At 28.2% G+C, this 72089-nt stretch overlaps 8 protein-coding genes across 17 annotated transcripts; 5 read left to right on the top strand and 3 right to left on the bottom strand.

The window, feature by feature from the left end:
- Nucleotides 1-1950: 1950 nt before the first annotated feature.
- On the top strand, nt 1951-4046 carry LOC127249408 (auxin-induced protein 22D-like). The gene is made up of 4 exons (XM_051272183.1): nt 1951-2256; nt 2341-2549; nt 2814-2913; nt 3533-4046. The coding sequence occupies exons 1-4, from the start codon at nt 2111-2113 to the stop codon at nt 3615-3617; spliced, it is 540 nt and encodes a 179-aa protein (XP_051128140.1). The 5' UTR covers nt 1951-2110; the 3' UTR covers nt 3618-4046.
- Nucleotides 4047-13128: 9082 nt separating this feature from the next.
- Nucleotides 13129-15979, bottom strand: LOC127249299 (serine/threonine receptor-like kinase NFP). Its single transcript, XM_051272042.1, has 2 exons — nt 14805-15979; nt 13129-13991 (listed from the first exon to the last, which is right to left on the bottom strand). The coding sequence occupies exons 1-2, from the start codon at nt 15954-15956 to the stop codon at nt 13281-13283; spliced, it is 1863 nt and encodes a 620-aa protein (XP_051127999.1). The 5' UTR covers nt 15957-15979; the 3' UTR covers nt 13129-13280.
- Nucleotides 15980-21670: 5691 nt separating this feature from the next.
- LOC127249112 (acylamino-acid-releasing enzyme) lies at nt 21671-27137 on the top strand. Of its 6 annotated transcripts, none has more exons than XM_051271750.1 (18): nt 21671-21844; nt 22174-22349; nt 22446-22749; nt 23210-23431; nt 23513-23719; nt 23822-23896; nt 24044-24182; nt 24617-24768; nt 24850-24932; nt 25048-25154; nt 25227-25308; nt 25413-25590; nt 25666-25726; nt 25802-25924; nt 26009-26206; nt 26290-26358; nt 26457-26533; nt 26611-27137. In XM_051271750.1, the coding sequence occupies exons 1-18, from the start codon at nt 21702-21704 to the stop codon at nt 26672-26674; spliced, it is 2460 nt and encodes an 819-aa protein (XP_051127707.1). In that variant the 5' UTR covers nt 21671-21701; the 3' UTR covers nt 26675-27137. The 6 variants fall into 6 exon arrangements, with proteins under 6 accessions (XP_051127707.1, XP_051127708.1, XP_051127709.1 ...); XM_051271751.1 differs by having other exon boundaries at nt 22443-22749; nt 24853-24932; nt 26611-27136; XM_051271752.1 differs by having other exon boundaries at nt 25230-25308; nt 26611-27131.
- Nucleotides 27138-31249: 4112 nt separating this feature from the next.
- On the top strand, nt 31250-32800 carry LOC127249111 (CBL-interacting serine/threonine-protein kinase 7-like). The gene has a single exon (XM_051271746.1). It carries the CDS (start codon nt 31365-31367, stop codon nt 32661-32663), a length of 1299 nt encoding a protein of 432 aa, XP_051127703.1. The 5' UTR covers nt 31250-31364; the 3' UTR covers nt 32664-32800.
- Nucleotides 32801-34450: 1650 nt separating this feature from the next.
- On the top strand, nt 34451-37822 carry LOC127249413 (uncharacterized protein At5g64816). The gene is made up of 3 exons (XM_051272189.1): nt 34451-34654; nt 34758-34816; nt 36061-37822. The coding sequence occupies exon 3, from the start codon at nt 36065-36067 to the stop codon at nt 36443-36445; it is 381 nt and encodes a 126-aa protein (XP_051128146.1). The 5' UTR covers nt 34451-34654; nt 34758-34816; nt 36061-36064; the 3' UTR covers nt 36446-37822.
- Nucleotides 37823-44214: 6392 nt separating this feature from the next.
- On the top strand, nt 44215-46994 carry LOC127249225 (3-ketoacyl-CoA synthase 11-like). The gene is made up of 2 exons (XM_051271934.1): nt 44215-45063; nt 45257-46994. Exons 1-2 carry the CDS (start codon nt 44215-44217, stop codon nt 46037-46039), a joined length of 1632 nt encoding a protein of 543 aa, XP_051127891.1. The 3' UTR covers nt 46040-46994.
- Nucleotides 46995-47014: 20 nt separating this feature from the next.
- On the bottom strand, nt 47015-49368 carry LOC127249226 (armadillo repeat-containing protein LFR). Of its 3 annotated transcripts, none has more exons than XM_051271935.1 (8): nt 49152-49368; nt 48774-48943; nt 48548-48690; nt 48201-48460; nt 47879-47984; nt 47659-47797; nt 47443-47570; nt 47015-47345 (listed from the first exon to the last, which is right to left on the bottom strand). In XM_051271935.1, the coding sequence occupies exons 1-8, from the start codon at nt 49342-49344 to the stop codon at nt 47090-47092; spliced, it is 1395 nt and encodes a 464-aa protein (XP_051127892.1). In that variant the 5' UTR covers nt 49345-49368; the 3' UTR covers nt 47015-47089. The 3 variants fall into 3 exon arrangements, with proteins under 3 accessions (XP_051127892.1, XP_051127893.1, XP_051127895.1); XM_051271936.1 differs by having other exon boundaries at nt 48201-48457; XM_051271938.1 differs by having other exon boundaries at nt 48548-48686; nt 49152-49298.
- Nucleotides 49369-50159: 791 nt separating this feature from the next.
- On the bottom strand, nt 50160-56902 carry LOC127249264 (calmodulin-binding receptor-like cytoplasmic kinase 3). Of its 3 annotated transcripts, XM_051271992.1 has the most exons (10): nt 56797-56864; nt 56426-56530; nt 56306-56340; nt 55880-56223; nt 55255-55482; nt 52173-52456; nt 51926-52091; nt 51751-51840; nt 50736-51031; nt 50160-50658 (listed from the first exon to the last, which is right to left on the bottom strand). In XM_051271992.1, exons 4-10 carry the CDS (start codon nt 56124-56126, stop codon nt 50452-50454), a joined length of 1518 nt encoding a protein of 505 aa, XP_051127949.1. In that variant the 5' UTR covers nt 56127-56223; nt 56306-56340; nt 56426-56530; nt 56797-56864; the 3' UTR covers nt 50160-50451. The 3 variants fall into 3 exon arrangements, with proteins under 3 accessions (XP_051127949.1, XP_051127948.1, XP_051127951.1); XM_051271991.1 differs by lacking the exon at nt 56426-56530 and having other exon boundaries at nt 56797-56902; XM_051271994.1 differs by lacking the exon at nt 56426-56530 and having other exon boundaries at nt 56315-56340; nt 56797-56876.
- Nucleotides 56903-72089: the final 15187 nt, after the last annotated feature.

The raw sequence follows: 72089 nt of genomic DNA, 5'->3' as shown, positions 1-72089 counted from the left end.
TTTCATATTTATAATACAGTATATATTATATTATAATTTAGTATATGGTATGTTATAACACAATATATATTGTATTATATAAAAATTAATATTGTGTATCTTTATAACACATGTTGATGTTACCAAATTAGCACTCGATTCTCATCTTTTTATTATAAAAAATAAAAAATATATGCTATATTAAAATTTGTACACAAATTAAATAAGCATATTTGTTTGGGGGATTGGATTTAATTTTCACTGTTCATCCAATTTTTTCCCTTCAAAAAATCAAATCAAACACCTATTTTTCATTTTTTATATTATACTAAAAATCAATTTTACATTCAAAACATCACATCAACACCTATTTATATCACATCATACAACTATTCAAATTCAAAATTTTTACTATTCAAATCCCAATTCAAAATCCAAACTCCCAAACAAACACACCCTTAAGAGTAGTAAACAAAACCCTCTTTCCGTCAGAAAATTTTAATTTTAATTTTAATTTTTTATTAAAAATATAATATGCTTATAAAAAAATTAATTAATTAATTAGCCGACAACATATCGTATGTGTTAATATAATATAAATATAATACATAAACTAGTAATATGTTATACACTCTCATATTCTCTCCGTCCTAACTATAGTGTCTTATTTAGGGTAGACACGAGAATTTAGGAGGTGTATGATTAAAAATGTATTAATGAAAATAATTATTATATAATACAAATAAATATAGATTAAGGTTAAAATAATTAATTAATCTAATTAAAATTAAAAAAATTAAATGAGATAAAATTTTATAATTTTTTTTTTAAAAAAAATGACAAAGTGGAACAGACCGAAATCGAAAAGTGGATACAGTAAGTGGGACAGAGTATAATACATATAACCGTTGATTTTAACACATAACATAATGTAATTATGAAGAAACAACACATATCATTATTACACACAACATACGTTATTTTTATACTCCCTCATTCTTATTGAAAGGTTGTCATTTTCCATTTCAATCCGTCTCAAAACAAAGTTATCATTTTCTAATTTAGTAATTGTATTGTCTACTTAATATAATAAATATCATTTCAATTTACAATAAATTATACAACTGTCATTACTTTTATATTACACCATACTAATTGAGATACTTTTGTTTTTTTTTTTATTACAATCCAATATAATAATACTCCTTCCGTTCCACATTGGAATTTGGAAGTATTAGTCACTATAAACACGAGAATTTATAGAATAAGTATAATTAATAAATAATAAAAAATATATTAATAAAAATAATTAGCGTATAATATAAATTATCATAAATTAGGATTAAAAATAACTAATTAGTTTAATTAAAATTTAAAAAATTAAATTGAAAAATTTAAACTAAAATTAAGATGCTTAAATCTTTTTTAAAAAAAAAAAGTGACATGAGACGTGGAACAGACAAAAACGATAATATAGACATGATAGGTGGGACAAAGAGAGTTTAGGTTGGACATGAAATTTAAAGAATATTGATATTATATTAGTAGTAGATAAAAAATATGGATAAAAATTTTTTTTACTCTTGTGAGTGTATTAGTATAAAAAGTAGTGATAATTGTGTAATAAAAATAAAAAAATATAAATAGTTTTATGGTAATATAATTATTTATAAAAATAAGACTATTATTTTTGGGATAAATAAAAATTGATAAACTAGACATTGTATTGAGCGAAGTTAGCAGAAAAAACAAACATTACAATTTTAAAGAAACGGAGGGAGTATTTTACAGGTACTGATTTTCCGTAACCTTCCGATTAATTAAGGAGAGAAATTGGACATGGATATTGCATCGTGACCGTCGAAAAGTAGTGATTCCATCTGGGCGGCTGAGCTTGTCCCTTCACTGTCCCCCCACCACCCATCCACTTCCCTCTATTTTGCTGCATTTCCTGCCGACACCCCCCCCTCTCGTCGTCTTCCCCAATCTTCATCTAATCTATAAAATCCCCAATCTTCATTTACCTAATCAACAATCCCTCCCAACAATTCTCCAAAAAAAATTCTGCTCGCCTTCTCTATTCAAGCAATTCGTCGAACACTTGGCGTTCGAAAAACCTCTTCAAAAATCAATGACCGACCTAAATCTCAAGGCGACGGAGCTCCGCCTCGGCTTGCCGGGAACCGACGCCGCCGATGACGTAACCCCCCCTGTTTCGAACAAAAGAGCCTCGCCGGAGTTATCCGCCGACGAGAGGGCAACCAAGGCCACCCCCAAGTAAACCCTAACCTTAAATCCCCAATTCATTTTTTTTAAAAAAAAAAATAAATCTGTCTCTGAAATTGGAGTTGTGTTAATCAGGGCACAGATTGTGGGATGGCCGCCGGTGCGGTCGACGATGAGGAAGAACAGCGGTCAGAAGAAGAGCGAGGCAGATCAGCAGCAGGCAGGGATGTTTGTGAAGGTGAGCATGGATGGAGCTCCATATCTGAGGAAGATTGATCTGAAAGTCTACAAAGGGTATTCGGAGCTTCTAGAAGCACTCGAGGGGATGTTCAAGTTGCCCAAAGGTTCATTCTTTTTTCAAATTATCAAATTTTTTTTTTTATTTGAACTTGATTTAAAATAAACCTTTATTTGAGTTTTTTTTGTTTAAATAAATATCTTTTACTGAGTTACCTTTCACACTTACATTTCAGATCTTTTACCCTTTTCAAGACTTTTGCACAACTTGAAGCTATATTTTATTATTAATTTTTTTTTTGGCAATTTATCTACAGTAATTTTTTTTTAAAAAAAATAATTTATTAATTTATGGATTGGATATATAACAGGTGAATATTCAGAGAGGGAAGGGTATAAAGGGTCAGAATATGCACCAGCTTATGAAGATAAAGATGGAGACTTGATGCTTGTTGGAGATGTTCCTTGGGAGTATGTTCCTTTTCAATTTTATTTTATTTATTTATTTATTTATTTATGTATAATAAAAAAAAAAACAAAAACAAATACACTAATAATAGTAATAGTAATATTATGCTAATATATTCAAAATAGTAAAAGTATTTATTATGTCACTTAAATAGCGCAATTATTAAATTGAAAAGCCCTAAATGAAAAATATTCATTCCGTCTCATATTTATCTATCAATTTGTTTTGTAATGTTAATGAGATAATACAATTACTAAAATAAAAAATAGATATTTAGTTATAAGATGAACTAAGATGAAAAAAATGAATAGATTGTTAAGGGATACACAGAATAGTAACGAATGGAGGGAGTTATTTATTTTCTTACGGGTATATAGTAAATTTGTATTTAGTCTGTTTATGCTTTATTTTTCAATGGAATAATTTTCTATAAATATTATTAAAAAAATATAAATATGCATTCATATTAATATAATAAATATCATTCACTCATAAAAAAAATTAACTATTCAACACAAAATATTATTTATTATATTATTAACTTAGTTTTTCATTCTATGTATAAAAAAAATTAATTCATCTAAAAATACTGACTAAAGATTAATTGGTTTGAATGTGCAGAATGTTTGTGTCGACTTGTAAGAGGCTGAGGATTGTGAAAGGCCAGGAGGCTGCAAGAGGCTTGTTGTCTTGTGCCTTTTCTTGATATTTATTTATTTATATATATATATATGATTAATTATTAATTAATTAATTAATTTGTGACAAGAACAAGATGATGATTATTGGTATATGTTATCATCTTGCAGTTGCAATGTTTTTAGTTCATTGTTTTGTTTTGTTTTAATTTTTTTTTTTGGACAGTTTGTTATATATATCCAGAAAGGGTTCTCAAATATTCATCTGGCAATGTCATGTAAGAAGAAACTATATTATTATTATTATTATTACTATTCACCTTTTTATTATTATTATTTTTATTTATTTATTTATTCTTGAAAAAGAAAGTTATTAGTAATGTAATACCATTGCCAATATAGCATGAGAGCCATGGTGGCTTTCAGATCTTGTGTTTTTTGCTTGTAATAAATCTCCAAAATGTATGTATGCATGTGAATGAATTCACTTCTTGTTAGTTCTTTGTTTTTTTTTTTTTTTTTTTGGCTTTGATATGTTTTAAATTTTGTATTTAAATAATATTTGTTATAATATTTTATAAAAAAAAAAATGTTTTCGACTATAAAAGTTTCATTTATATTTTGGATGTTATCTTTAAATATTAATTATTATATTAAAATATAGTGCAAATTAATAAAAAATTATAAAAATATTTTTATCAGTGTCTTACAGTACTAATAGAAAAAGTTCTGTAGAAAAAATTATACTATAAATATAAAAATATTTTTAATGTTAAGTAATGACGCAAAAAGTAAACGTGATATCTAGATGCGATCTATAGAGTATAATTTTTTTGAGGAATTGCGTAAAATTTGAAAAAAAAAAAAATTGTTAAAAGAAACACACTTGAGCTTGAAATTGAAATCCAACTATTTTAATTTTTATTTTGTTCCATTAATGCAGCAAGAACATAAGAGGATAATAATCAAGTAATTTGTTTTTAGAATTGAAATTTTGAAATATGTTTCAAATTGTAAAATGTTTATTCTTTTATTTGACATTTTATATATATTTAATAAATAATATTAAAATTATTATACAATACAAATAATTATTTACTAAAAGAACTAATTATTTTATAAAAATTATAAATTATAAAATTTAAAATTTAATTACAGTTTATTATTAAAAAAAAAAAGACAAATTATGTATAAAAAAAAAATAAAAATTAATATTTTAATATTTTAATTGAAATAATTTTAAACTACAATTAACAAATTAATTTTATACTATAAAGTTTATTTTCTAACACCTAAATTATTATAATACATGAACAACTCATAATTCAATTATTAAATAAACAATACATAAATAAATACTAATGGATTGTGGTTAGGACATGTTGACTAGCTGTAATTCACATAGCATATAGTAAGCAATAATGCATAAACCACATGTAATAATAAATTTCAGCATAAAGTGGGTATGAATTAACAAATACTCCCTCAGTCCCATAAATATAGTCGTAATTTAGTTGAACACAAAATTTAAGGAATATTGATATTATATTAGTAGTTGGTAAAAAGTACGAATAAAAAACTTTTTTGCCCTTATGAGTGTATTAGTGTAAAAAATAGTAGCAACTGTGTAATAAAAATGAAAAAGCAGGGATAGTTTTACGGTGATATGATTATTTATGGAAACAAAACTATTGTTTTGGAACGGATAAAAATGGTAAACAAAACTATTGTATTGAGACGGAGTATACTCCATCCGTTCTAATTTAAAATATTATTTTTATCATTTTCTTCTATCCAGTTTTAAAGTATTTATTTTTTATTTTATAAAAGTAATTATACACTTTATCAAAATACTCTTAACTTTTATCTAAATTACAAACATATTATTACATATACAATTACTTTATATATAAAATCAAATGATAAAAATGTAAAAACTCTTACATACTTCTACTAATTAATAAAATATTAATATTTTTTAATTTAGTAGAAAACTCTAAGTGACCTGTTTGATAAAGGACTAATGGGGTATATTACAATTGTTCAGACACAAAATGAATATTAACATAGTACAAATGTATACTCGGACAATATAAGTATATTAATTCACACAATATATTATTACCTCGTTTCGACTTTAAGAGTTTCATTTACTTTTACATGTTGATATTTAAATATTAATTATTATATAAAAATATAATACAAATTAAGAGGAAATGACAAAAATACTTTTAGTAGTGTCTTATAATACTATTACAATGACATTTGTGTAAAAAATTATATAAATATAAGATTATTTTTAATGTTCAGTACAATGACGCAAAAGGTAAATGAGACAAACCGGACGGAGAGAGTATTTTAATTCTAGTCCTAGGGTGTGTTTGTTTGGATTATTTGATTTGTTTTTCACTATATATATATAAAAAAAAAATTAATTCAAAAATATCAAATTAAATATTTCCTCTGTCCCATATAAAGAATAACGTTTGTTTCTTGCACGTAGATTTTTTAATATTAGTATTATATTTAGATGCAGTGAAAAGACAAAAATACACCTATTAGTATGGTTTTAATATAAAGGTTGTGGCATTTGTTTAATATATTATACGTTGGAAGAGTATTTATTATGCTAGGTAAACAGTATAATTACTAGATTAAGAAATAATGTTTTTTTTTTTTACGGACAAAAATGAAAAATAAAATCTCTGTTTTGGAACCGAAGGGAGTATATATATTTAAATTAAATTAAAATATATTATCAAATTCTATAAGAGCCTATAAGAGTAATTAAAGAAAGCCCTCTGATCATGATTACTTTCAGCACGACACCTCCCGTAGTCCAAAATAAAATAAAATAATAACTAATATACAATAAAAATAATATATAAATTCCATCAGTTCACTTTTAAGGTGGACACATTTTGACGCGTGAATTAAAAAAAATTAATATTTTAACAATAATTGTATTATATTTATTATCGAAGTTTATGCGTAGTTGATCATATATGAATTTTTAAAAAAAAAAAAATTGACAAAAATATAGACATTTCTTTATACTAAGGAATTTCTTTAAAAAAAAATAGTTTTTTTTACTAAACAAGAAATTAAAATATTTTCTTTTATTACAACAAATATATATAATTTGAAGACGTAAAAATAAAATTAATTTTTACTAAAAAGTAATGATATCTAATAATATGATTGTAAATGCATATTTTAAAAATATAAATATTGTAATTTTTTGGTATTGTTTATAATTACTATATATAAATATATATACTTAAATTACACAGACAAAAACTAAAAATATGTAAAACTTAGATGTAGAGAGAAAGTATAATATAAAAATATAATATATGATACCGTCCGTATGTAAAGGTTAAATTTATTTTACATTAATGTATTTAATATTAAAAATATTTTTATATTTAATTTTTTTTACAGATATCATTATATTAGTACAATAAGACACTATTAAAAATATTTTTGTCATTTTTCCTTAATTTGTACTACATTTTGATATAATAATTAATGTTTAAATATCAACGCGCAAAAAAATAAATGTGACCTTAGAGCCGAACGAAAATAGTATATATATATTTTATTTCTTTTTTAAAAAATATTTATTAATAATAATAGTATTTTTTTAAAAAAAAAAAAATCGGTTTCTCAAATGTTGTGTTAAAATAATAAGCATGATGACGTATAATCATTGCAATCTTCACTAATCTTTGAAGGGTGTGTTTGTTTGGGGGTTTGGATTTTGGATTGGGATTTGAATAGTAAAAATTTTGAATTTGAATAGTTGTATGATGTGATATAAATAGGGTTTGATGTGATGTTTTGAATGTAAAATTGATTTTTAGTATAATATAAAAAATGAAAAATAGGTGTTTAATGTGATGTTTTTGGGGAGAAAAAATTGGATGAATAGTAGAAATCCTCCAAAATTCTTCAAACAAACACACCCGAAGAATCTTTTGAAAGTGTGTTGGCAATTGGCATTGATTATAATTTACTATAATTAAATAATTACATAAATAATTATTATTTCTGAACCATATTTTCTCTAAGATTTCCTGTCTGCAATTTGTTTACACAATAAATTTTGGAATTTTATGGTTTTTTTTTAAAAAAAACAAAACATATACTAATACATTAAATATATATAGTTCCGCCGTCCAATTTCTATTGTTCTAAAGTATATTTATACGATTTTTTAGGTGATTGTCTTTTTGTTATGAATTAACAAATTTGTCCTTAATTGTATAGTAGAGATTAAAAGTAATAAATGAATTAAGGGTAAAAATATAAAATTTGTGTTTAAAAAAGAAAATAGGACAATAGTTGTTGGACGTCCCAAATAGAAAAGTAGGGCATTAGTTTGTGGACGGAGGGAGTATTTTTTATATAAAATATCATATCAAATACTCCCTCCGTCCCACCACAATTGACACTATTTTCATTTTTGTCTGTCTCGTAACAATTGACACAACTTAATTAACTACATAACATAGAACATCATAAACAACGTAGGACCACTCAAAAACCCTTTATTTCTATCCCTCTCCTCAAAAAAATAAATACTTTTATCTATATTTAAAACTACACATCTTTTATAAAATTGATTTATGTTAATTATAAATAAACAAAAATATTTTTGCATCTACTTGTATTATAAAAAATTTTATTCTCTACAAAATGATAGCTATATTGCATATACTTTTTAATTACTATATAATTTTTAAATATTTAAACATATATTTATAATTTTTTTAATCATATATATTAAATTTACTTTAAAAATATAAATATTATTAATTATACAGAACAGTAATATCATAATATCATAACTAATTATTATTAACTAATTAAAATCCTTACCTTAAATATTGTATCCCTAATGAAAGAGTTTAATTTAGGTGGGACGGAGGGAGTATTATTTTTATAATTTTTTTTTTTAAATTTTAAAACTCTTCAAAATTCTCCTATATAAACTTTAGTTTGAACATAGAAATGACATAATGCATGTGTTAGATACTTATGTTATCCAGTATTATGTTGACAATACTTCAAATATAATTTGATAGTACATAAATATAATACTTTCTCCGTTACAGAAATAAGTATCTATTTGCTTTTTGCACGTAGTTTTATAAATATTAATATTATATCATGATATGGTAAGAATAAAGTAGAAATAACCAAAATAATCTTATTAGTATGTGTGATATAAAAGTAATGGCATTTGTGTAATATATTGTAAGTTGTAATGATATTTATAATGTTAGATAGATAGTACAGTTATGAAAATAGATATTTTGTTATGGGACGGACTAAAATAGAAAAATGAATACTTTGTTATGTGACATAGGGAGTATTATTATTTTAATAAATTATATTTGTATAATATTAACATGTATATATAGTACAATCGTATACGTTAATATTATACAAATATAATATATAAGTTAATAATATATTCTTTCCGTAATACTTTAAGGATTTCGTTTATATTTTATGTTACTGTACTTAACATTAAAAATATTTTTATATTTGTATAATTTTTACATAAATTTTATTGTAATAGTATTATAAGATATTAATAAAATTATTTTTATTTTGTTCCCTCAATTTATATTACGTTTTTATATAATAATTAATATTTAAAAATTAAAAGTAAATGAGATAATTGTAAGTAACACTCTAACTCGTAGCTTGTTTATCAACATACATCCCTTATTTATTTATTTATTTATCTTTTAATTTAGGGGTATTGAATATTTAATACTTTATTTGTACCATTTTTTTATTATTAAAAATCAGTTATTATATAATATAAATAATTATATTAAATTAAAAAAATATATTTTTTTAAATATAATTAAAATATATAATTATTTTTTTATAAAAATAAAATATAGGACGAAACGAAATAATAATATGAACAAGTTATTATTTTATCTTAAATATAATTAACAAATATAAATTATTTTTATTAAATTTCTAATTTTTTTACACCTAGGATTCAGTCAAAATCTCTATATCTCTATCCCTCCTTCAATAAATACATATTTTTATCTTATTAACTAAAAAATAAATATTTTTATCTACATTTAAAATTCTTTAGTTTTTTTTTATAAATAAATGAATACTTTTAATTTATTAATTTTTATTAGTATAAATTTTTATTATCTACAAAATAATTATTCATATAGTATATACTGGAGTACTATTTTATTGAAATATAATGATAGAAATATTTAAATACATATTCTATTTTTAAAAAAAAAAAAAAATTCTATATATTAATTTATATTTTGAAAATACCAACGATAGTATTCATATAAAAAATAATAAAATAATATCATAATTTATTAATTTACACTATGTAAACAATCGTCATGTAACAAATGAGTTATCTGTTTGTGGAACCGAAAGAATATAAAATTTTAAATACGATTAAAATATATAATTATTTTAAAAAAAATGAGTTATCTATTTGCGGAACCGAAATAATATAAAATTTTAAATACGATTAAAATATATAATTATTTTAAAAAAACGAAATAAAAATTTAATGTTGTGTTTGTTTGAAGAATTTGTTAAGATTTCTATTATTAATACAAAAGTTTTTTTCCAAAAATATCAAATAAAATACTTACTTTTTATTTTTATAATAGATTAAAAAATTAAATTGATATTCAAAATATTACATTAATGTTTATTTATATCACATTATATAATTATTTCGATTCAAATTTCTTATTATTCAAATCCTAACCCAAAATTGAAAGCCCCAAACAAACACAGCTATAAATCCACTTGCACTTGTTCTGGAATTTAGGGAAATTTTAATCGAAAACACCATAATGCATGTCTCAACTTTGCCAAACAAACAAACTGATGGTGGTGGGTTTGTTTGTGTTTTAAGTATTTTGAATTTATTTTTTATTTTTTATTTTTAAAAAATATAATTGTTTGATAGATAAAAATACTTAGATATGATTTTTCAAGAAAGAATAAATTACTTTATTATATAATTAAATAATTGCCTAAAAAATAAAAGCTCATATACGGAGAGTAAGTGATTTTCAAGGTGCGTTGGTTTAGTGAAATTATTTGAAAAAATATATTTACTCCCTCCATCTCAAAAGAAGTGTCTTATTGAGAGTTCGACACAATAATTAAGGAATAATAGTATTTAATTGAAAGTAGGTATAAAGTAGAATATAAATAACTAAAATGCCCTTGCTTTTTTAAGGATTTTAAAGAGTATGTTAGAGTAATAATTATAGATAGTATGGAAAAGTAGGAATAATTTTGTTATAAAGTGGGGACCACGGATACTAAATAAGGAAACAAGACAATTGTTTTGGGAGGGACGAAAATGGAAAAACAAGACAAATCTTTTGGGACGGAGGGAGTATATATTTTTATGTGAAGTACTCTCTCCATTCCAGAATTATAGTCTTGGTTGTGTTGGGTACGAGATTTAAGAAATATTAATATTATATTGATTTATATTGATAGTAGGTAAAAAATATGAGTAAAAGATCTTTTTGCCCTTGTGAATGTATTAATGTAAAAAGTAGTGACAATTGTGTAATAATAATGAAAAAATAATGGTAGTTTTATAGTGATATTGTTATGAAAATAAGACTATTGTTTTAGAATGAACAAAAATAGTAAATAAGACTATTGTATTGGGACGAAGGAAATAGTTTTTTCTTCTTTTTTTAAGAGGGTTTTGGAGTTTTGTATTCAATTAAAAAATAATATTATTTTATTGATTTATGAAAATGTGTAAGAGATTTTGATATTTTTGTAATTTAATTTTTTTTTTGTATAAAGTAATTGTATTTATAACGATATATTTGTAATTTAGATAAAAGTTACTAGTAATTTAGTATTAGTGTATGATTACTTTTACTAAAATAGAAAAACAGTAATTTTGAGTGGGACTGTTGAGAAGGAAGGAGCAGAGATAATTGTGTAAGTAATACACCCTCCGTCTCATATTTATCTATTTTTTGCATGAAAATTTTGAAATATTAATATTTTATTGGAATATAGTAGAAAAAAAAAGTATAAATACTAAATTAACTTTATTAATATTGTATGATATAAAAACAATAATATTTGTGTAATATATTGTAAATTTGAAGAGTATTTTGTAATGTTAGATAGATAGTAAAATACTAAAAAAAATTTGATATTTTATTATTAGAAGGACCAAAAATAAAAAAATAAATAATTTGTTAAAAAATAAAAAAATATAAAAATAATGAGTAGGTGTAATATATTAAAACGAGTTTTATAAAAGTATAATATTATTATTATTTTTTTAAAAATATCATATTAAAATATATTTAATAAAAATTCAACTAAAATATACTAATGTATTCCTCCAGCCTAAATTATTCATATTACTAAATTAGGAAAATATAATTAGTAAATAATTAAAAAATTAATAATAATAATTATTATATAATAAAATAATTATAAATTAAAATTAAAATTAAAATAATTAAATAATTTAAAAATATAAAAAAATTATAAATTTAAAAATTTAAAAATATAATTAAAAAGTATAATAATATTTAAAAAAAGAAAAGAAAATGTCAAATTATAAGACAGACGGACATAAAAAAATATATATATATTTTTGTGAACTTTTTATTTTTTAAATAAAATAAAATAAAATTCATCTCATAAAATATGTCATAAAACATTATTTAAATATAAAACCGAAACTATAAATATTTTCAAATTAAACCTATAAAAACAACCCAATTGAATTTAAGTGTTGTAAAATGCTTTAAATTTAAATATAGTATAAATATTAAACATAACATTTTATATAAAAATAAATATTAAATAGAAAATATTGGTTGTTCTTTTATCATTTCAAATCAAAACTAACATTATTCACTTAACACAATTTCAATAAAATTATTATTTTCTCTCATAATATATTATATCACAATATTATATATTTCTTCCGTCCCAAAAGATTTATCTTGTTTTTCTATTTTTGTCCGTTCCAAAACAATTGTCTTGTTTTCTTATTTAGTAATCGTGCTCCTCACTTTATAACAAAATTATTCCTACTTTTCCATACTACCCCTAATTATTACTCTACTGTACTATTTAAAATGCTTCAAAAAGCAATGACATTTTAGTCATTTACATTCTACTTTATACTCACTTTCAATTAAATATTATTATTCTTTAATTCTCGTGCCAACTCTCAATAAGATACTTCTTTTGGGACGGAAAGAGTATACAAAATCTCAAATCAACGTCATCGTATTTCAAATCAATTTTAAATTATAAAAGAACGAAGCCTTGTTAAACAACTATTTCACGATGAAAAATAATGCTCAAGTAGTCCCGTAAGGGATGACCTGGTGATCTAGGAGTTGGATTTGTGACTATGAGGTCGAGGGTTTAACCCCCGATGCCTCCACACATGGTTCGCCTAGTATGATTTTCCCATCTTATTATTATTTATTATTATTTTTTCCTTCTTGCATACTCGGAATTATTGCATCAATATAATACATTTCATAAATATCATATCAAATATTTATTTTTTTTATTTAAATACATTATCTCTCATCGACTTGTCGGGGCAAAAACCCTTCCTCGAACGTAACAATACATTTCAAAAATATTACATCAAATATCTATTTTTTTTTTTATTTAAATACATTATCCCGCTCAATCTATCTCGCATCGACTTGCCGGGGAGAAAACCCCTCCTCGGACACATCCATCTCGTCGCTCTTCGACAAGGCGTAAACGATCTCGACCATGCTCGGCCTCTTCGCCGGGTCACGATTCAGACACGCGACGGCGACGGCCATCACGCTGACAACGCTATCGATCGGCTCGTTAACGAGGCACCGGTCGATCCACCCCCTCATCTTCGTCGATCTCCTCTCGAAAACCTCTCCTGCCGTCGCCCAGAGCACGTTCCCGTGCTCGTCGACGGCCTCCCGGCCCGAGATCAGCTCGAGAAGCACGACCCCGAACGAGAACACGTCCATCTTCGTCGAGACGACCCCGTCGGCGAGATACTCGGGCGCGATGTACCCCTGCGTCCCGACAATGTGCATCGTGATCGCGTTGCACCCGGATTTCGCGAGCCCGAAGTTTGCGATCTTGGCCCGCATGTTCGCGTCGAGGAGGATGTTGCTGCTCTTGATGTCCTTGTGCACGACTTTCGGCCTCGTGTGCTCGTGGATGTATTGGAGCCCGTTGGCGACGTCGATCGCGATTCTTAGCCGGGTTTTCCAGCTGGGTTTTTCGGGTTTGTCGTCGTGGAGCCATGAGTGAAGAGAGCCGTTTTCGACGTACTCGTAAACGAGATAGCAATTTGCGCCTTCACGGTCGACGCAGAAGCCCTCGAGCTTCACTAAGTTCCCGTGGTTCACCTGAAAATCAAGAATGTTTGATGACGACGACGACGAAGTATGTCAATGCTATAATAGGCATGAAACTTTTATTGCTTTTCAAAAATATTGCACAATTTGCCAATATATTTCCCCAAAATCAAGACTACGTCAAAAAGAAGATTCGTCCGATAACCAAAACAAGCAATTTACGTCAAGATTACAAAGTTAACGCGTAAGATAAGCTCGAGCTTCATTTTACTTCATTAATATACACATACATACACATGTATATATATATATATGGCGGTGGCTACAGTGCTGGATGAGATTCAGCACTGTGCTGAACAGCATCCAGATAATTAAGCAAATAGCACACGGTAAATACAAACACAACACATGAACTATCAACATATGATATAGTTTCATACAACACATGTATCATCAGTTTATTTTAGCACATGACATATACATGTATAGCCACAGGTGTAATTATAAATAAACAACACATGTCATTATTGCAAATAGCACGCCGTTGTTTTTAATAAAGATTAGTGCTGATTTTGTACTTTATGGATTCTGACTTGAAAAATCAACACAATATTGATTTTTTCAAATCAGCGTCATAAACCTTCCACATATATGTATATATGTATATTTATATATAGCAAGTGTAATGAAATTAAATGAAGTGTAAGGAGCACGGCAGCTATCGAACAATTTTCATGACATAAGAGCTAAGAATTACTCAGAAATGATTTTTAGAGATTCAAAGGGTTCATAGTGTCATCAATAATTCACCAAATTTGATTCAAAAAATACATATGATTGTCAAGAAACTGTAAATTTTTTTACCTTCTGCAAGATCTTGAGCTCCTCATAGGCATTCCACTTCATCTTCTTGATGGCAAACCATTCGTCGTCGATGCAACCTTTGTATACAGATCCTTGAATTATCCATCTCTCATCAAAGCCATCTGTGGCTTCCCTCAATTCGTCGGTTCCGAACACTCTATACTTATCTAAACACCCTGAAACATCTGCCATCAAACTCACCTCCTCTGGCTTCATCAATCTGCTGTCCCCCTTTTGCAGTTGATGATGACCATGATGCTTCTCTTCATCCCTGTAATTCTTCCCTTTCTTCTTCATTGAGCTTTCTCTGTAAATCCAGGCTCCGGAAACTAGGGCTAGCAGCAATCCACAGATTCCTAATCCAATCCCTAACCCTATGATTGCACCTTTCCTCTCGATTTTCTCAGGAGCAATTGGGGGAACTACAGGCTGGGTGAGATTTGGAAGTTTGGAAACTGGAACGAACACTGTATCCATGGGACTGAATGTGGTGTTCTCATTAGCAGCGATTATGGACTGTGTTGTAGTCCCAAACATGGAGGCGATTGAGCTTATGTTATCGGAATTCTGAAAAACGTAGGTGATTACGAAATTAACCTGATTCCCCAATTGCGTCGAATTAGGGCACCGGCAGAAGATCGGAAACGTGATTACATCTCCAGGCTCGAGCTGCGTGGGGACGAAGCTCGGATTCACGACCTCGACGGACTGGAAAGTCGTCAGATTCCCGAAACTCTCCGTCGAGAGGCGGTAGAACGTGTCGCCGCTCTTGATCGTGTGATTTAGGGCTGCATACGAAATTGTGAGGTTGCTGCTCACTCGATTGCAGCCGCACTTGATCGGAACGAACAGCGACTGGTTAGGAAGCAGCGGCGACGCCGGAGAAGTGATGTTGCTCGGATCGGCGATCATCAGACGGCTGACGGAGAAAAGGTCGCCGACGGAAGCTAAGTCGAGGAAATTTGGACTGGTTGCTCTGTAGAAGACGTACGTCTCGCAAGGGTATGAACTCTGGTTCGCTGCTGTGCAGTTGTACCCTACCGTGCTTGGCTGGGCTTGTACCTTCGGGACATCGAGGGTAGTAGTGTACGCGAAGAAGAAGACCCAGAAGAAGCAGAACAATCGAAAATTTTCACCATTTTTTTGTTCCATTTCTGTCTGAAATTTGATTCCAAAAATTCATCATTATCATATATATATATATATATAAACAAACAAACAAAAAAATTAAAATAAAATAAACATTTGCTGTCCAAGTCAAGACAAATTTTTCCAGGTCAAGCATTATCTGGTAATTGTTAATTTCTTTAACTTCGACCGTTGGATCTGATCGATCAACGGTGGAGATTATTCCACTGTTTCTTTTCTTCCTCTGATGTGATATGAGTGCCGTAACGAACATTAAAAATTATTATATTTTAGTTATGGGAATAGCGACGTGTCGCATTTTTATTTGGTTGTGAGTTACAAAACGTCACCGTCTGGGAGAAACTTAGGACATTAAAAGTAAATACATAAAATAAGTCATTGGCGTATTGCGAGGGTTGTCTGGTGGAGACGACGGAGCAATCTGTACCGTTCGTTTACGTGTGGGGCCTTTTAACGGTGTGGATTGACCTTGACTGCACTGCTGAGACGAAACGTACGACAAACGAACCTGTGTTGAAATTACATCATCGTAATAAATACAACTCCCTCCGCCCCTATATTTATAGTTTGAGATGTATTTGACACATAATTTAAAAAATATTAATATTATATTAGTAATAGATCAAAATATTATGAATATATTAGTGTAAAAAGTAGTGGTAATTGTGTAATAATAATGAAAAAGTAGACATAATTTTATAATGATATGATTATTTATAAAAACTAGACTATTGCTTTGTAACAAACAAAAATAGTAAACATGACTATGTATTGAAACGGAAAGAGTATATTTAATATTTAAATATTCAATTTGATTAGGTTAATTAATAGAATTAGTTTTGTGTTGGTTAGTCTTAATTAATAAATATAAAAATATACCTATAATAAATATTGTGCTAACTAAAACTATATATTAACAGGAAGATGTGTAATATAAATATTAGCGTGGCTTTGATGCGGTTGATTTTTTTAGTTGAAAGTTGAATTGAAAATAAATTATTTAATAAATATTCTATTCAAACACTTAATAAATTTATATTTATTTTTTATTTTTTTATATTTAAATTAAAAATATTTTTATAATTATATAATTATTTATACAAATATCATTATATTTGTATTATAAAAAATATTTTTGTCTTTTTTTTTTATTTGTAAAAAACAAATGTCAACATTGTAGGTAAACTGAGGTAGCATTTAATTTATAATATAATATATATATAATATTAAAAAAAATAAAATGTGTATTTAATTATTGTAACGACTGAATTTTAATAAAATAAATATAATATCAATATCTATAAATAATAAAATTTTATATAATACAAATAAATAAAAATGTATAAATATTTGTAAATAATTAAAATAAATTAATTTTATAAATAAATATGGAGTTTGTTTATAAAAGAAAAAGATAAAATTTAAAAAAATCGAATAGATTTTGAGTGAATCCCATATGATATAATATTTAAAAGAAAAGTTTAAAGCATAGTGTCAATCGGCGACGAAAACATTGTGATGAAATTCCATTGTAATATTGCAATTAAATTAATCTATTGCTAATTCTGTTGCAATGTTGAAACATTATAAAATAATAAATTTACTGTTATTTCCGTCACAACATTTAAAAAATATTAGAAAAGAACAATTTTGTTGTTAATTTTGTCTCAAATTTCATGTCCCAATTCAATTCTTTTGCTTTTTTTTGTCCATTTTTAAAAAAAACTTGTATTATTCAAAATTTTATTCATATTGCATATATTTTTTTTTCGATATATTTTTTCAAAATATTTAAATACATATTCTAATTTTTTTTAATTATATATATTAAATTTATTTTAAAATTATCAATATTATTAATTATATAAAAATAATAAAATAATATCCTAATTTATTATACTAGTATTAATTAATTAAATATTATTACCTTAAATATTGTGTCACTAATAAAATAGGTCGATTAAACCGGGACGGGTAATTTTTACCTATATTTCTTATCAATTACCAATGTAATATTAATATTTATCAAAATTTCGTGTCCAACCACAACTAAGGCTATAGTTTTAAAACGAATTGAGTATAAACTTCTATTCACTATAATATATATTTATATATTTTAATTCAAATTTATTTTTGAAATAAATTATATTGATATTAATATAAATATATATGAAGTAATTTTTTGTTGAGGTGGAAGAAAAAATAATGAAATGAAAGTGAAGAGAAACTCATGATATGAATACTCTAATAAAGTGTGTTTTTCTGGGGGGATTGAATTTTAAATACACTATTCATTCTATTTTTCCCAAAAAAATATCAAATTAAACACCTATTTTTCATTTTTTATATTATACTAAAAATTGATTTTACATTCAAAGCATCGCATCAACACCTATTTATATCACATCATACAACAATTCAAATTCAAAATTTTTACTATTCAAATCCCAACTCAAAATCCAAACATCAAAATTATCATATTTTTAACTTTTGTGCTCAAGCAATGTTGCAATGTTGCATAAGAGCATCTCTGCAGAGATGTTGGGAAGACGTGATTCTAGTGCCATGCGTACTAATTTAATTGGAACATATGACAATTTAATTTAAAACTATATTTAATTTAATAAATAATTAATATTACAAATTAAAATTAAAATTTAAAAATAATATATATATAATATGAAAATAAAAATTATTAAAAAATTAGAATGAGTATCTTGGTTGTGAATATAAAATAGAAGAGAGTATCTCTGCTTACGTGACAGAGAGAGAAAATGACGTGGATAAAAAAAAGTAATGGAGATACCAAAAAGCGGGTATCTTCATTACGGATGGTCTAAATATTCACTCTACGGAGCACATATATATAGAGACAAATCAACCATTTATATTAAATATAATTACAATTACAAATATCTTTTATTTTTTTGTGATTTTTTAAATATTAATTATTATATTAAAATATAGTACAAATTAAGAAAAAATTGCAAAAAAAACTTCAATTAGTGTCTTATAATACTAATATAAAGATATTTGTACAAAAACTATATAAATATAAAAATATTTTTAATGTTAAGTAAAATGATGAAAAATGAAACTTTAGAGACGGATAGATGGAATAATTTTTTCATTTGAGATGATCATGCTATTTTTTTTTTTACCTATTTAAATTTATACTTAATTAATTTATAATTTTATTTTTATTTTTAATTTGAAAACAATAATAATCAATTTATTATTATTTTATATTTATCCTATTATTTTAAATTAGTTTTTTAATAAAATTTTCATGATAACCTATTTTATTTTTTATCCATCACTTTTAAATGTCTATTCTTGCCCGGACAACATATGACACAATGAGTCCAAATTGAGAAAATAATAATAACTTAAACTAAAATAAAAAAAAAATAGCATCACCTAAAGTTGGTGATTATGAGGGGATAAACTTGTTTAAACTCTCGGTCACGATTTGTTAAAATATTAAATTGAAATCCAATTTTTAAAATAATAATTTTATTTATGATTTGATGGTTTTGATTAAAATTTATAGACCGTTAGTTTCGATTTAAAAATTCTCGTTTACGATTTAAATTGTTGGTTTATATATATATTATTTTTAATATTTTTTATTTTTTATTTTTCTAAATTAAAATTTTATTTAAAAAATAATTAATTTCATTTTTATCTTTATTTTTATTTATAAATATTTGCCTTTTGTTCATTATATAAGAATAAGTAATTAATTAGATTGTTAAAATATAAAAGTAATTAAAATAATAGATTTAGTACGTAATAAAATTAAATTTTGAAATCAAATATTAATAAAATTAAATTATAAAAATATTGATATATTATATAATAAAAAATTATAACATTAAATATATAAAAAAATAATATATTTATTACTCATTTCTTTTTTTTTTTTTAAAGATGACTCATTTCTATTTTTAATAAATTTATTACTCTTAAACATATTTCACAAATATAAATTAATTTAATTAAATTTCTAACTTGTTACACGTAGATCATTCAAAACTCCTTTATTTCTATCTCTCTTCTCCATAAATAAATATTTTTATCTATTTAAATTTTTTTTAATAAAATTAGTTTAACTTAATTATAAATAAATAAATAAATTTTTTATTTATTTTTATTATATAAAATTTTATTCTCTATAAAATGATATTCATATTGTATATATTTTATTGATATATAATTCTAAAAAAATATATAAATGCCAACAACACTACTCATATAAAAATAATAAAATAATATCATAACTTATTATTAATAACTTACTAATCTACACTACATAAAATACCGTATTCTTAAGCAAAATGGCTATCTTGACCGGGACGGAGGGAGTAGTATTATTATTTTTCAATATTATTAATACTTGTTTATTTTTATTATATAAATATCAATTTTATTTTAAAAAAAATTAATAGTAATATATAAATTTTTTAATTATAAATATATTATTATTATTATAAAATAAAAATGTTGCCCTAATCAAATACATTTAGGGTGTGTATGGGATTTGAATAGTAAAAATTTTGAATTTGAATAGTTGTATGATGCGATATATATAGGTGTTGATGTAATATTTTGAATGTAAAATTAATTTTAGTATAATATAAAAAATAAAAAATAAATATTTGATTTGATATTTTCTAAAGAGAAAAAAAATAGATGAATAATATATTTAAAATCCAATCGCCCAAACAAAGACACCCTTACACAATTAGAGCATCATGTTCATGTACATCTATTTGGTATTTCCATTGCCTTTGATCTTTCCCATCACTTTAGGTCGTATCAGTTGAGATATTCTTCTTTTTATATATTCACAATTTTATATTAACAAATTCATTTCAATTTTTTAATTAATTTTTATTTCTATATTTAAATATAATATACATATATTCTTTTATTTTTTAATATAATTTTATACTAATTAATTATGTAGTAATTTATAATTATATGTTATAAAATAAATTAAATTATTTTTTAAAATATTGATTTGTTTAATAAAATCATATACTACTTCCGTTCCCGCGCAAAAAGAGTAACATTTATTTTTTGTATGTAAATTTTTGAATATTAGTATTATATTATTTTACAATAAAAAAGATAAAATTGTCCCTATTAGAATGTGTGATAAAAAAGTAATGACATTTGTGTAATATATTAAAAGTTATAAGAGTATTTATTATGTTAGATAAGTAGTACAATTATTAAATTATGAAATAATAATTTTTTTTAAACGGATAAAAATAAAAAATAATATCCTTATTGTGGGATCGAGAGAAAAATGTATATTTATATAATTAAAACTTTAAATTAATAAAATATATACTTTTGTAAAATAAATTTTTTTATGAATTATAAAAATATTATAAAATTAAATATAATAACAATTCATTGTCAGTAATAATGATTGTCTTTGCCTAATATACTAATCAATTATCAATTCATTCCACGTCACAGCCGCCGCCGCCCTCACCATACACCAGTTAATATTTTATTTCAAAAAAAAAAGAAAAAAACCGCCGGTTCTAAACGGAAAAGAGAAATCGACCGAACCGTGGAAATTGGTTTCAGTTTCGGTTCGTTGAAACCGGCGGTTCCAACAGCCGGTTCGATGTCGGGGTTAAAAAAAAAAGTAAAATAAAACTAACAAATTTGGGTCGAGGTGAATGGGCTAACGGTAATGGTAATGGATATAGATAGGTTCAATCAGTAATGTCGAATCTCATCAGCACCTTCCACTTCACCGGAGGAGCTTTAGCTTTGCCAACCCAATTTCCTCCCCACTTCCTTCCCTTCTCCGCCTATTCCCACACAAAATCCATTGTTTCGTTCAGACGCACCAATTTATCGGCCAGGTATTCTCTCCACCGCATTTTGTTGAATTTCTCTTCTGCTGTTTTATGATTTTGCTATTATAAGCTGTGGATATTCCGTTGACTCTATTTGCTGCTTTTTATTTGGTTTGTATTTGATTTATGTGTGGATCATTGTTGTTTAGGGTTCGAATTTTACTTACCTTGCATTTCGTTTGGGGTTTTGGTGGTTTTTCACCACTGTTTTGATTACTGTGTATGTTATGTTGATTTAGAGTGTTCTTCTGTATAGATATACACTGTATTGTTCTATTAACTAATTGCGTGTCAATATAGTTGTTAATCATTTCATTGATGTGTATTGTTTGAAGAAGAATTTGGTCACTTCGATCAGCCATGGAATGTGTTGAGGATAGCAGCAATAAACAAAAGGCAGTGGATTTGGATGTTTCCATTCGAGAAGAATATGTTTCAGTGTCGAAGTTGCTCAAAGAGTTCACAGCTATCCCTACCATTGATAAAGCATGGATTTTCAATCACGATAGTGGTATCATTGGCTCCTTTTACTTCTGCATTGTTGTTAAATTTTGTTTTATTCAAATTCATTTAACCATTTTTTTTTTTGTTGTTTATTTCACAGAAGTTTCTCGTGCTATGTTTTTAATCGGACAACCAAATATTTTGTCCAACAAGAGGAGGAAATACTTCTTATCAAGTCATATTTTCCATAAGAGTGACAGTTCTGTAAGTTTTCATTGGAATCCATTCCCTATTGAGATGAATGGTGTTTCCGCTATGGTTCCTTCTCCATCAGGATCAAAGCTCCTTGTTATTCGAAATCCGGATGGTGAATCTCCTACCCACTTTGAAATATGGGGTCCATCTGAAGTTGAGAGGGAGTTTTCTATTGCCCGATCTATCCATGGTTCGGTATATACAGATGGATGGTAAACATGCTTCATTAAATTATGTGCATGAACTTCCTTGGCCTCTTTTGTAAAATTTCGTGTTGAATAGAAGTAAAAGATAAAAAATGAATATTAAATGACCCTAATGTTAAATTCTGGCCATTCTAAATAATGTTTTATAAAGCAGTTAAATCATATCTTAGAATCCTATACTAGTTGAAGTTATCTAAATTACTTGCCGATATGTCATATCCTCTTTGTACAATCTTGATGCCAAGCAATGAAATTTTCATCCTTTTCAGCTTAAGCAGGCACTTACTAAATCCGTTCAAATCAATGGTTCCATGAATTAAATTGCATGTTCGAATAAGCTGATACTGACCTTAAAATGTTGCTCAGCATATTGAATAATTTGTTGTGTGCACTCATCTTCTCACCTACACTGTTGTGCTTCATTCAAATAAAGTGAAAACTATTTTGGCATTGCTTCTGGTGTCAGGTTTGAGGGTATTTCATGGAATGAAGATGAAACATGCGTAGCTTATGTTGCTGAGGAACCTGATCCTCCTAAACCCACATTTAATATATTTGGCTACAAAAAAGAGGGGACTACAGATAAGGACTCCGGCAGCTGGAAGGGTCAAGGCGACTGGGAGGAGGACTGGGGAGAAACTTATGCTGGGAAAAAGCTTCCATCTCTTTTTGTTATTGACATTACCAGGTACAAAATGTCGTGTATTTCTATAATGCTTCATGAGTCTTCTGCTTTACAAATAAAGTCCTAAAACACTCAAACCTTCAGTGGGGAGGTTGCACCTGTTGTGGGAGTGGGAAGGGAACTGAGTGTTGGGCAAGTTGTGTGGGCTCCACCAATTGACGGGCAGCAGTATCTGGTCTTTGTTGGATGGGCCTCCAATAAGAGGAAGTTGGGTATCAAATATTGCTATAATAGGCCATGTGCCTTGTATGCTGTCAAAGCTCCTTCGAAATTGGAAACCAGTGCAACCGGGTATGCTAGAACGCAATATGCAACTTCCTTTTTCATTTCATGGAGCTGTTTTTAGGGGATTAATATATGATGACAATTTAGGCTTTACCATTCTCTTGATAGATCTGATGCAGCTGAAGACTCACATATTGTTCATCTGACCCAAAACATTAGTAGTGCCTTCTTTCCCCGTTTCAGGTATGAAAACAGTCGATATGATACGAATTTACCTATCCATTGGGTCATATAGGCTTTACTCAGCATGTATCTTGTGTTGATCCTTAATTTTCTTTCATCTTCCTTCTGATGAGGTCCCTTCAAAATATTTGATGTTTCTATCTTCAGCCCAGATGGGAAATTCCTCGTGTTTCTATCTTCAAAAAGTTCTGTTGACTCTGGGGCACATTCAGCAACAGATTCACTTCACAAGATTGAGTGGCCCTCTGGTGGAAAATTGGGTCCAACCTTGAAGATTATTGATGTGGTATACCCCTTTTCATTACAGTTTTAAAATGTTGGTTAGCTGCATTTGATATTTTTCATTTCTGTATATTCTCATGCGGTAAAGTCTTACATTGTAATATTATCATTGATAAATCTTGCATTAAGAAAATTTCAAAATTTGAATTTCTTGATCCAGAGTATGCGACTAGAGAAATGTCATTGGAATTGAAATATATTATACTCATGCCAGAATTTTCTCCGATGCCACTGCAAATCTAGCCTTATTTAAGGTTCTGAACATTGTTCTTGGTTCCTAAAGAACTACTTGATCTTTTAACATACTACAGCAAAATTAAACTTATATGTAAGTTGATAATGCATCCACAATCTTCAACTGGAAACAAAAATGTGTTGGAAAGTGTATTTGCGGCTTTCCGACTCTTTTATGCCGTTCTTCGCCTTATTGTCTCCTAGGTTCCTGTTGTGATGTGTCCTGAAGATGGTGGCTTCCCAGGACTCTACCCTTCTAAGTTTCTTACTCGACCCTGGCTCTCTGATGGACATACAATGGTTTTATCTTCTATTTGGGGCAGTACTTTGGCAATTCTAACAGTCGATGTATTCAGGTAAATCAAGGACTGATCAGTCGTCAGGATGATAAATTCCTTGTCATTGTAGTGAAGGCAGTACCCTTTTTTAATTTACAGCAGACAAGTCTCCCGGATCAGTCCAAATCCATCAAATTCTTCTTGGGACATCCTCGGACTTGATGGAGATCATATTATTGCCGGTACGGTGAATATATATATATATACACATATTTTGAAGGGTGATGGCTGTTTTAATTAGTTATGCCATGTAAATATGTTTTAGTTTTTCTCAAATGGTTTTTGCGGTGGTTGAAGTGTCCAGTAGTCCAATTGATATTCCTGAAATCAAATACGGTCGTCTCATTGGAAATACATGGAGCTGGATGGACGCCGTGACCCCCACAACCAAATGCTCCGAGCAGGTAACTTTTTGCTGTCTAGCAACTCTATTTTGTCAAGATTGTTTAATAAAGCTACGCACTCCCATATTCCCGCAGGTCTCATCATCGTTGGCATCTCTTCAATTTGATATCATGAAGATCCCTGTCAAGGATGCCTCTGAGAACCTGCCAAAAGGTTTGTGATAAAAAAAATTTCATAATCGAATGTTTCTGTTTCTGATGCAAGAGAGCTGACTAGCAAACCAATTAGTTATCGCTTTAACAAGTAACTTGTAATAGGTGCAACCAAACCGATTGAAGCTATATACGTATCATCCAAGTCAAAGAAGTCCGACTCACGCGATCCATTAATCGTAATCCTTCATGGAGGTCCTCATTCGGTCTCATTATCAAGCTTCTCAAAGTCCTCTGCTTTCCTGGCTTCACTCGGCTACAGCTTGCTCATTGTGAATTATAGGTGAAAATTAACGTCCCTTTTCCATTTTTCGGCATCAGATGCTTTATTTATCTCCAACTCAACAAAAATTTTCAGAGGTTCTCTAGGATTTGGCGAGGAAGCTTTGCAGTCCCTACCAGGGAAAATCGGGTCACAGGTATATTTCCGTTAACTAAACACAAACTTCTTCATTCGGATCATGTGTAAGATTTTCCCCTTTACGCTTATGTAGGATGTCAACGACGTTCTAACTGCAATAGACCACTCCATTGACAAAGGACTTGCGGATCCATCTAAAATAGCTGTGCTCGGTGGTTCCCACGGTGGTTTTTTGACGACACACCTTATTGGTCAGGTTGGTTGTGCTTAATTTTCTTCGACTAGTTCAATTTTTTTTTCTAAATTCCCGATTCTGTTAAATTTGAATTCATCTCTTCAGGCTCCAGACAAATTCGCTGCTGCGGCAGCTAGAAATCCAGTGTGCAACATTGCTCTAATGGTTGGCACATCAGACATTCCCGACTGGTGTTTCTTCGAGGCATATGGAAATGATGGAAAATCCATGTTCACAGATTCCCCTTCAGCCGAACAATTGTCTCTTCTCTACAGCAAGTCTCCCGTTTCTCACATCTCCAAGGTTTCCATCGATTAACTTTATCACTTTGCACCTCCCATTACTTCCATTTAGTTTTACCGAATTAATTTTTTCTACTTTTTAAGGTTAAAACTCCGACACTCTTCCTCCTCGGCGCCCAGGACCTTCGTGTGCCGGTATCCAATGGAATACAAGTAAGAATGTGTGCTCCATTATATATATGTATATATATATATATAACCTTGTGTAAATTATCCAGATTCATTCCACCTTAAATTTTCTGGTCTTTTAGTATGCACGCGCGCTAAAGGAGAAAGGAGTCGAGACTAAGGTGATTGTATTCCCTAACGATGTACACGCCATCGAGAGGTAGCCTCATGACATTATGTCCGCAAACAATTCTTACATAACCAAATGTCATTACACGATACGTGTTTTCTGTTCAGGCCGCAGTCAGACTTCGAAAGCTTCCTTAACATTGGGGTATGGTTCAAGAAGTACTGCAGTTAGCAAATGTTGAGGTCAGGTCAGGTCAGGTCAGCCATGGCTTGTTCTTCTCTGAGTATTTTTAAATTTCTGAAAGTTTCAATTTGTTTTTCATAACTGAAGATTTTAGCTGTCTATTTAACATTGTCGTTATTTAAGGTTGCATAGAATAATTCGACAAGAAGACTTAGGCGTTGAACACAAGTTAGGCATAGTTCTTAGTTAATTTTTTAATTGCATAATTAACTATGAAGAAGAAGATAGTGATTTGCAAATCTAATACCCCTTTGATAGTGAACATAATAGAACTTTTGTTAATTTTTAATTGCATAATTAACTATGAAGAAGATAGTGATTTGCAAATCTAATTTCTCTTTGATAGTGAACATAATAATTTCTATGGCCTATGGAGATATCATTGAAATTTTTAAATAAATCCAAAATAGAATGGTTTGAAAAAGAAACAAACCAGTAGTTTTGAATATTTATTTAATAAAGGTGCTGCACTGTTCTATATAAATGTATCACTTTTTTTTTGTTTTTTCTTTCGCATATAGTATTTTTAGTACTATAAAATTATGGATAAAAATATCCTTACAATAACAAGGACTCTCGCTCTTTTATTAAAAATAAAAGAGGGGCATTATAGTAATTTCGGACGAAAGTAGGGTATTTTATTACTTGTGTAGGGTTCACATTTTTTTATACTTTGTTCGTCTTATAACTAGATATCTATTTGTTTTTTGTACGTAATTTTAAAAATATTAGTATTATATTGAGATGTAAGAATAAAGTAGAAATAATTAAAATAATCTTATTAGTACGTGTGATATAAAGGTAATGACATCTATGTAATATATTGTAAGTTGTAAGGATATTTGTAATGATAGGTAGACAGTACAGTTACTAAAAAAATGAAATAGATACTTTGTTATGGGACGGACTAAAAAAAAATGAATACGTTGTTATGGGAGGGAGAGAATATTAAATCTGGACAACCAAAATGTTAAAATTATATATTGACACACGACTGAGAGTATATAGCATTTCGTATTTTATTTACCAGTATTACATAAAATTAATATAAATTCCATTACAATGGCTAAAAATTAGGTGTGTTTGTTTGGGGGGTTTTGGGATTTGAATAGTAAAAGTTTGAATTTGAGTAGATATAAATAGATATTGATATTGATGTAATATTTTGAATGTAAAATTAATTTTTAGTATAATATAAAAAATAAAATTTTTGATTTGATTTTTTGGAGCGAAAAAATCAATATAAAAAATATTATTTTTATACATTATTGCTTTTTTTACTACATCTAATATAAAAAAAATGTTTCAAATTAAAAATGCAAAATAAAAACACCCCTTCGGCCTATGATATAACTTCTAAACGAGATTGGGGAAATACATCTTTGATATAGTTTATTTTATTTTTATTAACAAAAGATTATATTACTATTTTATTTCAATGTAATATAAAATTATTTACATAATAAATATATGTTAAAAGAAGGTTTAATGTAATAAATAGAATACTATGAGAGTCTATTATTACAATATTTTCAGTTTTTTACTATGAAACAGTACAAATGTTTATAAAATCATAGAAAATATATCTAACAATTATTTTGCTAGAAATTTAAAATACTATAATAAATATGAAGGAAAAGTATTATGCTTTATGTAATTTATCCTATATTAAACTTGACAAAATATATTGAATTACATAGAATCAAATTTGTTTGATTTTAGTTTGAAATTGATTTACAATGTAGTGTTAGTTTTGAATTTTTATTTAATAGTTTCGTTGTGATTTTAAATTAAAATCTAACACTATTCATCACGTACAGTTTTAAATAAAATATATTACTTCTTCTATTTCAAAACAATAGTATTATATTGACAGTGGAGTAAAATTAGGAAGCTAATTACCAAAAAAAAATGAGACTTAAGAGGGACAAAAATGATAAAGTGAGACTATTGTTTTTGGGAAGAAGGGAGTATTTCATTTCATAAAATATCAAATTAAAATATTATTTAAATAAAAATTAAAATTAATACTTTATTTTAAATTAATTTTAAATCACAGTCAAACAAACTCGTGGGTGTGATTTGAGCTTTGAATAATAGATTTTTAAATTGAAATGTTTTTTTAATGCGATATAAATATGTATTGATAATGTAATATTTTGAATGTAAAATTAATATTAATATAATATAAAAAATAAGTATTTCATCTAATGTTTTATAAAAAAAAAAAAAAAAGGTCTTTTTATGCATAGTAAAAATATAGGGCAAAAACCTACAAACAATTCATTTATTTATTTTTGTTTTTTTGTTTAACTATTTTGACGTAATATTTTGCTAAAAAAAGTATTCCATAGTTTTATTATTTTTTAATGGTCTGATATGAATAGTGATAGTTTAATTTGAAATTAAATAACAAACAAACAACCAAACCCAACGTAGCGTCAAATGTGTCGTTGAACAAAGAAGTTCAAGATTCGAATTGAAATACGTATAGAGTCGTGTAAGTCTATTTATTTATTTATTTATTTATAATAATTATTTATTTGAATTTGAATTTGGGACAAATGGGCAGTTCCCTTGAATATTCTATATTTTCGTACAACAGATCTAACATGTCTTATTCTTTATTTTAATTTATAAAAATATACAATATTGTGTTACTTGTATAATACAAATACAATTGGACAGATGTTAGCTTGGAAAATAACATCTATAAGAATATATGATGTCACAGCTCATGTTTTGTGTTTTTAATTATTATTATTATTATTATTATTATTATTATTATTATTATTATTATTATTATTATTATTATTTGTTAGTGGTTATATTTGTGCTTAATCATCATCAAATAAATATTTAAAGAAATAAATAGCCAAGTGTTTAGCTATTAGAGCATGCACCTATTGGTAGTTGCAAATTTGTACTTATATATATATATATATATTAGATATATAATATAATATTTATTTATTTATTTGCACATGTGCATTTATTAAATAAAATAAAATAATTATTTCCTTCCTATCAATATGGAGTATTTGCTAGGATTTCTAACTTTTGCAATTTTACTTTATTTATACTTTATTTTATTTTTTTATAAATACCATTTATAAAATCATTTCGAATAAATTATAGGAACAAAGTGCTCAAAAAAAAAAAAAAAAAACAAAACTTCATCCATCCTATAAATATAGTCTTAATTGGATTAGACACGAGATTTAAGGAATATTGATATTATATGGATAAAAGACTTTTTTGCCCTTATAAGTGTATTAGCTTAAAAAATAGTGGCAATTGTGTAATAAAAATAAAAAAGTGGAGATAATTTTATGGTGATATGATTATTTATGGAAATAAGAATATTGTTTTGGAACAAAGAAAAATGATAAACAAGTCTATTGTATTGAGACGGAAGAATATATATTAAGATTATACCTCTCAAAAAAATAGATATCAAAAGGAAATATAACAACATATTGGGGTGGAGGGTATTAAAAAAAAAATGCATTCACTTGTGTTTTCATCGTACGTAATTTCTTCAAAAATATTTAAAAAATGCAATATATAATATATTATACACAGCACATCACAATAAAATTGGAAAAAAATTAAAGAATATTATTTTTTATAATATTTTTATAGAGAACACATTTTTAATATAAACAAATATCATGTAATATTATTTTACACAGCATGTGTTATTTATATTTTTTATCAATACTATTTGAAGAAATTACCACTGATTTAAGACAATACGTATATGTGATCAATTTTACTTGTTAATACTACTTTCAATACTTACTTATATATATATATATAAAATATTGAATTTGTTCACTTTGTATTTTTAGGTGTAAGTGTTTTTCATTATATACGGAGAATTATACTGGTAATATAAAAAATAATATTTTATGTTTAATTATTAGTTTTTTATGAATAAATAAAATATATATGCATATTATATATATTGAGGAAATAAATAAGAAGAAATAAATTTTAGCCAGTAATACGGTTGAATGTCGACAAAAAAAATATATAATGGCGGCGTCGGTGACGGTATTTTTTTTAAAGAACGAATTTGAGCTATTTTTAAATACTCATTTGAAATTTTGGATTCGCCATTTCTTTTCATAAATTGTTCGTTAGAATCGACATTCTCTGGCGGGCAGTTCGAAATATTGTCCTATTTGGGAATATCCAAAATTATGTTTATTTAACTCCTCAAAATATTTCGCCGATTGAGAAGATTTATTAAATTACGAAAAACGTTATCCGCCATAATGTGATGCGCTTCTGATGCCATTTATGAGTAAGTTAGGAAATATTTGAATAGGTATCCTACGTCAGCATGATGCGTTGACAATAAATATATTTTGCTATTTCGGACATCTATAAATAATATGTATGTTTCATATATTTTTACTTATTAATAAAAATAATAGTAATTTACTATTATTTTTAATTTACCATTTAAAAATAAAACAAAAAAATAGGGAGTATATTCCGAAAAGCATTTTTAAAAGTGTAACAAACGCTCCTGATATTTCTGCAGCTGCGAAATGACAACAATACCCCTCTCCATTTCTCAATAAAAAGCCCTCACGCAGTCCACAGCATTTCCAGACGCCTCCACTTCCCTGCACCAGCAGACTGCCGCCGCCCCCACCGCCCTATAATGGGCCAAATCAAGGCGGCCGCTCCGGCCACCGCCCTCCGCCGCACCTCCAGCGCCGGCGGCGGCGGAAGCGGCTCCATCGTCTTGGAAAAATACCAACTCGGCCGCCTCCTGGGCAGAGGAAGCTTCGCGAAGGTCTATCTGGCCCGATCTCTCGAAAACGTCGACGAGGAGGTTGCAATTAAGGTCATCGACAAAGCCACCACCGCCGCCGCCATGGAACCGCTTATACTCCGGGAGGTTTCCGCGATGCGCCGCCTCCGTCACCACCCGAATGTCCTCGAGCTTCACGAAGTCATGGCGACCAAATCGAAAATCTACCTCGTCATGGAACTCGCCCACGGCGGAGAACTCTTCGCCAGGCTTCACCGGAGCCACCGCTTCTCCGAATCGACGGCGCGGAAATACTTCCAGCAGGTCATCTCCGCTCTCTCCTTCTGCCACCAAAACGGCGTCGTCCACCGCGACATCAAACCGCAGAATCTCCTCCTCGATCGCAACGGTTCGCTCAAAATAACTGATTTCGGACTCTCCGCGTTCTCAGATCAAAAAATTGACGGCCTAGTCCGCACCGCCTGCGGCACGCCTGCGTACACCGCGCCGGAAGTGATCTGCGGCAAAGCTTACGACGGCGAGAAGGCCGACGCCTGGTCCTGCGGCGTTCTCCTCTACGTTTTCCTCACCGGATCTCTTCCCTTCGACGACAGCAATTTGCCTAAAATGTGCCGCGCAATGCACAATCGATCGTACGCTTTACCTGAATGGTTGTCGAAGCCTGCTCGATCCGTGATCCGCAGATTGATGGAACCGAATCCGAATCACAGATTAAACCTCGCCCAATTATCAAACCTCTCCTGGTTTAAGAAATCAATTCCAAAAGAGGCTTCCGATACAATTTTCTATCAGGAGACAGTTTCTCCGAGAGCGAATGCTTTCGACATAATCTCGATGTCGTCGGGGCTGGATTTGTCGGCGCTCTTCGAGCCGGAATCGAGAAATAAAATTGTAAGATTAACTTGTGGTACTGTACAGTTAGTGCAGATTGAAGAGAGAGTGATGAAGGCAGGGGAGGAGTTAGGGTATAAAGTTAATAGGAGGAAATGTGGGGGAATTGTTTTGGCGAAGGGGCCCATGGCGGCGGCGGTGGTGGAGGTTTGGGAAGTGTCGCCGGAGGTGTGGCTGGTGGAGATGAAGGTGGTGGTGGATGGTGGCGCCGCGGCGGAGGCGGTGCAGTGGGAGGAGCTGAAATCAGTGGTGTTGAAAATTGAAGGTATTTCTGCAACAACAATGGCGGATTGATCTGTAACTGAATATATATATATATATATGTTAGGGAAGGAGATGAATTTAACTTAGGATGTGAATTGTGGTTATTTCTATAATCCGATCTGCTCTGCTAATTCAATAATAATAAGTAGTTGATCATTTTGGTTTCTTGATTTGGTGTTCATTTTATGTTTTGATATTTGAATTGAGAATAGCTTCTGTATGATGTGATTTGGTATTTAATGGATGCATAAAAATGTTAAAAATACAAACTTGGAGATTGAATAATAAAAATTTGAAAAAATAAATCGAAATGACTAACCTAAAATAGGAAATAAAAATGATACATAGTAACATTTAAAATAGGAAATAAAAATAATATTAATTCACATTTAATGTTATCAACTGTAACTTTTAGGTTGAATTTGGAAAGGGATTCACGGTCCCTCTTTGCTCCCGGCCTCCATTGCCCCTCAAATACAACTCTATACATATACATAATCAATAGGTTTATTTAACATTTTTTATTAGAATATTTTTTTATAAATATTATTAAAAAATATAAATAAACACATATTAATATGAAATATACATTATTCACTCATAAAAAAATTAATTATTTAATACAATATATTATTTTTTATATTGTGATTTATATATATTATAAATAAATGTGTGATCATTTGACAGGATATGAGTTTTAATATGAGTGGATAATAATTGTTTTTTTTTTTAATAAAAAAAATATAAAAGTGTAATAATATTTTCAGATTAAATTTAGTAAGTAATTCTTAATTTTAAATAAAAGTTTTTATTGAATTGTGCTGAGATCCTAGTGAATTATTCAGATTAAAATTAGTAAGTAATTTTTAATTTTTAATTTTAAATAAAAATTTGATATATTATATAATAATGGTATTATTTAAATTGAATATTATTATATTTACTTTTGTGGTATGTAAATAAGTACTATAAATTTAAATTTAAAATATTTATAAATAGATAGTGCGATTAAAATTATTAAAATAAAAAATATTAGTTTTGTTTAGACAGAATAAAATACAAGAAAAGTGTATATTGATTATTATTTTTAAAACTAAAATAATAAAATTATTTATTAAAACAGATATAAATTTAACAAATAATTTTAAAAATAAATAATAATATAATTTTAGAGAACAAAATATGTTTCTTTACAAAAATTTTCACAAATTTTACTATTTTGACTATGTGTTTTTTTTTCAAAAAAATACAATTTTTTATCTCACAAAATATCTCATCAAATAATATTATTTTAATACCAAATCAAAACCAATTTTTATCAAACTCAACCAAAAGAAACACATCAATCCGTTCATTCGTGTAAAACAATAGAGATATTTGAGATGGACATAAAGTATAATAGTATTATATTAATATTTGTTGTAAAAATATTTTTAAAAGATAAAAATACTCTCCTTTATGTAATTATTATGAAAAATGAGAATAATTTTATAAAAAAAATAGAAGTTGATTATTAAAAATAAAAATAATACTACTATTATTTTAAAACAAACAAAAATTACAAAATAAAACTATTAATTTAAAACTGAAAAAATACTTATACTCCAGTCCTTTGTACTATTTGTGCCTTTATCCACTATAATACAATATTTTAGTAGTAGTTAATTAATAAAAATTTTAAAAATATAATTAATAAATAATTAAAACTATAATTAGTTAATATTAAAAAATTTAAAATCTAAAATGTACATATTTTTTTGAAAAATAAAATAAAATTGTTTTACTTACTATTACAATAATAATAACAATAAAACATTATACCCTAAAACCACTACAGCCGCCGACCCACCCATCGTCTTCTTCTCTCTACTTCTTACCCTCATTCTTTTCCTTTCTTCCTTTTCCGTCTTCTTCTTCACCTCGCTGCTGCTGCCGCCGGTGGTTTTCAAGAGCAATTGTTTAATTTTTTCTTATTCCAGGATCAATATGGTGGGAAGAACTTGAGACTGCTTTCCGTCGGGGTAAGCTTCATCTCAATTGTTCTGCGTTAGGGTTTATCTCTCCTGTTTCGATTTTCTGTTAATTTCGTTGGAGATCTGACATAATCGGAGATTCTATTGGCAGCTTGCTGGTTGGAGCTACGGTTGTTGTGAAGAAGACGACGCAGTGCCTCTCCTGTGACTGTGAGCCATTTCTTCCTTACCTTTTTTTTCACTAATTCGTCTGTTTTTAGTGTTCTGATTTCTTAATTTTGTGCAAGCTGATATGTAAGCGTTTGAATTAGAGAAAATGCATGGCCTGTGGATTGTGAAATCATTTTGTGGGATGCTTTGTTCTGGTTTGGATTAGAACTGGTGAAAGTTTTTATTGAAATATAAACTCGAATGAATTTCCAAAGTTGTTCTTGTATGGTGGAAAGAGAAAAAAATGTGAGAAATTTTCGAACTTTGGTGCAATTTCTTGTCATTTTCAATTGTTATTCAAAAATTCAATTAACGTTAGAGATGATTTGGAACATGGATTGAGTGCTTGCCGTTTCAGAAGTTTTCCAATTGTAATTCAGCTGAGTTGCATCAATTTTCATATCAAAATAACCATTGAATTATGTTCTATTGTGATTTCCTGTCCTGGTTTCGACTAACTATTTGCACCAATGACTATGCATTTCTCTATAACAATAAACGTTTTACGATTAGTCGTTGAAGGGTAGTTCTGTTTATACTTAGATCCACATTTTTAATAGAACTTGCATTTTTAATCATGCGAAAGTGTTAGTGACTCGGGTTGCTTTTGTTGCTTTGTACCGTTTGAACCATGGTTATACCTTCTACGACTACATTATTGTCGTGTATCTTGATGCATTTTTGATACATAAAGGGTTTGTTTACGTGGGGTTTTGTTTTGTATTTTGGTTTGAATAGTGGTTTGAATGTGATGTTTTGGAAGAAAATTGTTTGTTGATATAAAATTACGAGAATTACAAAGTAAAGAAACTAAAAACGAAACTCTAAATAAACAGAGCCAAAATTCGTCAAGATATAAATGTTTGTCTAATTGGGTTTTTGTTTTGTGGTTTTTTGTTTAAATAGTAGTTTGGATGTAATGTTTTGTAAGAAGAAATATGGCATTTATATACAGAATTACGAGAATTGCATAGTAAAGAAATTGAAACCAAACTCTAAATAAACATATAGCCAAAATTAATCAACAAGATATTAATGTAGTGGTAATGTCTAAAGCTACGAACATATCCGAATTCAACTTAATTTGATACACATTTCCACTAAGTTCTAACTAGAAATTTATTCAACTTTGAGTAATTGAGTAGTGGCTTATTTGCATGGATCTATATGCCGATTTAATATTAAAAAAACGTTTTGTGCTCGTTTTTATTCTCATCCAGTCGAAACAATTACTTCAAATGCAGAGCCATGGTTGAGGTATGGTGGACCCTTTTGGGGGCGGCTGTTCCGGTGTTGGTCGCCGGTCAAGCCTTAAGAATCAAGGCAAGAAACACCGAGGAGCAACGAATCAAAAGCGCCCGGGGCAGGGAGAAGAGCGGCGACGACGTGTTTGTGTGCGAAAGGGTCTGCACGTCGAACCGAATGCTGAAAAAAGTCGGGACGTTCTCGAAAGATCCAATCCCCGACACATGCGTGACGGTGTGTGGCGTCTCGGAGCTCGACGCCTGCGCCGACGCCTGCGCCCGGACCGTGTGTGTTAACCAACACCAGGTACCCAACTGGAACGACGTCTGCCTCCGCCGATGCCAAAGTGAGTGTCTTAAACTCTCTAATTCTCGTTCTTTATGATGATGCATTTTGCTCTCTTTCTCTCTACTATCTTAATTTGCTTGATTGTTGCTAAGTAGTTCACTTTAATTATGTGATCAGTGAAAATGAATTTGAATTGGTAGTAGTTTTCTTGGTGGTAATCTTAATTGGGCCGGATTGGATAAATTTGTTTTGGGCCGGCCCATTGTATGGGTTTTCTTTACCAATATCGGGTTGGATCGTCGGTTTCTCGACGATGGTCTGAACCGTAATTGGTCTGGTAGTTTTTTGGTAGTAATCTTAATTGGGCCGGCCCATCTTATGTAATTTCTTTACCAATATTGGGTTGGATCGTCGGTTTCTCGGCGATGATCCGAACCGTAATTGGGTCTGGTAGTTTTCTTGGTAGTAATCTTAATTGGGCCGGCCCATCTCATGTAATTTCTTACCAATATCGGGTTGGATCGTCGGTTTCTCAACGACGGTCCGAACCGTAATTGGTCTGGTAGTTTTCTTGGTAGTAATCTTAATTGGGCCGGATTGGATAAATTTGTTTTGGGCCGGCCCATCTCATGTTCTTTTTTACCAATATTGGGTTGGATCGTCGTTTTCTCAGCGACGATCCAAACTGCATTCATTTTAATTAGAACTACTCTTTTCGCATACTCAATTCAAAAGTATCTATTTAAACATAGTTCATATATATATATATATATTAAATTATTTTTATTTTTATAAAATTGCTTTTTTTTTTTCTTTGTACTTACAATGGCTAAAATATTAATTATTTTATATACTTTTTCGTCTCTTACATAAGCAAAAAATATTACAATGAGTTAGAGCTGAAGGAGGAAGAAATATTAAATATAAATCAATGGTATAGAAAAAGATGTCTATATATATATATATATTTGCTAGTGTTTTAGATTTGATTTATTGAATGAAAAATATGTATGGAATCTAATTTTGTGCTCTATTTTCCTTTCTAGGTTGTACAAAATTGTTTTCATTATTTTCAAAGTTAAAAATTATAATATTTTTTATATATATATATATTTTTATATATATAGAAGACAAAGTAATAGAAGTTACACACTCATTAAAACTTGTGTTTAAAAATGTAACACACATTTGGATATCGAAGACAATATATATATATATGTATATATATATATTAAAAATGTGATTTTATTGTGTTTTGTATTTATATTATTGATTTAAATAGTTATTTGATTTGATATTTTATGAGTTTATTTTCATTGGGGAGTGAGTGAATAGTAGAAAAATATAAAGGGGTGTAGACTGGGAAGTTTATCGTGTGACGGACGAAAATGGAAAGTGTGATATGATATGTAAGTTATGTATAATTATATTAATTAATTATTTTATTATATAAGTTTGAGTAATTGAATTTAATGTTATCATTTGAATCCGCACCGAAAAAATTATTCACTAAAATAAATATATATTTTTTTGGTTGTACGCAAGAAGTCTAATATAGAGAAAATATGAGTGTGTTTGCTAACTTTGGTTTTATTATTTTTATTTTTTTCTAAAAAAAATATTAAACCAAATGTTTACTTATTTATTTATCATTATATTAAAACTTATTTTTAAATTTAAAATATCACATAAAAATTCAAATTATTTTTATTTAAAATTATAGTATTTAAATTTCGTAGCAAATGAGTTTATTAATTAACTTTCCTATAAATAGACTTTATGTGCTAATAAGGACTGCGGCTGCTGTTACCGTTAGCCCTACGGATTAATTCATGACCGTTCGATTATATATGTACCAAAGCAAATAAATTAGATTTTACTATAAAATTAATTTAATAAATTTATATATATATATATATTCAGTATTGACTAAAATTTTGAATTGAAATAGTTAGTTGATGTGATATAAATATGTATTAATGCGATGATTTGAATGTAAAATTAAATTTTAGTGTAATATAATAAATATTTAATTTGATATTTTTTAAAGAATTTTTTTTTAGAATAGTAAAATCAAAATCAAAATTTTACGTATGAACCTGTCAGACTTTGTATGGATCCAATAATCATAATTTAGCCCTCCCAAGAGTAGGCTGAGTTTATTCATGTAATTTTGTGGTTTATTTTCACTTTGTTCTTCCGGTTTTAAATTGCAGTATATGTAATTATGTAAATAATAGTATAAAAAATAATATTTATATTGAATATTAATTTTTAATTTTTAATTTTTTATGTTTTGGTAAATGATGACATGTAATTATGTAAATAATAGTATAAAAAATAGTAATATTTATATTGAATATTAATTTTTTTATTTTTTACTTTTTTGTAAATGGTGACATAGTATTCCCTCCATTCACTTTTTTGTGTTTAACTATTTCCATTTTTGTCTATTTCACATTATTGTCTTCATTTTTAAGAAAAAATAATTATACAAATTACATTTTAAATTTTATAATCAATAATTTTTTACTCTTAATTAAATTAATTACTTATCTTAATTTTAGTCTATAATTATTTATATTATATAATAATTATTTTTAAGAATATATTTTTTAATTATTTATTAGTTATATTTTAACTAAATTATCTAATCTACTATAAATCATATACAAAAGATGGGAGGAATGAAGTATATAATATATTGAGAATCGCATAAAAATTAGTTGAAAGAACAAATCCTAAATATTTAATGTGATTTAAATATAACTGGATGCAATATTATGCATAAAAAATGGATTTTAATATAATATTATAAATTAAAAATAAATATTTGATACAATATTTTTAAAAGAATATTCCGTTTTTTAACATTTACGTATTTTTGTCCATCCCATTCAAAAGTTTATATTTCTCTTTTTAGTAATTGTACCTTCTTCTTTTTTTACACTTATTTACCATATTACTTCATTTTATTATACATTTATCTAAAAATAAGGACAATTTGATCATTCCACTATTACATCAACTCATTACTATTAAAATATTAATATTCTCTAATTTGCGTGCAAAAAATAAATATAAACCTTAGAGTTGGATTGATGAAATATTAGAATAAATTGCATAGAACCCACATGTGATTTAATAAAATTGTGCCAAATCTTTCATATTTTCAAAATTACGTCAAACCCCCTCATGATTTCATAGATTCAGCGTCTAACTCTTCGACCGTCCTTATTTAAGGGTGTTTGACATACACACGCTCAACCTATAAATGAATTTCAAAATTTTTATTTCTAAACTTTAAAATTACAAATATTTTCATTTTATCTTATATTTAATCTCAAAGAACAATTAAAAAAAAAAAAACTCTTAAAGACCATAGAAAAACAATTATTTTTTACTATATTTACTGTTCATTGAGGTTAAATCGATAAATAATTAGTATATTTGTAATCTCAAGGATTTACAAATAAAAATTATGAAATATATTCACAGTGCTTGTCGAACGCTGTTAAATAAGAATAGCCGAAAGGATTAAACGCAGAGTTTAGAAAACCATAAAAAAAAATTTGACGCAATCTCGAGAAACAACAGGTGGAATTTATACAAATTTGCTGAAATATTAATAAAAAACTTCAAATATATATATATATATATGTATGTATATTATAAACAGCTTTTACCTAATCGTCCCTATGGGACTCTTATTTGGTGAAGGATATATTTCAATTCAAAGCCCTAAAAGTCTCCACATTTATCATATGGTTATTTGGTAGTATTGGTGTGGTCACTTCTACAATTACGAAAAATGAACCCCTATTCTATAGCCATTAAAAAATAAATAAATAAAAATTCAATTTCGACTAATTTTTAACTTCATATCTACCCTCATCGATCAAGAACAAAATAATTTGCCGAGAGTATACATCGCGGTCATGAGATACACAACCACGGAATTAGTTGCCTCGGGTAGAGTTTTGAAAAATCATTCAACTCTCAAAGAAGTAGCGATTGTTGCCGATAATAAAAGCATCGTACCGACAAAGGAAATGCCGTATTACAATAACTCCAAGACAGAATAGTAATTCATTAATGTTTTATGTTTAATAATTATGATTAGATAAGAAGGTAATTAACTTCAAATATCTTAGAATTAAACTACAAAGAATCTATTCAACCATGCACAATTTTGTAACATATGCTTTTTTTCTTTTAATTTTTTATACAAAAAACATTCAATTTTCATTTACATATAACAATAATAATAATAAAATAATAATTTACATACTTCTTAATTTATACCATTCGATCTTACCTTTATTTACAAGTTGGCAAAATTACTACTAACTCATGTAGTTTTAAATCTCATCGTATGTTTAAAAATTGCACGGCGTTCTAATTTCAAATATATTGCATAAAAATTCTTTTTACATTTCTTTGTCATCTATATCTTTTAGACCGTGGAAATTTTATGCAATATTTTTAAAAGTATAAAAAAATATTGTGCAATTTTTAAAGTACAAAGATAATTTACATTAAGTTTCGAAACTAAGAATTACAAACAATGTTGCCATTCAATTTCGCTACTATTATAATTCTACAATTTACACACTCACTTTATCCAATTTTTTTCTCACATCATTCACTTATTTTCCACGTTTTATATCAATCAATTTTTTTTTAAAATATAAATTAATATAATAGTATTATATTTATTAAAATCTATGCACAACTCATGTAAACATATTTTTCAAAATAAATAGTGTGTTTCTTTCCTACCTTTACAAAATTTTATACTATTAGGACTCTGCACTTCCTAAAAATATATATATTTTTTCACAAAATATCACATTATATATTACTTAAATAAACAACTAAAAACCCCCAAAACTCAATCCTGACCGAAAAGAAGCACAAATTTTAGTACAAAATATCATATTTAACAATTATTTCATCGTAAAACCAAAACCAAAACACAAACACAAATAGTGAGAATTCCACAATAAAAAAATAAAAAAATAAAAAAAAACTTCTAAAAAAGAACATAACCAAAATAAACAAACCAAAGCTTGTGACAAAGGAAATCCTAATTAGTGCAAATACATAGGTTCAACTTTACAAGGCTTTATAGTGTCGACTACCATTCATAAACAATTGCCAAACCTATTCTTCAAAGATTACTATTGACATAAACTTTTATGTTGCTTCTTAAACAGGGATTAGTTTTCGGCCTACACATAAATAATACTCGCCTAACGATAAATTACTTAAAGAGATCACTATGCACGTAAAAGGGTAAGAATGTATAAAAAAAGTAAAACATTTCTACCGATCCTACACCAGCTAAAGTGTCGACTGCAAAATTAACCAAACCATTCTCAAAGATTTCATTTGGCGTTCATAATTAGATCCCCTGTTGACGGAAATATGCACGTAACCATTACGTGTGCTAATGTTATATGACATGGAGATCTACATGAGGGCCGCGTTAGCACACATGCTGGTCATGTGCGCAGATTCATCGACATCGGACCAAAATATTAACAATGGTAATTATGAATTATTTTCAGAGATGGTCCAAATATGACTAAGTAATAAAGTACACTTTGTTAGGGATGGCAACTTAGCTATTGAGATATGAAACTGGGTTCTACAGATAATCAACTTCTTTCCTATTTAAAATGTCCCTAAACATTAATAAATTTTCTTTATTTAGATACAATCTGTTCTCCCAGCGCTAATTTTCAATTTCAATTCCCCAAAAATAATACTCTCTTCGTCCCATATACCATGTCCACGTTGCCGTTTATGTCCGTCCCACATACCATGTCACTTTCCTTTTTTGGAAAATAATTACACACTTTAATCTCATTTTAAATTTTTAATTTTTTTTTAAAAAATTTTAATTAAACTAATTAGTTATCTTAATCTTAATTTATAATTATTTATATTATACGATAATTATTTTTACTAATATATTCTTAATTATCTACTGATTACACCCCTCCTAAAATACCGTACACGGTAAGAGGGACGGAGGTAGTAATAAAAAACATAAAATATTTTATACAAAAATCAAAAAGTAAAAACACTTTAAATACTTCTTATAAAAAGTCAAAAAGTCATTACAAAAAATAAAAAAATTAAATATTCAACCTAAAATAGCATATTTTATATTTTTTACACAATTTCTCATACCACACATAAAAAATTATTTCACCTAAAAATGTTGGGTTAAAAGATTAATTTTTTTTCTTACAGTCTAAATACAAATTAAACTAATTTATAGAACATACCAAAAATACATACAAGAACAAAATAAAAGTACACGAGCAAAAATAATGAAATGAAGAGTATTTATATATTTAAATTATAGTATAATATTAAGGCTTTTTATTTAGGCTTATAATTTTTTTATACACTGAAAAATATCAATTATTATTATATATATATACACATTTTCTGGTTATTAAATTCGACTTTAAATTCGAAGCGGTTCCCAATACCCAACCTCAAAATTTATTTTCATAACAAACTCAATACTCAAATAATAGAATATGACCTCAACTAAATGAGTCAGGTCTAAACAGTAAGTCTACAAGCCCCCTTTACCATCCCTACCTACGTCATAAAATATTAACTCTAAAATCTATTTTTTTATTTTTATATTCAATGTATCAAATTCACAATTCAAATATTATATTATATGCCATCAATTCATATAACACCAAATACCTGTTTCCTATTATTTTTTACTATTTCTAAAACAATTTAAAATCCCAACACTTCTAAAACATAAAAGCCTTTAATTTTTTAGGTCTGAATATGGTCTCACACTATCTATCACTTTTTCTTTTTTTTTCTTGAAATCCATCGAATCAAATACATATTATTTATTTAATCGTATAAAAAAAAAAAAAAACAAATCTTCATTAAAACATCACACCAAATACCAGTTTAGATCATATTAAATACTACTTCAACTCGAAATTTCACTATATCGACGAACCTAAAGCCAAACATTTAAGGAACACACCCAACATAGTTTTGGATTTTAGTTAAAAAAATATCTCGTAAGATTATATTTTTATAGAAAATCACAATGTTGCACAATAAAGCTATTGAAACCAAACTCTATTTATCAAAGATTTTTGCAATTAAAATTTTTTTTTCTTTAAAAAATATCAAATCAAACAATTATTGTTTATATTTTATATTATATTAAAATCTATTTATATTCAAAACATCAAATCAACATCTATTTATATCACATCAAACAACTATTCAAACTTCAAATTTTTACTATTCAAAAATCCAAATCCAAAAATCCAAACCTACGCACCTTTCACTATTTGGACTCTATATTTTCGGATATATATAAATATAGACATATTTCTTTTATAAAATATCACATCAAATATTATCTATACAAAAAACTCAAACCTAAAAAACCCAATCCTCACCAACAAGAAACAAACCAAAAATCCTAAAATCATCAACAATATGAGATTACCATGATCTCCCCCCTACCATGAAAAGCATTTAGAAAAAAAAAAAACTTCAAGAGATTCTCCATGGAATTAACCAAACCCTACTTCATTCATATACTCCAATTCCTATGGTGATTCTTTCATAAAAAATTCCCTAAATTGTATGCTAGAAATTAGGCCAATTCAGAAGAAATGCAAATAACAGATTCTAACAGTGTCAGCCAGTGTGGCCACCAAGAATTAAATACGTTGGTAGCTAATAACTCACTAACAAACCAAACCTATCCGATTCCTGTCACCAAGAATTAATTACTTTGGCAGCTATGAACTCGGTTAAGTCAGATAGGTTTGGCACTATAAAGAACCTCAGATATGTTGCTTGCCTATGCACAGACACAACCAACACCCAACGCAGTCGAGAAATTAAATTTTTCAGAAGAAAGACGAGCAAGAATGGTACCTGACGGCCAAACGGCAGCAGCTTCTTCTCCGGTGGTTCATGTTGTGAGCAGAGAAGATGAGAGAAATTTCCGTTCCTCGATCAAGCTGAAATACATTAGGCTTGGTTGTCGCTACCTGATTTCCAATGGCCTGTATGTTGTGGCGATATCCGTTGCTCTTGCAATGGCAGCCAATGTGTCGATGTCCCATGTTTACGATATCCTGCAGCTGTGCAACTATCATCTCAGATATAATGTTCTTTCCGTGGTGGTGTGTGTGTCTGTGATGTCGATTTTAGCCACAGTTTACTTCATGAGCAAGCCGAGAAGGGTTTACCTGGTGGATTTTTCTTGCTACAAACCTGACGATCCGTCCTTCATGTGCACCAAAGAGATGGTCCTGGAACTGATTTCCGGCGTTGTGAATGAAGAAAGTTCAGCTTTCATAAAGAAGGTTCTAGAGAGGTCGGGAGTCGGGGACAAGTGCTATGCCGCTGGTATCAAAGATTTTCCACCAAAAAGACCCTTTGATTGCGCCAGGAACGAAGCTGAGACAGTCATAATTGGAGCTATTGACGACCTGTTTGCGAAAACCAGAGTGAATCCTAAAGAAATCGGTATTCTTATAGTCAATATCTCTGCTTTCAACCCCACCCCGTCTCTTTCTGCCATGATCGTCAATCGCTACAAGCTAAGGGGGGATGTCGTGAGCTGCAACTTAGGCGGCATGGGCTGCAGCGCTGGACTGATAGCCATAGACCTTGCAAAGAGGCTCTTGCAGGTAAATTCGACGAACTTCAAATTACTGCAATGTTAAGAACATTTTTAGAGCTCTAAATACACAATCTACGAAAGGATAAAAAGCTAAAATCAAAAGAAACTCGAGACTTGTAAATAAATAGACCGACATAACTATTGTTGTAAATGTATATCATTCCTTAAACTTAAATTAATGTCCTCCGGCTCTTCTACAGGGGCAGCGCAACACGTATGCACTGGTCATGAGTTTAGAGTCTATGACACACAATTACTACGCCGGAAAAAACAGATCAAAGCTTCTTTCAAACTGCCTTTTCCGAATGGGAGGGGCAGCCATTCTCTTATCAAACCGATTTTCTGATCGCAGACGGTCAAAATATGAACTCATACACACGCTACGTACACATAGAGGTGCTGATGACAGGTCTTACAAGTGTGTAATTCAAGAGGAAGATGACGAGGGGTACCTCGGTATGTCGCTGTCCAAAGACCTGATGAATGTTGCTGGAGAGGCGTTGCAGGCACACATCACGACACTCGGACCCTTGGTACTTCCCATGTCGGAGCAGCTCCTATTCCTGGCCACATTGTTAGCAAGGAAGGTTTTCAAGATGAAGATAAAACCACACGTTCCGGATTTCAAGCTTGCCTTTGAGAACTTCTGCATTCACACAGGCGGGAGAGCAGTTTTGGATGAGCTGGAGAAGAATCTGAATCTCACCGGACACGACATAGAGCCTTCAAGAATGACTCTATACAGGTTTGGAAACACTTCCAGCAGTTCAATCTGGTACGAATTAGCATATTCTGAGGCCAAAGGGCGCGTCAAAAAAGGCAACCGTGTCTGGCAAATAGCATTCGGGTCTGGTTTCAAGTGCAACAGCGGTGTCTGGCGTGCACTTAAAACAATTGACCCAACTAAAGAGAAAAATGTATGGACAGATGAGATTAACCAGTTTCCAGTTCACATACCCAAAACAATGCCGATTGGCTCTTAAACTTCATCTTCCTCTCGAGAGAACAAGAGGAACGATTAGTCTCCACCAAGCTACCTCCCAGTTAGGTACAATGAAAAGCATAGGCAGTGGATAATTACAATGTAGAACTTTTACATAATATGCCTTAACCATTGTTTACCATCTGATTGGGACCATGTATCGTCATAATATATTCAAGTTGCAGAATGTGTAAAACAGCAGGAACAATCAGGGAATAAATGTCGATGCAATTTCATAGAATTTTTGTGATGTAAAGCATGAATGAAATGGTTCTATACATGTAGGATAATAACATTGATAGGGACCATATCTCGTCGTAATATATTCGAGTTGCACAATGTGTAAAACAGCAGGAACAATCAGGGAATCAATGTCGATGCAATTCCATAGTGTTTGTGACGTAAATCTTCAACTAAATGGTTCTATTCATTTAGGATAGTAACATTCACCTAACCTAAATAAAGTCATAGTATTTCGAAGAATATAACAGCTAGAAGTAAACGATTGATCCAACTACTAATCTAGAAAACTTACAGGAGATATATGAGATGGTCCCAATTCCCAAGAGTGTTTACTTCCTACGAATCTACAACAATGGTCCTATGCTATCATGTACATGATATATTATTGTCCGCCTACTTATATAGCATTCAAGAAAGACGTACCACTCATTTTAATTTGCAACTATATGCCAGCCATTCTGTAACTTTCTATATACAGAAAGGATTTCTACAAATACCGAAAAAGTGGGACCTTCAAGTAAAATGACTAGAAATTCTTTTTTTGGTTCACAGACAACGGCGAAGCAGATTCACTTCAAGACGCAAAATATTTGAACTAGTCCACGGTTATTACTTAGACGAGCAAAAGCAGATGAAAATGGACAGCTTCGACAAGGACAAGTCGAGATTAAAAATAATTGTAAAAAAGCATCCAGGTACAACAGTATTATAAAGACGAAACACAAAAGGCTCATCAAACAAAATAAAAAGCTTTCTTACGTTCAATTTATGAGCCTACATTTGAAACAAGGAAATATGCAACGGCGAATTACATGCCCCAAATACCACGAGCCAACGCAACTTTGTTGGTTGGCCTAGACGTCAATTCATATAATATCCGAGCAAATGTATCAGAATACCTTGTCTCTGAGAAAAGCAACTCTGCGAATGCATTTTCATATGCTAACAACAAAGGCTTGTTCTGTGGTTCCAGAACAAGATTCTCCAGAATTAATGCCGCTTTCCTGCAGATCTCCGGCACTGGATGTGGCATCTTAATAACCTTCAATAGCCGATCAATTGCCCTGAAAGCGTATCAAGTGCCTGGCTTAAAAACAAAGTTTACAAGGAATAACATGATAGAATCTACGGCCACAGAAATAATGTTAAAAACATCCCAACCATCTTTCACTCGCAAGTTTCAAACGGCAATCCATATTAACTTCTGCAAGGTTATATAGTGCACCAACTGCCGCTGCTTGAGATTCACTGCCTTGAAAGCTCATTAATTCGACTAACCGCTTGAAAATCTGCACCTTTCACAAATCATGTTACCAATCGACCAAATTGTGTGCAAGCAGCGCTTAAGCAAGATATGAAAAGAGGTACAAAGTAGACCTGTGGAGTAAACGGACTAAGGAAAGGTTCATTTTCAGGATTCAGTATCAAACGGCCAAGTAATTCGGCAGCTGCACAGTGCCAAGCTCTCACAGAAGATCCTAACATTCCGACGATAGCCTGCACAGCTTGTTGTTCTCTGGAACAAAGCAATTAATTAACAACGGAACATTCAGGTTGAAATAGAAGCAATTAAAGAAAAGGCAAGTCCAAGTCTCACGTTATTTTAATGTGTGAAGGCTTTGATGAGCTAAATATCCGAAGGTCTAGTAAAGGACCTAAGTTCATAATCGTCTCGAGTGCATTCGTCACAAGTTCTTCATCCTCTGTCATCATTCAAGAATTTCATAACTATGCATAATAAAGAAGAATTTCGAGAGGCAAATTGATAATCCACAGACAATAAAATCTTATCTTACCATATTCTTTCTACAATACAAGATTACAATCAGCAAAATATCAAAATCACATGATGCAAACAGAAGTATTTCATAATTGCAGAACGAAATAACTGATTATAAAAGAGTTCGACGATGTTGAACCTGTAACATAATCTTCCAAACACTGAAACATAGTTTCAAGACAGTGACGGTTTTGGCCCATTGCAACTTCATTATCAGGCATAAACGAGAAATTTCGAATAATATTAGATGCAGCTACGGCACATTGCTGCTTTTCAGCACGCCCTTCCTCGTCAAGGTTAAAGAGGCCATCCTCCTCAAACCACCAAGCTGTGGAATGAGTTTTGGAAGTAAACTTTCGCGTCGATATTTCATCATTCACTGAACCAGATCCTGCACTGCTATTTATGCATATACAAACAAAGATTTCACACAAAACTATAATTCATAAATAAGGAATACAGTTGGATATTACATTTGTCACTCACCCTGGACGCGGAATAGAATCACCAGAATTCAAGCTCTCATATTCATTTCCATATCCGGTGACCGTCGAATTCGCACCAAGCAGCCGTACACGCGGCCCCTTTGTGAGGATCCTCGGTAGGGATATGTCTCGCCAGTCATCTATCTAATTTAACGAAGAATAACTTAAATCTTAAGAGAAAATCTAATTCATCCACACAAGGAAATGCAATTTAGGAGCAAACATACAACTTGAAGCAGAGCATCGAGCAGCCCTGGAATCTTGGCAAGAGGAGTAGCATCCTTCCGAACCTCGTCTTTCTCCTTGAATGAAAGCAGTGTAAGAGCATTCAATGCCCATGTCAATTCACTTTTTAGGCCACTTTGGAGAGCTAAAACTATTCTTTTGTTATTGTGATCTGCAAAATCGTTTACAGAAGAACAGATAACCAGAGCCTAAACTATTTCAACAACTCATTCCAATCAAATTTCTAGGGCAAGCACAGATACGAAAAGCTGTTTAATCGATTATTCATGGAGTTTGCTTGCCACAGGTTTACGCATTCCAATAAATGCAGAGATCCAAAATTTGAAAGAGAGAGGGAAATTAGGGTTTCAAAAACTGACCGGCGAAGGCGGAGTGAACTTGGAGGGAGGGGCCGAGGAGCGTGGAAGGTGCGGCGGAGTCACCCGCCGCAGCCGACGCCGCGGCGGCGGCGGAAGCGGAGATAGTACTGCCGAACGGGCGACCTCTCTTGGCGGCGGGAGTGGCGGAGCCACCGGCGGCTCCGCCTTGCCTGACTTGATCCCTCCTTTGCATCTCTCGTGTTCTTTTTTCCGGACCTTCAGTTGGGCCTATCAATGGATATAATGGGTTTTATCAACTTTTATTACGCTTCCAAAACCCTAAAGCCCATTAAAGAAATACATTGTATAATTTAATTATTAAAATTATATATGCTCTTAAGTTTTTATTGTTATACTCAATTCGTTTATGGGAAATAAATTTTGATTTGTATAAAAATTATAAGCTAAATTCACGAAATCTATATAAATTATATCAAATTTCTTCATGATTTTAGAAATATTAAGCCCCAAAAAAAACAATAAAAAAATTTATAAGAAAAAATAACTATTTATGAGTATATTTATTATTTTTTAGGTTAAAGTATAAGAAATTTGTAGCAATTTCGTAAAATCACACATAAATTTTGTAGCAATTTTGTGCAATTCTGCAAAAATTATAAGTAAATTGATTATTGAACATAATCTGAATAAGACACTTTCTAAATTTAGAAAAAAGAAAACAATAGCTATTTACACGTCAATTTTAATAACTTTCAAATTCTGACACCTCCAAATTTGCATACCATCTAGTGTAATTTGGCTTGTCGGGCCTAGTTTGTGGGGTATTAAATTCGGTCGAAAATTTATTCAGTGTCGAATAGCCGCTGCGGATTCCCCGTAAGTGAGATCATGGGTTCAAACTCGACGTCTTCAGTTCCACCTGCCAACATGTTTCGCCTAATGTGACTTATCTGTCAGGCGGCTGCAGAATATTAGGTTTGGATGAAGGCACACCCTCGGGTGAATGCTCACGTCATAAAAAAAATTAAATAAATAAAGACCTAAAGATAAATAAATTTTAAGAAATTATATTGCACATTTAAATATCTGGACATATGTGAAAGATCTAGTACAGCAAACATTTCAAGCATGTTACGCCTAACATCCATTCCTCTGTCCAAACAATTTCTAAGGAACAAACACACCACCAAACACAAGAGTTCTTACAACAATCAATCGCCTCGTGTGTTGCAATAAATCGACAATGCCCATGTCGATTCGACGCCGATTGATCGATCGATTAAGAACAGAGTCGAACAACCCGTACAATCGCACAGCATCGATTCATCATCGACGCAATCTATCGCATCCCGCTTTTCAAATAGTCCATTCGAATCCCCCACAATTGCTCGCCCACTGACTTCATGTCCGGCCGATCGCCTCTCGTCGGCGCAGCGCATTGCATCGCCAAACCGAACATTTTCACCAAAATTTCTTCGTCCACGTTTTCCGTCATCAACGGATCCACCATCTCCCGGTACTTCCCTTCGTTGAATTTCCGAAAAGCCTGCAAATTTTTCCGATCATATTTCAAACTCGTCGATTAAACGAACCCAGAACGCCTCAAAAAAATAGAAGCTTTACCCATTTAATCGTCACCCGCTCATCGGGATGTCGTTTCAAGTCCACGGGTCGCCGGCCCGTCAGTATTTCGATTAACAATATCCCGAACGAATAGACGTCGCTCTTGTCCGTGAGTTGATACGTCCTCATGTACTCGGGGTCGAGGTACCCGACGGTTCCCTTTACTTTCGTCGATACGTGCGTTTTATCAGACTCGTCCCCGAGTCTTGCGAACCCGAAATCCGCGACTTTGGCCCTCAAACTCTCCGTCAAGAGTATGTTCGAGGATTTAACATCTCTATGGATGATTTTCTTCTCTGCAGATTCGACGTAACAAACAATAACGACGAGCGCAAGCATAAACTAAATTCCGACCACTAATATCTATCTGCATTTCTACTTTAGGGAGTGTTTGGTATAGAGAATCAAATTGAAGAAAAATGACAATAAAGAATGGACATTAAGTAGAGAATGATAATTAATTCTTGTTTAGTAAAATAGATAATTCAGTTACAAAATATAAAAAATACAACTATCGGAATGGATCGAATAAAAATAAATGATTAATTGAAAGTTTTAACTAGTGAGAATTCATAAAATATTTTGGGTGATTTTTTAAAAAAAATCCTAAAAACTAAATACTTTACTCTCTATTATATGTTCGGTCGTCTGATCATCCGACCATTCTCTCTCGTATGCATCTAAAAATAATTTAAATATGATTTTTGTAAAATTGAAATAATATAATTTTAAAAATTATAAAAAATTAAATAGTACAAAAAAATTAAATATATATATACAATGCAACATTCATTTTTCTCGATTTATCTTAATATGGGAGAAAAATGAAAATAATATATTTTTCAAAGTTTCATTTCTCTAATTCAAACAAACAAGTTTTCTGCTGTCAATTATCAATACCAAACACAACCTAGGATTCCTAAAGATCATCAAACAAAATTGGTTTTATGCCGCTATCGACATGCTTTCCCAAAAACTATAGATAAATAAACAATCGGGCAAAACGACTTCTTACCAGCATAGAGATGGAGATATGTCAGGCCATGCGCAATGTCGATGCAGATTTCAAGCCGCTGATTGAAATCCAATATTTTTCCCTTAAGGCCTGCAAAGATCGACGGCCAAATTAAGTAAAATTTTTGTATATGAGCTAAAAACCGGGCAGGCTTTCGAAGATCAAAATCATTTACCATCAAGGTGTTCTCTAAGGGTACCGTTTGGTACATAATCCGTTATAATCAGGCGTTCATTTCCTTTTTCGACATAACCAAGAAGCTTGACAAGGTTACGATGATCAATTTTTGCCAGCAGTTCAACTTCACTTCTGAATTCGGTGCGTAGGGCCTCGAAATGTTCCTGAAATCAATCCAAAACACAAAAACTATGATGAATATTGTTTAAATAATGTTTGTGGGACATGAAGACGCAAGGTATTACCCTTCTTGCTCGTTTGATTGCAACGACCTGACCGTTTGGTAGCTCAGCCTTATAGACAGTCCCGAATCCTCCTTCGCCTATCAGTAGAGACGACGAGAAATTGTGCGTTGCCCGCGCAACTTGGTTCATGTTTAGATGCACAGATCCAAGACGGTTTAGCTTCGGTGACATGGAGAATCTTGAAGGACTCGGTGGCACTCTTAGTGGACTTGGAGGAGCCCTCAACGGACTTCCGGGATACTTTTCGAATGGAGGATTCATTTCTAGAGACGTAATTGAGTCCACTGCAAGAATGTTTCGATGTCATACAAATAGAACTTATTAAGATATTTTTTTGGCGTAGAATGCAAAAACTGAGATAAAGAACATACGAAAATCGTAATTTAACAGCATAAGATTAAACATGATCTTGGCGTACGTAAGTAAATGTTCATATTCATAGGTAGGCAAGACAAGTGAACAATTGGTAGCGAACGATTGTCTTAGCAAACATTATCATCGATTATTTCACACTATATTTATTACTTCCTCTGTCAAACATAGCGTGTCCGGTTACTGTAGACACGATAATTTAGATGAGATTAAGATGTATAATTATTTTCTGAAAAAGAAAAATGACATAAAATGTGGAATGAACAGAAATGACAATGTAGACATGGTAGGTAAGACGGAGAGAGTACTTTGTTTCCGGATAAATGTTACTTAGCAATGTATATAAATGCCAAATCGAGCTTGAATGTAAAGAATGTTAGGAGGATATTCTCGGGCTAAAATAAAAAAGAGTAATTGGAAAATTTCAAACCTAAAGCTATTTTAGGAAGCACAGGATCGATGTTTTCCCCTTGAATAGAATTGGATAGTGAATTCAGAATATGTATGAAGCATATAAATATCATACAATAGAAATGAAACTTAACTATTACATACAATAAAAACAATAAACGCGCAATATATATAATTTTAAAGCTAAAAAACATAAGATAAGCCACCATCATTAACAATATTCTAACATGCCTCGCTTGTTAGATCATAATTTTTATCAGCATATTGATTTACTAAAAGTTTTCATTAATTTTAAAGTTTAGACTGAGGTGTTAATTTTCTCTAAGACTTCCTAATAAGCTACACTTTAAGAACACTTGAGAAAATAATTGCACCTCCACTCAATCACGACCTTACTATAAGCTAATATTGCGATTTGCAAATAACAAAAATTTACGAAATACTTCATATATAAGATACGGGTGTCGAAATGTATGTGATCTAAAATCAAGGTTTTTGCTACTTTTGACTTTTTCAATATTTTTTACTATGCAATTCATCATTCCCAACAGAAATTGGAACGTGTAAATCACAAAAAGAACACACCCTAAATGTTCAACAAAATTTTGTGGAATATATTGTAAGGGTATAGATGAGGATAACGAGAGTGAAATCGAGTAGTATATTTAAACATGATAATCTAATAATGCAAAATAATATTTATCCAACACTATTTCAATTCAAAATTTTACTATTCCAAAAACCCGCAAATCCAATCCAAATATAACCCTAATGTTCGACTAAGTAACTTCATTGGACGAAGGAAATGAAAATGTTTTACCCTTACACAACCATTAGAATCTGTCAATAAATGATTAACTCATGAGATTATTAATCATATCCTATGGATAGAATAAATAAATCCATCAAAATAATTCTTAAAAAAATAAAACATTTTTCTTTTGTGGTATTTGACCATAATTTCAAAAACAAATTCAAATGATATATTAAGCCTATCTTATGTCTACTTTGATGGATTAAAAATATAATCAAATCTGCTATATGCAAGTATATATGAACAATAATTTACATTTATACACAATGTTAAAACCATTGAGCTCATATTGTTCATTTACATAATGTTGAGGGGGTTAATTTAATCGAATCGAAACCCATGTTTTTAAGATTATTATACAAGGCCTTAGCATAATCATGGACTTTAATCCCACACGGTAAAAAATGTGCGAATAAGGTAGATAAAATCACTAAAGATTATATCAAGTCACACAAAAGAAACATGGGGCGAATGAAGGATAGGGTGTGTTTGTTTGAAGGATTTTGAAGGACTTGTACTATTCACACAGATTTTTTTCCCAAAAAATATCAAATCAAATACCCATTTTTTATTTTTTATATTATTCTAAAAATTAATTATATATTCAAAATATCACATCAATAATTATTTATATCACATCATACAACTATTCCAATTTAAATATTTTCTTATTCAAATTTCAACCTAAAATCCGAACCCCCAAACAAAACACACCCACTAGGATTAGATCTTGCAAAAACTGGTTTGACACGAAATAATTGAGTTTGGGTCAAAAAATTTCACCCGACTATTTATACGGGTTGACACGAGCTCGGCGTGATAATAAATGGATCGGGTTAGGATTGAAGCTCTTAACTCGAACCCAACACGACAACTCCATTATAATATATTAATAGTAATTAATATATTTATTATATATGTAAAATAATTATAATTTAATGATTTACTCATGTATTAATTTAAACTTAAGCTCAATTTTAAATAATTCAACCTAATTCATTGTCAACATTACCTTCGAACCAATGAAAACTAACATAATACGACAACACGACAAAAAATAATTTAACTTGAATCAAAGATTTCGACTTAATTCATTGTCAACATTACGTTCGAACCAATGAAAACTAACATAACACGATAATACAACAAAAAATAATTTAACTTGAATCAAAGATTTCGACTTACTTCATTGTCAACATTACATTCGAACCAATGAAAACTAATATAACACGACAACACGACAAAAAATAATTTAACTTGAATCAAAGATTTCGACTTAATTATGTATATGGGTCAACACGAACGCAACACGATAATAAACGGGTCAACACGAACCCGACACGATAATAAACAGATTGGATTAGAGTTGAGTAATTTAATCCAACATGAATCGACCCATTGTCAACTCTAACTAAAATAAAAAAGACGGAGCATTCAAAGATAAGAACAGCAAACATTCAATTAAATGGAATTGATCATACTCACTGGAATTAGGCTCCTTTGAGAGAACCGTATGCTCGGTTGCTCTTTTCCTTGCTTGAAAACATGGACAAATCAACGCACAACATAAAAGGAAGAAACCTGGCACTGCAATGACTAGCATATTGGATTTTACAATCCGATTGCCATTTTCATCATTTCCACTTGGAGACTTTTCACCGTAACCAATCCAACTGTCTCCATCCCTAACCACAGGTTTTAACAATCTTCTTCCTGTAAACAAAGGATGCGCGTTTGCAAGATTCGGACAATAATAATCCTAAAGCAAAATTGCTTATAATTCACTTGTAGTTTGAAAAATCTTTCACCAGTTTCTTCGTGATTTACAAACTGCACGAAGTTTCATGGTGTTTTAAAAACATTGCACAAAATCCTATTCCTACTTTTTTAGGTGATTTTGTGCAATATTTTAAAAACAAAGAGAGCCTCATGCAATTTTTAGGGAATTCTGTACAATGTTTTCTAAAATTAGAGAAGCCTCATGCAGGTTTTAAATCACGAATAAGTATCATGCATACTTTCCAAACTACAGGTTGATTGTAAACATTTTTGCCTAATCCTAAAATTGATAAACTTCGAAAGCTAAAGATAAAAAATAAATCGATGATACCTAAAGAATGGCAATAATGGCTTCTAACATGTTTCCGAAGAAAGCAATCTCTCCCATGAAACCTCAAACTCTTACAGAATAAATATTTATCCACCAATTTTCCATCAATGTAAAACAACTCGCGAGTAGGATCATCAGCACAGGCTACATGGAATGTTCCACAAGCCTTTACAGGCTTCGACAACCCAAAAGAAGGCACGATCGGCGAATGCACGAGAACTAGTAAAATTAACAAAACTAATCCCATTTTCAGCAATGATTCAAACAAGAATTCCCATCACTCTGGAGCTCCACATCCAACCATGGCTTCGAATCACGAATTCGTATATCTCTACAATTCCAACCTGATGCATCAAAATAGAAATTTTCGAAACTGAAGAATACAATACATGCTTCAAAATCAAAATCAAAATCAAAATCAAATACCTTCCTTACATTCTTCTTGGTCTTGAATGAACATTCTGGCAATCAATAATACTTTCCATTACAAAGCTTCAAGGGATATCAAAATTCAAACAATAATCACACAGGTAATGATTCTCAGACCTCAAAATCAGCACCAAAACCTTCTATTCAACTCAGAATAATTCAATTTTCGAATACCCAAAACCCTAAAACCAAACCCCTGATTTCCACCGGAGAATCCAATCCCTAAAATCAATACCACCAAAATCACATCAAAAAATCAAAATTAAACAAAAACCCCAGCTGCAAATCACAAAAGAAAATCACCAAATCCTAGAAACCACTAAACCCAAGAAACCCAACAACTTTTTATTTTTTCTACAATTTTGGAAACTCCAATAATCAAACAAGCATCTAATTTATTAACCTCTCTCTCTGTCTATCTCTCTCTATATATATATATACACAAATAGGCGCAGTAAAAATTAAAAATAAAACGAAAACAAACTCACCGGATGTTCCAGCTGGCGGCGGCACAACGTAGGAGAAGAAGAGGAGGAGGAGGAAGCGAAGAAGACGCATAAGGAAGAAGGAAGAAGGAAGGAAGGAAGGAAGAAATTGGGGAAGGTTTTCAAACCGGCTGTGCCATCGAACCGAAACCGGTTATCGTACGGTTCGGTTCGTCTTTTTTCCCGAACTGTAAACTGTTTGTTCGAACCGGCGGTTTAGCGTTTTCTTTTTTACAATATATAGCCAGGGTGATGGACGAAGAAGAAGAAAAAAGAAAAGGAAGAAAGGAAGAAAGGAAGAAAGGGAAAGGAGGAGTAAATTTTCTATTATGTCAGCAGGAGTTAATTTTTTATTTTTTTAGTAAAACTAAATATCAACCAAATATAAAATATTTCTAATTTTTATTTTTTTTATGTTATTTTTATTTAATGTCAGAAACAAAATAAATATTATACTATGTAGATAGAGAATAGTACTAATTTATTTTAACTGACAGAAAAAAAAAGAAAAAAATTGAAGAAGTATTTTATAAATATAAAATTATATTAATGTTAATAAAAAATAAATACTACTATTAATAATGATATAGAGAAAATAATATAGTATAATATTATTTTTATATATTTAAATTTTAAATTTTATAATGCTTTTAATATACTATTTAATTTAATTACTTATTAAATTTATTTTTTATACTATATTTATCTAATTAATTATTACTAATATTTTTATACAGTAAATAAATAATTAATATACATTTAAATAAAATTAAAATTAAAAGTTTTTTAATAAACTTAAATGCTGTAGACACGGCATATTGTTAAAAATAAATAAATAAGTGCTCGTTTAGGCTTTTTTTATTTAAGGATATTTTTTTGGCGGAATATTTTGTAAAAAAAAATGATATTAAACATAGTATAATTTTACTACAAAAAGAATATTGTGAAATTGTATACTTAAGAAAAAAAACGAAATTGTATATTATATTTAAAATTGATAAAAATAAATATGATCTCAATATTCGATCCAAACTTGATCGAAGAAAATGTGTATGAATTTCTAAGTACGTCCAAAATTTTTAGGATCATACTTGATCCGGCACGCCAATAAATTGGCCATGAATGTCGAATTGCGTATAACTTGTCCGATTTATTAAAATTAATATTTAAAATTTAATATCTTTATGTGCATATTAGCTAATAAATTAACAATAATAATAATAATATAGTTTGATGGTACCAATTCTCTTATATACCATCTAAATAAAATTTTATTATATTACATAAAATTTTAAAAAAGAAAAAATAATAATAATAAATAAAAGAAAACGAATCGGCCCAAATTTAAATCGAATCGTACTCGGACCTGATTTTTCAAGTCCGATTTGAAACTGGGCTGAGTCTATTTGGAATGGTTTAAAATCGGACCGGCCTAATTGTCCCCCTAATTATGTTCATGTGTTATTGTTTCTTCTTTTCCAATTTAATGTATTTTTGTCTTTTAGTAGATTAAAAAAATAATACTATATTCGTCTATTTATAAAGTTTATATTTGTTTTTTGCGTGTAAATTATTTAAATATTAATTATTATATTACTTGAATTTTTGTATAAAAATTATCACAATATCTGATTTATGACATACTTTATTGATTTATCTCGCTTGGCATGATTCAGAGTTGGTTTGTTGAAATTATTAACAGTCTTTGTCATTTTAAGCGGTGATATGGTCTGAAAAAGTTAAGGCAAATGAGACAAGTAATAATCATTTCCGCACACAAGCGACGACTCCATAACTCAGAAAAGCTAAGGTAAGAGAGGCAAGCGATAGCTCCTACCGCTCGCAAGCGATAGCCGCCTCCGCTTGCAAGCGACGCTACATCGCTTAGGCCAGCGACCAGACACCACCGTAACGAAGCGACGGCAATTCAGTGCAAATATCGCCTAAGTGTCCAACCCGCAGCGGTACAGCTATTCCACTACCAGCCAACACAGACAAACCCGCTCAGCTGCGCTGATGCCCTCCGGTCATCCGCCAAGCGAGAAAAATCTGCGCCATTACAAGCCCAAGCAAGCGAAGCGAGCATCATGAGAGTTATGGCCAGCAACCGCTTCAACAGAATAACCGCCACCAACTGCCGAACTACCTAGTGGTTGGAATTATTTTGCAACTGCTTTGTAACTGCAGTTCTCAACCGGAATTCTCCCTTAACCACCACTTTACTGCTTACCTAGTTTACTTTATCGCTTTAATTACAGTTTTTGTAAAATTAGAGGTTTCGGCTTTGGTAGTAAGTAATGAAATATCATTTGTTCTTCGTCATCACTTCTTCCATGCTTTTCACATTTATATAAACCCTAGTTGTAAAGAATTTCACTTCGTTGGTAAAAAGCACAGAAAGATTGATTATTCAAGCCTTGTCTTTTGTCACAAACAGATTCAAGGTAGTTCAACGTAGTTAAGTACGTGGGAGCCTTGTCGATCTGCTTAACTATTGGTTTAAATTCAATTTTGATTAAAAAGAGGTAACAGAAGGGTAAAATCATTAATGAGGTAGAATTTGAGATAATTAATGGGGCATAGGCGGTGGTCTATTGGGTGGCAAAAACTGCTAGTGACAGTAAGATTTCTTTCTTATAATGTTCTGATTCTTGGGTGTCATTGAAGTCTTGTTGTAAATCCCTTAAGGTCAAGTACCAATGATCAAAATTCTTTGTAATCTAGTTTATACATTTACATTACCCCCATTCCTACAGCTTCCGTATTATACATATATGTTTCGATAAAACAACAGCATAACTCTCTCATTTCATTCAGAAAAACCTAGTCATTGCGTAACGCATAGTTCAGACACAGAATCTCTCCATCACTCTCTACCGCTCAATCTATATAAATATATGTTGTGTCATCCGCTAATGTTCCTATCGCTCACCCATCGTTGGCACCTGGTCTGCTCACCACCACTCCGCTCACCGTTGCTCACTCTTTATCGCTTTCCTTTCCAGTTTTTTGCAGCTTAGGGTTCAGGCCCGCTGCAAAGCAGGTCCTTTTACTGTTTTTTCGCCGCTTTCATGAGATCAATACTTGATTTAAATTCGCGACTTAAAATCCCTATGTTCGACATGAAAATTCACCCGTCAAAGAGTATAAATAATTATTATAAACGATACAGGGTCTACAATCACAAATTTTTGCTATATCTGATCACTCACTATAATTCCTTACATCTCAATTTCGAACAAAATTCCTTATATTTGAACATATATACAAAATCTGTTGTCAACGGTACAGTAAGTTGAAACGGATAAAATATACTACTAATTTTTGTGTGTTCACTCAATAATTTTTAAATAATACAATTATCAATAAATATCATGAAAAAATACAATATATGCATATACTTACACAATATATATAATATATACTTTATTTATCAATAAAACATTCATAATTAAATAAATATATTATTTTTTATTAACTATATATGTTTTGATATTCATCATAAAAATATATATTTATATCCCAAAAAAAACATGAAGTGAAACACACAGTTTCTTTCTTTCTTTCTCTTTTGTAAGATATTGTTAAATCATAAACAATATTCCCGGAGTCTTCCAACTGTGACATCAATTTAAAAATTTATAAAAGATCTAAACAATTTTTTACTCACATTATAAAATTTTCAATAAAATTCTTAAATTTATGTTTTTTTTCCACGTCAACAAATTTATTACTTCCTCGTCATTCAAACTTGTGCTATGTGTATATATTATATATTCTATCACATAAAATCAATATTAATAAAATACTAACTTTGCTTATAAATATTTGAATATCAATTATTATATTAATACAATAATTTAAGAGAAAAATATTTTTATTAGTCTCATATGATATAAATACAATGACATTTGTGAAGTAAATTATACAAATATAAAAATATTTTTATGTTACTAGTATAAGTCACATAAAAAAAATTACATCAAATAAAAAATTAAACAAACCTTATAGGTTTTGTATGAATCTATGTATATATTAATTAGAAAGTGTTATATATTTTTAGATATTTAATTTTAGATTTAAATTTGATCTTATTCATATACTAAATTATTTAAATTTGAGTCTATTAAGTTTGTTTTATTTTGCATTGAGATGACGTATTGATTGGCTCGAGATCGTAGATAAATAAATAAATAATACGTTTGCTAATATATATATATATTGTTATTTTACAACTTTTTTCTATATTTTTCATTTTTTATTTGCCATAATTATTACTAACAAAAATAAACTATTGTTAAAAAAAAAAAAAAATCCAAACAAACAAGCCAACAAATAATAATAATATTTTTTTTTAAAATGACACTTTTTAATATGTGATTAATAATTGATTTTCAGTCAACTTGTTCAATCTGGTACATCCATAAATCCATCTAATCCCAAATTATGAAACATCCCAATTTATTTTATTTTATTTATTTTATAATAAATAAATTAAAAAAAAAAAACAATTTTGTGGAATAGTTTTCCCAACCACCCCATGAAAGCATAAAATTTACTTTGTTATAAATAAATTAATTGATTAGATAGATTATTTAAAAATTTACTTTGTCATATAAATAAATAAATTAATTGATTAGATAGATTATTTAATTATTCTTTTAAATAAATATATAATATAGACTAGAGATGTGGTTGATTTTGATTGCCAAACACAACACTTTATGTTGTCCTAGTTATATTTTATTTTATTAAATTACAATATGATAACAATATTTAATAATATCCCATTTCATTGTATCACCAATTATCAATCACTATATATATATATATATATATATATCACATTTGTTGATTAATTTATTACTTTTAAGTTAATTATCAAACCTAATCCAAACCCTAAATGATTGATTATTCAATTTAATTATAGTATTGCAAGAAGTTTAATCAACTAATCAGGTTGTAATGATTTTTTAATTAAAAGAAATTTGATTTAAGATATATTTGGAAAATTTTAATTAATTAGGTAATAGTAAAATTTTGAATAGAAAATAGATTCCTTTGGAAATTAATTTTTATTTTTGTTAAAATAAATTTCACTTTGTTCTCTCAACACTAATTTTCAAATCCGATTTTCAAAAAATAATAATAAACAACAAAATAAACATTTTACAAAAATTACAAAAGAAATAAAAAAATCAAGTACTCGTTACAAAAAGTCATATATTCAACTTATAATAATATATTTATATTTTTGACACAATTTTCTATACAATACACCAAAAATAAAAAATTATTGTATAAACGGAGTCATTATGTGTTGGATCGGATATTTCATAGAACAAAATAATGTATTTTTTATTTTAAAAAAAATCAACATTGTAAAAAAATCAATCTCCAAATATATAACATGGTCTCCTATTAATATAAAAATATATAATCCTCTTTTGTTCTTAACAATCTATTCATTTTTTTCATTTTGGTCAGTTCCATAATAAAATATATATTTTTTTTTTTTAGTAATTTATATCTACCTAACATTATAAGTACCTTTTCAATTTACAATATATTACACAAATATCATTATCTTTATATCATACAATACTAATAAGGTTATTTAGTCTTTTTACATTTATTTCTACTTTATTTTAATATAATACTAATATTTCTAACACTCCGTGCAAAAACCAAATGGATTTATAGATATGGGACGGAAAAAGTATGTTGGATGTAATATTTTAAAAATATATATATATGTGTGTGTTTTTTAATATCATATTTATAATAAAAAATAAATACCTAACAATATATATATATATATATATTAATATTGAATTGTTGAAGAATAGTGTAAAAATAAAGCTAAAAGGAGGGTTTAATCCCAATCATTGACTTATATGACTAGGAACAAATTTTAAGATTCCAATCCGTCATTTGATTACTTAACTTGAAATCAGGAATGGGAATTATTGGTGCCTAACATAGGGTTTGTTTGGTTTAATTTGAAATCGGAGTATTGATTTAAATTTTTAGTATTTTAATATAATATTGTACGAGAAAATGTAATATATTATTTTGTAATATATTTATGTGACAATAGTTACAGTACTAATTAAATATAATTAGCAAAGTGATAATATCATCTTAATATATATATATACAAGACAATACATTAGATATAAATTTACAATCGGCACCGGCGCTGATAATATGTTAGATAACGATGTAAATTGTCGTCTCACCTAAAAATTTAAACTGTCAAAATATGCATCAATTATTTATTTATCTTAAAAACAGGAGACCAACAATTTTGATTGTGTCTTTTACCAATTTTTATTTTCTATTTCTGTTTGAAATGCAAAAATAAATAAATAAATAAATAATTGAATATAAACAAATGAAAGTCCCAAATATTTCAATATGTTTTAAATTTAAAATTATAATAGTAAATATATTGAACATATGAATAATACATTCTATAAACCCCCGTAATAATTAATTTTTTATAAAATAAATAAAAATAATAGGAATGATTTGTTTGCCTATGTAAACTTGAGGTGATACAATTTAATTAATTAATTAATATTGTGTCCGAGTTACAATTGACACGGAAATTTATAATAAGTATAATTAGTATATAATTAAAAATATATTAATAAAAATAATTATTCTAAAATATAAATAATTATATATTAAGATTAAAAAACTAATTACTCTAATTAAAATTAGAGATTAGAAATTTTAAAATGAGATTAAGGAATGTAATTATTTTCTAAAAAAAGGTAACATGAGATGTGAGACGAACAGAAACGAAAATATAGAAACGATAAAAAAAACTTCAAATACTTGTTGCAAAAAGTAAAATATTCAACTTAAACAATATATTTTTATATTTTTACATAACTTATAACATATATATTTGTTTTATCATTTCAAAATCAAATCAATATTTATTCATTTTTATTATTTTCAATAAAAATATATTATTTTTTTGCTATATAACACTATATTAAAATACTACTCCCTTTGTCCCGATAAAGTTGTCTTGTTTTTTCATTTTCGTCCGTCACAAAAACAATTGTCTTTGTTTTCTTATTTAGTAATTGTAGTCCCCACTTAATAACAAAATTATTATTATTATTTCAAACTATTTCAAATTATTACTCTAATTTTTTTTAAAAATTATTTAAAAAGTAAAGGTATTTTAGTCTTTTACTTTTTACTTTATACTCACTTTTTATTAAATACTATTATTCTTTAATTTTCGTGTCCACCCCCAATAAGACATCTTTTTTGGGACGAAGAGAGTATTTAAATAGAAACACAAATAGCATTTCATTATCATATCAGATGATTATTAACAACATTGTTGTTGAAGACAACAATAATAGTATATTGAATATAATATCACTATATACAATATGGATATCATTTCGTAAAAAATAAAATTTTCTATAATACAATTAAATGAAAAAATATTTTTGTTTATTTATAATTAACATAAATCAATTTTATAAAATATATGTAGTTCTAAATATAGATAAAAATATTTATTTTTTTTAGGAGAGAGAAAAATAAAAGAGTTTTGAATCGGTCCTATAATATTTATGATGTTTTATTCTATGTAGTTAATTAAGTTGATTTATATTTGTTAAATATGTTTTGATTTAATAATTTTTACCAAAAATAGAAAGATATCAATTGTTACGGGACAAACAAAAATAGAAATAGTGTCAATTGTGGTGGAACGGATAGAGTATATATATATATATATATATAACATAGCAATGTGAAAACACCCACTAAATTGTATAGATACTCCATCCGTTCCAATACAATAGTCTTGTTTACCATTTTTGTCCGTCTCAAAACAATAGTCTCAGTTCCATAAATAATTATATCACTATAAAATTACTCTTACTTTTTTATTATTATTACATAATTGTCACTACTTTTTACACTAATAAACCCACAAGGGTAAAAAAGTCTTTTACCCGTATTTTTTTACCCACTATCAATATAATATCAATAATTCTTAAATTTCATATCTATTATAACTCAGACTATAGCTATGAGAGACGGAGGGAGTATTATTTTAACAATAGTAAATTGTGCTAACAATTTTACATAAGCTCGTACAATTATGTTAATTCATGTATTGTAAAAATAAAAAATAAAAATAAAAAAATTGCCCTATAATTTATATCTTAATTTATTTAATTTTACTTTTTGCAAGGTATATTAGGGGATATTATATATACCACATTTTACGTGTTAAGAAAATAAAAATTGAAAAAAAAAAATTAAAAAAATACATTGTGACAGTAGATGGACCACATTGTAACGGATACATTTATAAAAAGCAAAGTTCATTGTGATGTACACTTTTATTTCAATTTAATATACAGTTAAATAAAATAAAAATAAAATAAAAAGTAAAGTTAAAAAAAGATTTTTAACTTTTATTTGGTACAATGATTTTGTCCCATAACCTTATTTTTCCCGACTTATGTTTATATTAAACCTTTTTGATTTTCCGAGTTTGGATTATATGTCTAAACTAAAATTATACTACTTTTTAAAATTATTATATATAGTATTTACTTTTATTAAAATTATTGCATTAAATAAATATTCTTACTTTGAAATAATCAAGATTCTAAAATATAAAATAATAAATGAACAAATCTTATTTTGGTAGTGTCATTATGTTACTAATTAAGTGTATTTATTTTTATTTATTATTTTGTAAAAATACTGCCTCAATCTCATAACTATGTATCTATTTTCTTTTTGGACAAGATTTTAGAAATACTAGTATTATATTGAGATGTAGTAGGAATAAAGTAGAAATAACTAAAATAACCTTATTAATATTGTGTGATATAAATGTAATGACATTTGTGTAATATACTGTTGTAAGAGTATTTGTAATGTTAGGTAGATAGTACAATTACTGAAAAAAGAAATAGATATTTTGTTATGGGACGGACTAAAATAGAAAAATAAATACTTTATTATGAGACCGGGGAGTATATATAATTAAATATATATGCATATTTTTGTTTATATTATATTATGTCTGTCCAAAACAAATGACCCATTTATTATGAAAACTATTATTTAGGTAATATAGATAAGTAAGTTATCAATAGTAAATTTACGATATTATTTTATTATTTTTATATTAGCAGTATAGTTGGTATTTAAAAATTTTGAATTAATATATATGATTAAAAGAAATTTAGAGTATATATTTAAATATTTTTAGCATTATATATCAATACAAATATATACGATATATATCATTTTAAATGTAATGAAATTTAAAATATAAAAATAAATTAAAATATGAAATTTTAAATGTAAATAAAAATATTTGTTTATTGAAAATGCATAAATAAAAGAGTTTTGAATGAGTTTAAAGTTTGATTGTATTATTGAAATGAAAAATTGTTTGATTAATTGTTGAGTTATAATGTAATATATATTTAACTAAGAATGTATTTAAAATATGTTACAAAATATTTTAAAACTAAAAAATTCTTTATTTTTATTATCCTCTTCAATTCCACTCAAAATTCCTATTTTTTTTCTATCACTTAAATCGATAAACGGATGTGTTTATTTTGTATTTTAGTTTGAAAGGGATTTTTTTTTAAATGTGAAATATAGAGAATTGTGTAAATATTATAAAAATAATAAGTGTGTGTAATATATTATATTTTTTTTTTGTAAAAATATATTAGAAAATTTTTATAAAAAGACCACATCCCAATTTTATTTTATTTTTATTCAATATTTACAACTTTCTATTTTTTTAAAAAGAAATTAATTTGTGTTAATTATAGATAAATAATAACTTTTTATTCAACTGTATTATAAAAAAAAAAATTTCTCTACAAAATGATATTAATATGATATATATTTTATTAAAAATATTTTAAATATTTAAATATATATTATAATTTTTTAAACAATATTTTAAATTTATTTAAAAAATTTAAAATCATCATTTGCATAAAAATAATAAAATAATATCATAAATAACTATGATTTACTTACTTAGATTATAATTTTCTTAAATATCATACATCAACCAAATTGATCTAAAAAATGAATATTAAAATTAAAATAGATTAAAAGCTATATAAATTATATGGATCTAAAAATTTGTGCTAAAACTAAAATATGGAAAATTGAAGGGGCATAAATAGTATATGATCAATTTTAAATTATGATAATTATTAGAAATTAAAAATCATGATAGTATATTTTATTGCATGCTTCTTTCTATTGTAATATGTCATAATTTTAAACTTTGTATAATTACAAATGAAACTTCAATAATTAAGTTGCAATATTGCATGTGGGTTTGTTGGGTGACTTATTATTATTATTATTATTAAATTAAAAGATTTTTAGTTTTATTTTTAGATTGTAAAATACTATATACAATATATTTGCTTAAAAGATTACTTTATCTCTTTCACTCTAAATAGACTTTGTAATAGATTAAAAAATAATATTATTTTATTAATCTGAAAGTGTATAAGAAATATTAATATATTTGCATTTTACTTTATGTATAAATTAGTTATATGTGTAATAATATGTTTGTAATTTACATAAAATTTAAGTATATTTTGATATTAGTGTATGATTATTGTTACTAAAAGAGAAAATAAATACTTTTGAGTTAGGCAGATGAAAATGGTAAAAATAATACTTTTAGTTGGAACAGAGAAAATATATTATATGGTAAAAATCTTTTAATAAAAATTTATATTCAATATAAATATTTTTTAGCATATATATATATATATATTTACATATGATTAAATGAACCAATTTTATAGGAGTATAACAAAACTAAATATATTCATGAAATGAGAAGAAATATATATGACTAAATAGAGATGATATTTATTAAATAAAAAAATAAATATATTGATGAATAATTTCAAATAGTAAAATAAATGTATAAATTTGTTTGTTTAGTGATTTGGTTTGATGGTTTTTTTTTTTCATATAAAGTATTGAAAATCATGTTGGTAAAATAAAAAAATATATATATTTATATTAATATTAATTTTTTTATAAAATGATAAAATATAATATATTATATATATTGAGAATTAAATCAAGTAAAAACTAGTTGGACAAACAATTATCATCATCGTCATTATCAAGCGAGTTTGAGCATTTGTTATTCGAGCTAGATTCAAATATGTTATTAGTATAAGTTTGGCGAAGAAGTTTCGACTTCAACTCATATTTTATATTATATTTGTCCGCTAAAATTATTATTATTATTATTATTATTTTGGTCGTCCGTTAAACTTATGAGCAATGCATTTATAGTAAATCATATTATCTACTTACAATTTTATTATTTATTTTTAAAAATAATAATGCTACTATTTTTTTTTCTAATTTACCATATTATTTTTTTATAATATATTTACTTTATTTTTTACATACGTTACTTTAATATTAAATTATTATTTATTTATTTTTGTGATCAATCAAATCTACATAATTTTACGAGAAAATACATATCATATATTTTTTAATATATAAATTAATTATATTTAATTTATTCACAAATTTTTATAATAAAATATTTACAAATTTTATTAATAAATAAAAATTCGATATAAAAAAATTACATATGTTATTGATATATAAAATGATATAAATATATATGCTCTATTATTCTAATACTATTTTTTAATTACAAAAAAAATAATAATAAACAATACAAAATACTTTTTTTATAAACGTAGAAAATAAAATAAAAAAATTAAAAATTTAAATACTCATTAGAAAAAAAATAAAAACCAAATACTCAATTTATATTTTTAACAAAATTTTTCGTATTTAACTAAATAATAAATTAAATTAAATTAAATTCGAACTTAAGGTATGTATTTCTTTTATAAACAAATTAAATTAAATTTTTAATAAATTGAACTATTCGATTCGTCTGACAGCTATATTAAAAATCAAACACATCCACTACCTCCAATTTCAATCCAAAATGTTTATTTGAATTTTAAAAAATTAAAGAAATGAACACAAAATATTTTTGTAAGCTCCCGGTTTTCGAGCTCCCGAAACTGAACCATGTTCCCACAACCGTTCTGGAGTCGAGATCCATGGAGCTCCCAAGAACTGTATACAATAAAGAGAGTGAGAGAAACAAAGTAGGTGGAGGGTTGCTTTCATAAAGCTTAATATATTATCATTACAATTAATAATAATAATAATAATAATATTATTATTATTATTATTAAATAATTTAATTAAAACTATTTATTTATAATTTATAATTAATTATATTAAATTGGACCACAGACCCACTCAAAAATTTTGAATAGATAAACTTGGTAAAAGGGGTCCCACAACTCCTAATTTTAGTCCCACAGAAAAAAGCTTTGTAAAATTGTGGGGCCCATCCACTATTGCCTGTGACAACATAATTGATCATGTGGGCCCCACCACAAATCATTGTGATATATATTTTTATAATATTATTTTTTTTACTTAGATTAAATTTTTTTAATTTTCGTCTGTATAACATAATTTGTCATTTTTTTTCTCTGAAAATCTAATATTTTAATTATATTTCGAGTAATAATTGCAAATTCTCACGTCATAAAATAAAAAAATAAAAATATCATTTAAGTGTTTTTTTTTATTTATTTCCTCGGTCTCTTCTATATTTTTTTAATAAATAATAAAATATCACGTCAAATTGTTGTTTAAATCAAAATATAAATAAAAAAACTCAAAGAAATACGCTTTCTTTTACTCCTTCCATCTCACCGTTCTAAAACAATAGTTTTACTTTTATAAATAATCATATCACTGTATAATTATCTTTACTCTTTCATTATTATTAAACAATTGCCACTATCTTTTACACTAATACACTCACAAGGGCAAAAATATTTTTTACCTATACTTTTTATTCACTGTCAATATAATATCAATATTCCTTAAATTTCATGTCCAACACAACAAAGATTATAGTTTTGGGACGGAGTGAGTAGTATTTAGGAATCTGGTTAATTTTATTGTTAGTTATTTGGAAAATTTGAAAATGTTATTAAAATATTTTTTTAATATGTTATTATGTAAAATAATATATCTTTATTGAAAATAATATACTCTCTCCGTCTCATAACTATAGTTTGGGTTGGGTTTGACACGAGATTTAAGAAATATTGATATTATATTGGTAGTGGATAAAAAGTAAGGGTAAAAGATTTTTTTGCCCTGTATTAAATAGTGTCAATTATGTAATAATAATGAAAAAGTAAGGATAATTTTACAATGATATGATTATTTATGAAAATGAGACTATTGTTTTGAAACGAAAAAAATGGTAAACAAGACTATTGTATTGGGGCGAAAGGAGTATAATATTTTATTAAAATGAACAAACCTTTAAGTTGTGTTTGCTTGTGAATTCTTTTGCTATGTTTTTTTATTGTTTATAAAAAATCTCCTTAAAAAATTTCAAAACCAAATACTTATTCTTTATATTATGTTAAAAAATAATTTTACATTAAAAATTATACTAATATCTATTTATATTAACAGAACAACATCTTCAATTCAATTTTTTTATATTAAAATTCAAAAACAAACTCACAAACCTACAATTAAACACACTTGACTTTATTATTATTATTATTATTATTTTATTTTAAGGATTTAACACATTTAATATTATATTTTTAAAAAAATGTCAGATTCCAATATTCCTATCCCAAAATTTTAATAAACTGAAAATAATATAATTAAAAATATTATTATATTGCCCAATGATGAAGCATTGTAGATTTGATGAATAATTGCATTATTATATTTTAATCATGTGATCTAATGTGGCAGCAGAAAGATCAATTTTATTTTTATTTTTAAATAAAAAATGAAATAAAATCCTTTGTATTGGGATTATTTAGATTTGATACTTTAATCTGACCAGCCTGCCCTATTTAGTTAATTGTCAGATTCTTTGCTATTTATTTATTTATCATTTGATTAGTTGGAATTATGATGGAAACCAAATTAGTGGCACATATAAATATATATATATATATATATAATTTATTTTATTGTAAAGGTGGCAAGGCCCTGATTGGATGATCCTTAATTGCATGATGAAAATATTCATGGAAGATGCTCTATAGAAATGGTGGACCAAACAGGGCCTTAAAAATAATTTGTGGTGTGGGAATGAATTTGATTCAAAGTGAAATAAGCAAAGTTTTGATAATAGAGTTTGAGTGCATGAAATGGAACATTATTGTAATTTGTTTGGTTGTGTTATTATTAGGGATGGTTAAAAAATCCGAACCGAATCGATGAATCGAACGGAATTATAATTTGATTAATTGTAAATTCGATTTAAAGACAAATACTATCTATTTTTTATTTGTTCAATTCAGTTCGATTTTTAGTATTTTTTTGGTTAGTCGAACTGAACACGGATATATTTATATAATTATATTTTAAATTTTATATTAATAATTATATTATATTCAATCTGTTCGGTTCGATTGGTTCGATTAAGTTCAATTTGAAATATTTACAAATTTAGTTATATAGAATTTAATTAATTTTTAATTTAGTTATATTTATATACGGGCGGTTCAAATTATTTGTAAATATTCTAAATATTTCCGGTTAATAAAAAATTATTTCCAGTTCATAGTTTTGAGTATTTGTTCGGTTTTGTTCAAATACCAAATACCTAAATATTTTTAAATAACCGAACCGTGTTCATCCCTAACTATTCTAATATTTTAAAATATTTTTGGATTTTTATTTTTAATTTTTAGTAACTATAAAAATATTATTTAATCAACATGAAATAATTAGTAATTGGTCACGAAACAATAACATAACACATTAATTTGAAGCAATTAACACTTCATCACAAAACTGATATTACATATTGTGTTGTTATACAGTACTCCTTCCGTCTCAATACAATAATCTTGTTTAGCATTTTTGTTCGTCTCACAACAATAGTCTTATTTTCATAAATAACCATATCACCATAAAACTACTCATACTTTTTCATTTTTATTACACAAATTTTCCAATACTTTTTACACTAAAACACTAACAAGGGCAAAAACGTCTTTTATTCATACTTTTTATCAACTACCGTGTCCAACCCAATTAAGACTATATTTATGGGACGGGGGGAGTATTATATTAATATTGTTACATTCTTTATATATATTTGAAAATTATGTCAAATTACTATCTTGTCG

The sequence above is a fragment of the Andrographis paniculata genome, unplaced genomic scaffold, assembly GCF_009805555.1.
Source record: "Andrographis paniculata isolate CXL003 unplaced genomic scaffold, ASM980555v1 Contig35END, whole genome shotgun sequence".
Classification (NCBI taxonomy): domain Eukaryota; kingdom Viridiplantae; phylum Streptophyta; class Magnoliopsida; order Lamiales; family Acanthaceae; genus Andrographis; species Andrographis paniculata.
The sequence above is the reverse complement of the archived record's forward strand: the minus strand, read 5'-3'. Positions and strand labels throughout refer to the sequence as shown.

What these genes read in the sequence shown, in the direction of transcription:
- LOC127249112 (XM_051271747.1), top strand. Translation starts at nt 21,702, where the DNA reads ATGTCGAATCTCATCAGCACCTTCCACTTCACCGGAGGAGCTTTAGCT. An exon ending in GATTTTCAATCACGATAGTG is followed by an intron (nt 22,350 to 22,442) that starts GTATCATTGGCT and finishes TTTATTTCACAG; the next exon opens with AAGTTTCTCGTGCTATGTTT. An exon ending in TTGGAAACCAGTGCAACCGG is followed by an intron (nt 23,720 to 23,821) that starts GTATGCTAGAAC and finishes TTCTCTTGATAG; the next exon opens with ATCTGATGCAGCTGAAGACT.
- LOC127249226 (XM_051271935.1), bottom strand. Translation starts at nt 49,344, where the DNA reads ATGCAAAGGAGGGATCAAGTCAGGCAAGGCGGAGCCGCCGGTGGCTCC. An exon ending in TTTGGAAGATTATGTTACAG is followed by an intron (nt 47,985 to 48,200) that starts GTTCAACATCGT and finishes GAATGATGACAG; the next exon opens with AGGATGAAGAACTTGTGACG. An exon ending in AAACTTGCGAGTGAAAGATG is followed by an intron (nt 47,346 to 47,442) that starts GTTGGGATGTTT and finishes ATACGCTTTCAG; the next exon opens with GGCAATTGATCGGCTATTGA.
- LOC127249408 (XM_051272183.1), top strand. Translation starts at nt 2,111, where the DNA reads ATGACCGACCTAAATCTCAAGGCGACGGAGCTCCGCCTCGGCTTGCCG. An exon ending in GCAACCAAGGCCACCCCCAA is followed by an intron (nt 2,257 to 2,340) that starts GTAAACCCTAAC and finishes TGTGTTAATCAG; the next exon opens with GGCACAGATTGTGGGATGGC. An exon ending in GATGTTCAAGTTGCCCAAAG is followed by an intron (nt 2,550 to 2,813) that starts GTTCATTCTTTT and finishes GATATATAACAG; the next exon opens with GTGAATATTCAGAGAGGGAA.
- LOC127249264 (XM_051271991.1), bottom strand. Translation starts at nt 56,126, where the DNA reads ATGGGATTAGTTTTGTTAATTTTACTAGTTCTCGTGCATTCGCCGATC. An exon ending in CCATTATTGCCATTCTTTAG is followed by an intron (nt 55,483 to 55,879) that starts GTATCATCGATT and finishes CTTTGTTTACAG; the next exon opens with GAAGAAGATTGTTAAAACCT. An exon ending in AGCGGGTGACGATTAAATGG is followed by an intron (nt 50,659 to 50,735) that starts GTAAAGCTTCTA and finishes AAAAATTTGCAG; the next exon opens with GCTTTTCGGAAATTCAACGA.
- LOC127249111 (XM_051271746.1), top strand. Translation starts at nt 31,365, where the DNA reads ATGGGCCAAATCAAGGCGGCCGCTCCGGCCACCGCCCTCCGCCGCACC.
- LOC127249413 (XM_051272189.1), top strand. Translation starts at nt 36,065, where the DNA reads ATGGTTGAGGTATGGTGGACCCTTTTGGGGGCGGCTGTTCCGGTGTTG.
- LOC127249225 (XM_051271934.1), top strand. Translation starts at nt 44,215, where the DNA reads ATGTTGCTTGCCTATGCACAGACACAACCAACACCCAACGCAGTCGAG. An exon ending in TTGCAAAGAGGCTCTTGCAG is followed by an intron (nt 45,064 to 45,256) that starts GTAAATTCGACG and finishes GCTCTTCTACAG; the next exon opens with GGGCAGCGCAACACGTATGC.
- LOC127249299 (XM_051272042.1), bottom strand. Translation starts at nt 15,956, where the DNA reads ATGGAACAAAAAAATGGTGAAAATTTTCGATTGTTCTGCTTCTTCTGG. An exon ending in AGCTCAAGATCTTGCAGAAG is followed by an intron (nt 13,992 to 14,804) that starts GTAAAAAAATTT and finishes CTTGATTTTCAG; the next exon opens with GTGAACCACGGGAACTTAGT.